The sequence below is a fragment of the Tachypleus tridentatus genome, chromosome 13, assembly GCF_004210375.1.
Source record: "Tachypleus tridentatus isolate NWPU-2018 chromosome 13, ASM421037v1, whole genome shotgun sequence".
NCBI classification, from domain to species: Eukaryota; Metazoa; Arthropoda; class Merostomata; order Xiphosura; family Limulidae; genus Tachypleus; species Tachypleus tridentatus.
Window position 1 is genome coordinate 217,321,891 of NC_134837.1, and position 72,089 is coordinate 217,393,979.

The following is a 72,089-nucleotide window of genomic DNA, read 5'->3' on the forward strand; positions in this document are numbered from 1 at the left end:
TATATATATATATATATCTTTGAGATCCAGTGACTGGGTCGTCTAAACTGGTGAAATATTTCTTGCATTTTTATACAGCAAAGATAGCTTTCAAGCTCGGTGGTTATACCTTCTAAACTAAATAAATGTATATAATTTTTCTTTGTAAAGTATACATATCTTTCAGGTCCACTGACCGAGTTTTCTAAAATATTCTATATAATGTTTGTGAAGAATATATATATATGTTTCAGGTCCAGTGACCATTCCTCTAAACTAAATAAACCTATACGGTGATTTTGCGGAGCATAGATATCTTTCATGTCCACTGAAAAGATATTTTGATTTGATACAATTCATACGTTCGTTTTTTCAGATGGTATACATTTATTTTTCAGATTTGATTAAGCCTTCTAAACTGAAACAATCTATTTGTTTTTTGTATACTATATATTTCAGGTCAAGCGCTATATTTGCGGAACTAAAACAATCATATAATTAGTAGTCATATAATGTAGTCATATAATTTTCAAGCATAATAACTAGCTATGAATGCATTCAACGCAAAGTTACCGTACTTGTAGAGTACAGATGGTTTCTAGACAAAGAATCGTGCTTTTCTTCCTAGTCAGTCCAGCTCTGATGAATATTAGCACCTTTGAAACACAGTTAACAGTATTGCTCAGAAAGTAACCAATTTAAGTATTTTTATATACACTATTTGTATATGATGAAAACTTTCTGATACATGAACCGTTTTACAGAGATTGAGTCTTCATACATGCTGAGTAGTATTTCTGAAACAATGAAAGAGGCGTCTGTACTCTATAGCCATAGTGCTGATCTTGTTCTGTACTCTACAGCCATAGTGCTGATCTTGTTATGTACTCTATAACCAGAGTGTTAATCTTGAGTGTCTAGTGGACATAGTTTAATATATCCTCCTGATTCGTTTACTTATACAGTATTTCTAAAGTTAGTATAGGAGAAAAACAGTAGCAGAGACATATCACATCTATTGTTTTACATATCACACCTATTGTTTTACATGTCACATCTATTGTTTTACATATCACCTCTATTGTTTTACATGTCACATCTATTGTTTTACATATCACCTCTATTGTTTTACATATCAACTCTATTGTTTTACATATTTATTACCTTTATTGTTTTACTTATCACATCTATTGTTTTACATATCACTTCTATTGTTTTATATGTCACATCTATTTAAAGTTACATGTTTCTCTAGATGATATTATTTTACATATTCAGTTGCCTTCTTCATTACTGATATTATTTTATTGTTTTGGAAGAACATGTGATCTGAGATACATCTTTATAACGTTTACTTGAACAGTGTAATCTGTGGTATAAATAGGAACCACGTTCATCGTGTTGTATTTTATTAATATCATATCCATTATGGTTTATTAATCATCGATCATAATATTGCCAGGAGAAAAACCGTTTGTTTTTTACGTCCCAAGCACAAGAAACTCCCAATCCAAATTATATCGTCCACTTCATTCATTCTATCACGACTCCAATCGTAAAATTCACTGACCATTATATCTTACTGTAACTCCAATCATGAAATCGACTGCCTACCGTATGTTATCATGAATCCAGCCTTGAAATCCTCTTCTTACTTTACTTGAAAATGTTGCAGACAGTTATCTTGAACTCACGTTCTTCTCGAGACAATCGTTTAATGATTTTTAGATAGATTCGAACTTTGTTTGCTACTATTTAAATTATCGTTTGCCAGTTTTAATAAATCTGTAGGCAGGTACACGTATGATGATCAAAATAACACATCATATTTAAACAAAGCACATGCTGTAGATATGCCCGTTTTTTGTTTTGTTTTTGCACTTAATTAAATTCTAACTGTTTTTTGTCTTTATAGACAGTGTAATAGTTTCGTTTCTTCTGGAAGTACGTTTTCCTAAGTTGTTTTCCCCTTTTTGTTTCTAAACCTCTGTTGTTAAAAGATGTTCCACTCAACTAAATAAACAATGCATTCTAATCGTTAGAAATAAAACAGTTTGAACCCTATATTCAACGTTTCGTGCTCAGTAACAGGTAGACGTATTTATATTTTCTGTTCTAATTCATGCACATAGTTCGATTTGATCATAAGTTAGTATTAAATATTTATGGTTGAAAACGACCACAAACTTCCAATTCTCATTTATAACAGTGATGCAGGTATTTTAACGACACGCTTTCACACACACAAGAAATGCATGTTTTAAAAAAACTAACAAAAACATCTAGCCTCACAGAAACCTAAAAAAGATCTGACTCGTTTCGCCAGTGACTTTGGAAAAGTTTGTTTAAGGTTTCAACTGCTCCAGATCCTGAACGATCTATTTAAACAAATTATAATTTATTTTTGTTTTAGTTATCTGAAATGTTAAAGAACGTTATATATTATATTCTTGAACAATGCATTTTCAAATTTCATGGCGTTTTTTTCTCTTTGTATACAACTACAATTTTGTAGTCTAACATGCATGTGTCTAACATGCATGCCGTGTTTGAACGTTTCCAAAACATAAAAATTGGAATATTCACAGTTGACACTTGCAGAAAACATCTGTAAAGGCGGAGCAACTGAAAGTGCTACAATTAATCATTCTCAGGTGGTGCTCATCGCATCTTTATAATCGTCGTGGAGTCAAAAGAGTCAATTCACTTATGTTTTACATGTGTATATCGAAAGTATATAAAACCACATGATAGTTGCTTTAAGCGGCCCTCTGTTGAGGTGGAGTCTTGACTGTCAGTTATTTGCATAGGCGGAGCTTGTATGACGTCAGACTAGCCAGTGCGTGGAATGAGGATGTTGTATACGCATGTTCAACAGACCTTCCGGTCCTACTCAGATCTATCTGTTCTCTTACTTTCCTGTGACCATGAAATGTTTGTTCAGGCTCTATTTGTGTGGACACAAAGTGGACTAGGCCTTGTTAAGAGATGTGGTCATTCGTGTTCACTCCGATGCTACTGATAACCTAGCCTGAGGGTACGTTGTCTGGCCAACTATTCTGTGTACATGTTGCTTCGTCAAGTAAAGCCCTTCTCCAACTTCTTGTTAGCTTTAAACTGCTAGTAATTATTCCGGTTACATCCCTCTTGGTTCGTTGGGTATAAAAGTCTGCAATTTGAAATGAAATAAAGAGTGCAGAAAGTTTAACAGGAAACTCCAAGGAAATCAGTAAATTCATTGGGTAGGTTTCTTGGAGTCATCGGGACTCGAACCTAGGCCCGAGGACTAAAGGAAACTGTCTATATTTAGAAGTACTACAGATGTTGTTATTTGTTTGTCATATAAATAATATCTACGTGACTTATGCTACAAACTCCATAATAGTTGAAACATTCAAATTACGAATAACGCTAAAGAAACGCTTTGTTGCAAAGTTTCGTATACAAATATACATATAATTTTAATAACATAGAGAGTTGGTCAGTTTTATCCAAAACTTACATACTTTGAAGAGGTTAATGCCAACTCTTTACGGAGGAAACAGGTGGTCAATCGTAGCCAGATGTCAATCGTGTGACAGGTTAGACAGCTAAGTAGCGAACAAATTTCCTCAAGTGGTCACTTAACCTTTGAACTAAGCGAATATGTCATATCCTCAGTTTGGGTACTCCTATCCGCCGTCTTCACAGGTAAGCTTCTCTTGTTGATATTTTGTGATTATTTACACAAAAAAATACATGTGTGTGTGTATATATATATATACGAGTGAAAAGGTCTTCGAGCGAAAGGAATGTAAGACCAGTAAGAAAGTAAACATACTTGGCATAATTAGTTCTTTCTTTTCTTCCACAAAATAGACCTAGACTTTCTTAGTTATATTTGAATCTCGGTGACAAGTTAATTGGACACTGTTGAACGCTAACAGTTGGACGTATGGTATTGGAAGCAAGATTTACTGTCATATCTATTCTTCTCGTTTTAATAAGAATGTCACATTCAGCTAGGATTCGAACGTTGGCAAGAGTTACATTCTGAAAGTATCAAAATCGCAGATGATCATGAAACTGGAACTCAGGGATCTTGAACGTTATTTATTATGCACAACTCGCTCACACAAATTTAACTTTTTTTTTCTTTTCACACTCTTTTTAACATCAAACTTAAAATGAAATCCTCATGACCTGTTGTGTCTCAACAAAATAAAACTTTTTTGGTGTTTTTTACAAACAATTTTCTCAACATTGATACCACGGAGACTTGAATAATGATGGTCAGTATGGATATAAGATAGTTCAGATAATTGTGTTTTATCCAGATCGTGTGATAATCCCCATACCCACATACACAGTTCAGATAATGGTATCAAGTTTTTTTTGGTTTTGTGATATTCCATATAATCATGCAATTTACGAAACCATTTTAAACCTGAATACATTGTTAGTAGAGACGATCCTGCACAGTCCAAATATAACGTTTAATAATAAGACTATTGCAGAATATAAAATCGTGGCTAGTCCAGATACTATCGCAGTTCAAAAAAGTGTGCTTCATACAGACACTGCATAGTCCGGATAAACTTACCTAGCTCGGACACTGTGGTAACGTGAAAAATCTTGCTATTCCAGGTAACATGGTACTCTAAGTAATTCTACTTAGTCCTGACACTATGGGTTTGAACAGTATTATCTAATTTAGCTATTATAGTTAATAAAAACAATCAAACTTAATGCGGACATTACGATAATCACACAAAGTCTGGAAACTACAATAGTCTGAATAATAGCGTCTAGTCTAGAGAAATTTGGATAATTGTATCTATTTTGAACACTGTGATAGTGTGGATAATCATACTTATTCTTTGTGTTGTTGTAGTCCGGATATTTATACCTACTCTGGCCACTGTGGTAGTCTGTATAATCATGTGTAGTGGACACTGTGTTAGTCTGAACGATCGGGTATAATCCAAGTAACTTAAACGACCAGAAAACCACACCTCGTCCAGATACTATGGTAGTTTCAATAATAATGCTTAGTCTTGATATTATGGAATCTCAGATAATCATGTTTAGTCTGAATATTATAGTAATCCACTTAATCATTTTTAGCCTGTATAAATTGCTAGTTCAGGTAATAGATTTAGTCCTAAAACTCTATGATATCCCAGGCAATCGTGTTTAGTCTAGATAATATGTTATTCGAAATAGTTTTGCTTAATACAGAAGTTATGATAATCACATAGTCAGAATAATTTCGTAGGTTGGATACTCGTGCTTGGTTTTGAAAGTTTGACACTATAAACAGTTGGAATCTGGATTTTATAATAATCTGAATAATTATGGTTAGACAGGTTCTACGGTATTCGAATAATTGTTCCTAAGTTACATATTATTGTAATCCACAAATTTGTATTGAGATTAGATCTCGCTCGAATAGTTGTGTTTCGAATTGTAGTAGTGCTTGATCTATCCGTCTCAATTATTTGTACTTTTCACGGAATTTTCTAATTTATGGAAGCTTTAATGTTACAAAGAACAAGAGTTATGCAAAGGAGTAGCTTTACAAAGTGAATTATATCCAAGGTCCGAGACTGTTTAACCATGTGGTTAAGGCACTAGACTCGTAATCCGAGGGTCGCGGGTTCGAATCCCCATCACACCAAACATGCTCGGTCTTTCAGCTGTGAGGCGTTATAATATGACGATCAATCCCACTATTGGTTGGTAAAAGAGTAACCCAAGAGTTGGTGGTGGATGATGATGACTAGCTGCCTTCCCTCTAGTCTCACACTGCTAAATTACGGACGGCTAGCGCAGATAGCCTTCATATAGTTTTTGCGCGAAATTCAAAACAAACTAAACCTAACTCAAAATGTTGCTCACTTACAAATTGTTCTAATATCAGCCACCAGGAGTCGCTCCTTCATCTGGGGACTTTTATTATATATACACATAATCAGTATAAAAATTCATCTCTTAGAATTTCAAAATAAAAAGCAAAGAAAAGGTTTCGGGGCACGTTACTCTTCACGTTAATTTTACAACAACTTGTTCAGTTTGTTTGTTTTGAATTTTGGCGCAAAGCTACACGAGGGCTATCTGCGCTAGCCGTCCCTAATTTTGCAGTGTAAGGCTAGAGGAAAGGCAACTAGTCATCACCATCCACCACCAACACTTGGGTTACTCTTTTACCAACCAATAGTGGGATTGATCGTCATATTATAACGCCTCACAGCTGAAAGACCGAGCATGTTTGGTGTGAAAGGGATTCGAATCCGTGGATTACGAGTCGATTGCCTTAATCACCTGGCCATGCCGGGCATAACTTGTTCTGATATGTTTTTGTACACAGAAAGTGACCAATCAAATTTGTATATCAGGAAACTGAGGACACTGGGTAAAAACTTTTCAGAGCAGCAGGAAATAATTAAAAGTAGGAGATGACTCTGTATGTATATGTGTATTTGTTTGTGTGTATGTGTAATATAACATTATCAGAATATAGACATAAAATACTAAATTAATATCTTCATAAAAAGAAATATTGAAATATTTACACAGCAAGCATTTTCATGAAGTATCTAAATAGAAAGAGCTATTACAGAACACAAGCATAGAAAAATTCCTGGCATATTTATTGAACAAGTATTATTATAGAATATCTACATCGAAATCATTAAATGAATACTTACACAACAAGCATTATCAGGATATCTACTCAGAAAATATAAAAATGTATACGTAGCCACAATTCTCAGAATACCGACTCATTCAACATTATTAAGATATAAAACCGGATTGTTCTTTATTCTTCGAGGTAATAATATTTACAATTGTGTTTTTGTGCCAACAATAATTAGTATTGTAATGATTTCAACTGCTACGTTCGCTTTCCGTACGTATCTAAGCGAATACATGTAAGTCAAACAATAACCCCAAAACTGCATATGGACTAGAAATAAACCTGGATACAATCCATTGCGTTTCAGCATCACAATGGTTTTTAATGGGAGAGACGTCTGTGCCCACACAATAATTTTAGACTCAACTTCGTTCATTAGCGCCTGTCAACTCGGTTTAATTGTTAATTAACTCTAATTTAATGTTAGCTCCAATTACTTGAGCCAACAACATTCTAAACCTAAATTATACTATTAATTTAAATGTTATGTCTTTACAGCCTCTTTCCCATACGTGATGACTAGTTATTAATATGCTGAGTTATGAATTGAAGGGTCCAAGGTTAGAATCCTGCTGCCACTGAATGCGCTCCGTATTTCCAGCTTTGAACGCGTTATGAAAGTGAGAGTCAGTTTCGTTATTCTATCCAAAGATTTTTTGTGATGTTGGGTGTTGCTGGCTCGCTTTTTTCTCTCTCTTCGGTCAGTAGTGCAAAGTTAGGAATGGCTCTACTTCAAGCGTAGGGATCTCTGACCTGGTCGCTTGACCCACGTGCGAATAAAGCATCGTTCTGAACATCAATTTCCATTTACATTGCTGGTTACAGATAGTCACAACTAACATTACGTGGAAAAGCAAAGTTTGCTTAATTCAATTATGTTTGATGTTTGCACAACAACTTGAAACTTAATCTTCTATTAAAAACGGTCTACCATGATGTGTATCGTTACTATCTTTGGTAATCGAGGCTTTTGATATTCTAAATAGTTGTTTGTACATTAGATTGTCGTCTTCGTTGTTACGCCTTTACTTTGACCTCCTTTAACTAAAAGTTATTTAACAGACACACACAAAAATACGTTTTCGTAAAAACAGTGAAAATATCTCCTGACTCGTCTCTACGTGGTAAATAAAAAGTAAAACATTCCCTCTTTACTGTGCTATATGATAGATAATTATCATCTCTTTACATACGTTTATCTCAATTCGTTCAAAAAGAGAGGAAGAAGGAAAAAACATTTAATTAAGGATAAGAATTCCATTTCATCTATATTACTTTTTATGCGTGAAGTTTGAGATTATATAGTTCACAGCCGTCTACTGTGCTATGAATAGTAATTCATTTCACCTTGACAGCAATATCTACAACTGATAAAAAATTCTGGAGTTTTTCACTATGAACCAAGTAAAACTTCCATACACTCTCGACTTTAACAAAGAAAGAAAAAAAAATACCTCTAGAAACAGCCTATTACATTGAAATATCGTTTTATATGTCCGTGGGCTTCAGTGACAGTTGTCTGTAGGAATGTTATGCAATATCGCATTCATTAGTTTGTTTTTAATTATCCGCCTTACGGTAAAGGCGAGAAACAAATTCGTTTAGAAAAATAGAAAACCACAATAACGAGATTCTGGTGGTGTTTGCAAATATCTGCACTTTGTTCTGTTGTCATGTAAAGAAATAGTTCAATTTCTAACTGGTGAAATGTCGTAATTCGAACTCTTGCTCGAGACAGTCTGATATTGTTCCTAGTAATGACTGTATTCTCTACATATCGAGAGATATTTGCTATGAAATTGATGACTTGTCCATAAAGCCTAAATTAGCAATACTCACATTTCAGAGATATTACAATATGAAAATTAAAAGCAAGTGGCATTTCTAATATGAAATACCGACTCATTGATCTCAAAGGACTTTATTGTAGATTAAAGTAAACAAGTTTCTTAAAAGAAGTAAACGTGTATTTATAGCAAGTTTTAATAGTTATTTATTAGAATGATAAATAAATGTAAAAACAAAAATGTGTTAATTTTTCAATAACAAGATATAAGAGCTCAAAATGTCTATGCATACCTAAGTAATAATGTAAAAAATATATTTATATCTCTGTATCTACATAGAAATACATGTATATATATAAACACAGAATGAACTGTAAAAAGATTTTTGTATCTAAGTACATGTGTAGAAAAATATACATACGCAATAATCTAAACATACATAAAGAGAGTATGATAAAAAATAGGCTTACAGTAGCACTTTTATTGAATGAGATTAGTGAAAATAAGAAATTATTTCAGAAAGAGTCAAGAACCGTTTCTAGGGATGTGTTACCTGTAACATCCCCAAGTTTCAGGACCTCCCAGAACAGCTTTTATACGCTTTGTGAATAAATAAATAATGATCTAACTGTACACCTGCTTTAGCTACGTCCTTTATATGTATATATTTACGTACTTGGGTGGAAATATATGTACACTTAGGTGCCTAAATATGTACAGAGATATCTGTCTCTAGGTACCCATATTTAAAATATATGCGCATTTACGTACACGCGTATGAATATATTTATAACTAAACTTATGTAAGTATTTACGTACAAAGTACATTTCAAAAGTGTGAAATGTCAAATCACACGACAGCGTCAAATATATTCAACCAACTTCCATTATTTGCGCATACCAGAAGATCAACCTAAACAGCAAAACACAATAAATGGAATGTTACTTTTGCTACACCCAACGTTTTATGTATTTTAATTGGAACATATTAAGGAGCTCCTCCCCTTCCCGCTTCCTACACCACTAACATTTGTTCTTACTTTTATCCATCCTTTCCATTCTCTGTTTCAAACGGGCCTGGCATGGCGTAGCGCGTTAAGGCGTGCGCTTCGTAATCTGAGGATCGCGGGTTCGCGCCCGAGTCGCGCCAAAACATGCTCGCCCTCCCAGCCGTGGGGGCGTTATAATGTTACGATCAATCCCACTATTTGTTGGTAAAAGAGTAGCCTAAGAGTTGGCGGTGGGTGGTGATGACTAGCTGCCTTCCCTCTAGTCTTACACTGCTAAATTAGGGACGGCTAGCACAGATAGCCCTCGAGTTGCTTTGTGCGAAATTCCAAAATTTCTTCTTGCCCCCCGCTAGTACAGCGGTATGTCTCCGGATTTACAACGCTAAAATCAGGGGTTCGATTCCCCTCGGTGGGCTGAGCAGATAGCCCGATGTGGCTTTGCTATAAGAAAAAAAACACACTTCTCTGTAATTCCGTGTACATTTCTTTTTAAAGGCCCGGCATGGCCTAGCGCGTAAGGCGTGCGACTCGTAACCCGAGGGTCGCGGGTTCGCGCCCGCGTCGCGCTAAACATGCTCGCCCTCCCAGCCGTGGGGGTGTATAATGGGACGGTCAATCCCACTATTCATTGGTAAAAGAGTAGCCCAAGAGTTGGCGGTGGGTGGTGATGACTAGCTGCCTTCCCTCTAGTCTTACACTGCTAAATTAGGGACGGCTAGCACAGATAGCCCTCGAGTAGCTTTGTGCGAAATTCCCAAACAAACAAACAAAAAAAAACTGTTTCAAATGTTTATTAAATACTAATTGCTGATGATTGTTGCTAGCATTTGCTTTATTTTATGAGTAATTCTGCGCGAGCTAACACCTAGGGTCTTAAAGCCGCTCCATGTATTATTCGTTCGACCCTTAATTGTTTGAACTTGGACTTGCCACTTGAAAATCATGTCTCCATATAAACTTATTTCGGTTAACGAAATTAGCCGCTTTGGCTTTACTGGATTGTTTGTTAAATTTACTACGAAATCATTAAATTTCTGACTCTCTCTGTTGGCTGACTACATAATACCACAATAAAACCTGTCTTTCGTGCGTTACCGTAGGGTACCTGATTACACGTTTTCTCGCTTACCGTTCCTTCCCAAGGCTGCTGTCACACTCTGACTGCTCTGTGGTGTTCATTCCCTTAATCTTTACTTCTTCATGGTGGTTTAATTAGCCCCCATTTATCCAGCATTCCAAGAGCAGGAAAACCCCAAGGGTCCCTAATAAGCTGGTACAGATTATATCGCATAGACTAAATGGTATTATGTTGTTATGGTTACGTAAGGTAGTGTTTCAGACAAAAAACACACGAAGAGAATGAGTGTTATTCCTTTTTCTTCTCGGCTAGTACTTTTTAAAACCTGCTTTTCTTTTTCCATCATTTTATCGGGCAAACAAAGTTAAATTTTAATAATAATGAAGAACAATTCGAAATCGATGAACAGCACACCAAATCCAGATTATTCCAAACGCCGTCTCTTGACTGGATTTTACTTAATAAAATTCACACGTAGAAGGCAGAATACCTTTCGAGAAGACAAACAACATTCATATTAAGCATAAAATAATAAAAGTTTGTTTCAGTCGGTCTTAATGTCCTGGTCGATAGGCACAACTTTAAAGTAAAAGTTTTCACTTTTATGGGAGCACGTGAAAGCAGTATTCCATCATTGAGAAACTATGATACGTGTGCGCACTCAAACACACATAATATATATATATATATATATATATAACTAGATTTGTTTAGTTTGTTTTGAATTTCGCTCAAAGCTACACGAGGGCTATCTGCGCTAGCCATCCCTAATTTAGCAGTGTAGGACTAGACAGAAGGCAGCTAGTCATCACCACCCACCGCCAACTCTTAGGCTACTCTTTTACCAACGAATAGTGGGATTGACCGTCACATTATAACGTCCCACGGCTGAAAGGTGGAGCATGTTTGGCGCGACCGGGATGCGAACCCGCGACCCCCATATTACGGGTCGAACGCCTTAATCCACCTGGCCATGCCGGGTCTCCCCTTTACTATATCAAAGCGAAATACGCCAGAGAACAGGCAAATATTGATAGTTTTCAGAGTGTTCGTTTCTGATTAACCAATCAAGGAGTTTCACAACGATGCAAAGACCATCAATGTACAAGCAGTCATACTATGTCCAGTAGTAGTAGTAGTAGTAGTGTAATTCTATTGGTGGATCCTTTCACTGAAATACCGTACGAAGTATTAAAGATTAGACTAGTTAAGACTCCATGTTTCAGTAAAAGCTACATACAAGAATCTGAAAGGGTACGTGAAAATAGCACCTTCAATAATAGAAGTGGTAGAGGCAGAACTCATCAAAATTAATATTAAGCATGTTCTTTGTGAGATAGACGATGTTCGAGTGAAGGTTTTGCTAAAGACGTTCCTGTAAATATAGTTGTTAATATTACCTGGAGAACAGTGAGATACAAAACACGTGTAGCTGCCAGAAAATCGCTGCTGAGAAGAGGAAACCAAACCAAAAAGGGAAAAATGAGCCTCTGGCCACAAACAAAGAAACAAACGAAGCTAAATACGTGTACTTATTTACTGATTAATTCAAGTTCGAAATGTTTAATAACAGTCAACGATAGTTTGTTCAACGATGCAGAGAATGACAGTATCATAATCAATGTATAACAACAATGAAGATAGGTGTGGGATCAGCACAAATTTGGTACTGCACCTTGGTCAACAGTATCGGTGATCTACACAAGGTGTATGATTCCTTGACTGCTGAAAGGTACAAGCAGATTAGTCCCCAGCTGGTAGAGCAGTAAATCTACGGATTTACAACGCTAAAATCAGGGGTTCGATTCCCCTCGGTGGACTCAGCACATAGCCTAATGTGGCTTTGCTATAAGAAAAACACTCACAAAAGCAGATTATGAACTATCATCCCAATATCTCCAGAACACAGGTCTTCCGACGGAAATTTATCTTCCAACAAGACAATGATCCAAGCGTACAGTAAATGTCCTGGATCATTCACAACCATGGCTTGGCTTGTATTAATGTTTAATGTAATATTCTTCAGATTGTATGGGCGTATGTAAAAATTGAGAAAGTGTAAAATTGTGGAATTATCTGGAATGATATATGACATTTGGAACAATATTAGCGATAGTAAACTGATAAAGCGTATGGAAGCATAAAAACTACTTAGAATGCTTTGTGAAAACTCAGAGCCCATATAAAACAACACTAGTTAGCAGTACCACTTTCGTGTTGTCATTACTGATTTTTGTATGCATATTTTTATATCTTATTTCCATAGTATTTTCATGTTTATGCACACATACATACATAAATATTATCGATTATATTTTAGGATTAAATAAATCTAACGACATGGTCGAGTGAAGCTGAAACATAATTGTTTTTAAAAGCATTTTATGAACCTTTGTAAACATTCCAATGGCCAGAGAATAAGAAAGAGACAGAGAAACAATATTAGCACATACTAGCCGCGACTCGCAAATATTTGCAGTAATTTTCATGTCATTAGCTTAAATTTTTCATATTGAAACAACGCCTGATCTATTTAAAAAAACTTTACATGGTCAGAAAAACAAACTCGTTTTATTTAATAAAACTACTCGTAAAGTAAAATGATGGTATTTATAATAATGTAGAGAGTATGAAACAGTTATTAGCATTCAGTGTATAATAAAGTTTTACCAGCTGAAGCAAACTAAACTAAAAGTAATAGCTCCACTAAAGAAAAAAGTGTTTATAGCAGTCTATGAAACGAACCAAAACTAAATTATTGGAAAGTAAAATAAATGTAGAGTTTTAATGAAAGCAAATCTAGCTGACTATGCAGAAACGTCTGATCGCGTGTTCAAAAACACATATTTTTTTGTATAAGTCTCTCAGCTTGTTTCATCGCATGATAATAAGGATAAACTCCGTTTTTAACAATCAACACCAGCCATGAATGAAACTTCAAGTTTCAGAAAACATGAGGAAAAAACATAGATTACAAAATCCAAGGCCCGGCATGGCCAAGCGCGTTAAGGCGTGCGACTCGTAACCTGAGGGTCGCGGGTTCGCATCCCGGTCGCGCCAAACATGCTCCACCTTTCAGCCGTGGGGCGTTATAATGTGACGGTCAATTCCACTATTCGTTGGTAAAAGAGTAGCCTAAGAGTTGGCGGTGGGTGGTGATGACTAGCTGCCTTCTCTCTGTAGTCCTACACTGCTAAATTAGGGATGGCTAGCGTAGATAGCCCTCGTGTAGCTTTGAGCGAAATTCCAAAACAAACAAACAAAACAAAATCCAAGTGCAGACAAAGATAAGAAGTCCTATAACTGAGCGTTTCCAAAAGGTAGGCCATTCTTCTTAACAAATGTACTTTCTGTGCTTCATATGACTAATTCCTGTTCTGTCGAGTACAAAGTCTTGCAGTTTTAAAGGTAGTGTATGAAAATGATTATCTCTTTATTGTAGTAAAATAGAGCAGCTGTATGTTTCATTAGTTGTACCTTATATTGTGATAAACGAGAAACTTTGGAAACTGTTTTGTTTTTCTTTCTTACTTTTGAGGTTCCCCAATTGGACAGCGATAAGTTTGCAGACTTACAACACTAAAACTAAGAGTTTGTTTTTCGTGGTTGACGCAGTAGATAGCTCAATGTGGTTTTATCTTAACACAAACAAATTTACTGTTGCTTATTAGTTTGAATCATCTATGTAATTTCAACACTTTAAATAGTTGCTACGTTTATAAATATGCATTGTTTGTTATTAAATCGCTGATTTATCAGGATCGGAGATGTTAACATGGAGTTCTTTTCAATTTTCTCTGCGTGTATGAGTAACCATGAAAAGAATATTATTGGTCATAGAACAACTGTTTTTGGTGGCTCTATCAGTCAAACCATTGGTAACTGAGAAGGAATAGTAACAACCAGCAACAGTCAAAGCTGCTGTCATTTATATCAACGATGGCCTTTCTTCCTTGAGATGAAGTGAAGACAACTGAACTAATCAACCTAATATTCAACATGTCTTCATGCTGTTGAATGGCTATTTATGAGGACGTAAGAGACAGATAAATCGAGCTATTCAATGTTTATCACGGATACAGATTGAGAGTCAAGCCTCCTAAACACATAGCCATACCAGACCCCTGAACAAAATTGTTCAACATTGTAAATGACTACATGGAGTCTGATAGCCCACTTAATTTTTCTTTACCTTGTAGATACCAAAAGACAGTTGTGTATACGGAGGTTTTGTCCTTGACCGACTACACTAAAGAACTTGATCCAGCTAGAGAACCATGAAGATTAGCTGCCGCGGTTGTTATTAGATCCTATTCATTTAGAAAAGGTTTATTAATATCAAATAATATGGTTTTAATTTTGTTACTATCATTTCCTGTTATTACCTTTAATAATTACAGCATTCTAACTGTTGAAGTAGCTTCTTAAAATCCTAGAATTCGCCTTTACTTTTTGTTGTTTATCTTATTACATCGAGTTGTTTATATTTCAACTCACGTAGAAGTGTCGCTTTCCTTTTTAATTCAACAGTTATATGGTTATTGTGAAAACTTAAAAAACTAAAAAAATAGTGATATTCAATACACTTACTTAAAGGAATGGCAAACTGCTATGATTTGTTTTAGCTAGAATATTTCTAGTTAATCTGTTGAAGAATAATCTGACAGATGTATAGATTATGTTTACTGGGTTCTCTAAGAACTATGTTACTCTTTCCTTAGAAAATTAACAAATTTATCTTCAAATGCTCTAAATCTTTGTTTTCATTTAAGCACAAAAAGTCAACACAAAGAGATATCTATCTTCTTCCCAAAATAACTATCTAAACTCCACTTTCAGCGTTATAGAACCTCAGACGTACCACAGAATCATAGAGCGTCATGAATTTAAAGATATTATCAGATTTATAAGATTTTGTCCTTTATCCTGCGGTTTAATATGATTATCAAGTACAAACATTTATCTATTTATATTCTTTAAAAGAAAACCGTTTATAACAGTCAACCTAAAGTTAAGGTAACTGAGGACATAGGTGCTCATTTCCACAGGTTTGGAAAAGGAATTTGTGCAAAATATTTCTGTGATATAAATCGTACTTCTTGGAAGTGTGCAAAATACTTCCACCACATCTGTTTAGAATAATATTGTTTGTTTCATAGCTTTTATGCAATATAAAAGTCCAGAGACATTATAAAAGAAAGAGAACAAATAAAACCATATTGAAATATTATACCGCGTTTTACGTTTATGATAAAAGTAAAAATATTGATTCAATTTTAAACTTAAAACGTTTTGAATTAAGCTATTTTCTGTAATATCCCAAACATTTTGAATAAAAAACAAACATCTTTAATCAAAGGAGACTCTCAATTAAGAAATGAACAACAATTTTTTCAATTTTGTTGTTTATACATTCAGTACATAGACTAACAACACTATTAGGTTATACTTTTGTTTGTAAGCAACATGACATAAATACATTGTTACCAAAACGCCTTAGCTTCTCTCTATATTAGAAGCTTCTAAAAAGAAATCACTTCTTTGCTATCTAGTTTTTTGCTAGCTCGTCTCATTAAAAAGATGTGCATGCGCGCACGCTCATAGATAAGTAATAATACCCTGGTGTATGCTCTCAGGGTCCACTTAGCATGGGTGTGAAATTCCAGGTTTATAGAATCTTTGCTGTTGGTACTACGGAGTTTACACGTTCTTTCCTATGTGATTTTGCGCCACCTTGCCTCACAAAGGGAGTTACCTACAGAGGCACCTTAATAAGTAATAATACACAGATGCACAACCTCAGGGTCCACTTACTATGAGTACAAAATTTGAGTTTTTTCAGATTTTTTTCCTCTTGGAGTTATTGAACTTCCACACAAATACACATAAACTTACAAACACATCCTCTTATTATTATAAATTGCTTTCCTACTGAAATTTTCTTGTTTGGTTTTTAAATCTAGCACTGGGAATGTGAGAGGAATTACTACATAGTTAAAACCGTCATTTAAAGATGTGGTTTGAGATTCACAGAATTGAAAGACCTTGAGGATGGTTATATTGTTTTTTACATTGTATGGTTCTGAATTTTGGGTAACGCTGACAGGCGAATTTTTTTTAGCTTTCACTCTACATTTCGTTTTAATTTACTATTTTCACTACAAGAAAGCTCTAAAGTCGTATCAGTAATGTGCTGTAAGGAAACACTAAGCCCAGTAGAATTCTAACCGCTGTTTCTGAAGCATTTCATCTTCGAATCGTCTTTTTCGTCTGTGTGCAAGGCAAGCGTTTCATACATATCTATTCGAATATTTTGCTAGAAAACAAAACATAAAACTGATCTAAAAACTTAGACCCTTAACGTGTGTGTGAACTAAAATTTCTACCAACGTCTAAAGTCAAATATACTAATTTCACTAGTCGTTTATGTATATAAAGTTTTGTTTTTGTAGTCACAACCATTCTTTGTCAATAGAAAATAAATATTTCTTCAACTATTTTTAGATTTGAATCCCCTTACGGCTAGAACTCGAATCTCTGCTATATAGGCGTACCAGTTCTGTATCATTTAAGGCAACAGGTAGAGGAAAGTTAAATCCATTTTGACACAGACTTCTTGTCTACAAACGTTTGCTAATAAAGATTTTAGCTTTCTTTGTTAGTGCTTGTTAGTGTTATTGATTAAGTGCAAAGTTACACAACGGGCTGTTTGCGCTCTATCCATCATGAGGATTTCTAGTGCATAGACTTGTATGATTAGAAATTTCACCTGTCTATGTTGTATATACATGTATTTGTGATGAACCTTCTAAAATGTGGGCCCTATCAAACTTCACTTACAGCAACTCCAGTGCTGTGTGATAGAACAGTTTGGGTTTTGCCATTTTATTATTGTGTTAGGTATAAGCCACAGATATGTTTAATATACAGTTATGAATTAGATACTTAGTGATCTCTAATGATCCTTCTTCGGAGAATTATAAATCAAAATTTTATTACATCTTCACAGTTGCTAATAAAATGCATTGGGTATTACGTTTAGAGCTGTAAACAGCCTTTAAACAAAACTATTAGATAAATTAAACACAAAATAAGAGGAACATCAGAAAACACCTCTAGCAAAGGTTACTGGATTTTATTGTAATAATTTTTGTTTTTCCAATCCATACATGAAATGTGTTATAAAGAACTAGAAGTGGCTGGAGTTCGTTGATGTCCAATACATGCACGAAATATGTTCTTATTCTAAATAACTAGAAATGACTGGAATTCTTTTATATCTAATCTATACATGAAAATGGGTTCTAATTGTCAACTGTATACACTTAATTAACTGTTGATTTTTAACTTACATTTTTTATTAATTTACTTTAAAGATATGCAATGGGATACCTACCCTCTGGCCGTGAGCATCGAACCTCTGATTTTATTGTTGTAACTTCGGAAACGTTCCACTGTCCCTCTGACATGAAAATTACCTTTAAACGAACGTTATCTTAAACGTCTTTCACCCTAACATTCTATTGATTGAAGGATGTGTTGGTTTTTATTTAAATAGATGAACATGAATAATGAAAGACTGCATTATCAAGATGGCTGGTACAGGTATTAAAACTTTACTTAAAATAAAGTACAGAACAATGTTTCGACTTTCTTAGGTAACCTTCAGGTCAACAAAGAGAGCTTGTAACTGACCGTTGCCGGGTGCATGTCTTAGGGACAAGAGTGTAAACGGGTAAGGATTATAGGGGGCGTTGCAGTTAGATGTTAAGTTATTAATTAGTATAGGTATGAAGGTGTTCCTTTATACTGGTTTACGTTTGGTTTGAGTTGTATAAATAAGGCTTCTTTGCTTCTGCGTTTATTTATATTTGTTTTCCTATTAAGCAGAAAAATAGAAATCTGAAGGGGACTCAAAAAGGTTGAAACGTTGTTCAATTAAAGTGTTAATACCTATACCAGCCGTCTTGAGAACACATTTTTACTTCAAGTGGGTTTCTCGTCATCACAAATGGAGGACTTTCTATAGCTTTTTCTGATTCACTTGTTAACGCTCACTTATACTTGTTGCATTCATCAGATAAGAATTAGACTAAACGTTCTCATATTTGTTTCACTTCAATCTATTTAATAACTGTATTCACTTTGTGTGGACTGTTCGCTTCAATGCGTTAGTTTCAGTATGGTCTCTTGAATCTCGTGTAATAAATTGAACAAAACTACTTTTGCAAGTGTATTTTTTACACCAAAACTACAAAACTGAACCATGAATTTTTAAGAACTACTACATAGAGTAAATACTTCACAACATTTATTGATGTCAATTATTAATTTGAGTGTGTGTGTTTTCTTATAGCAAGCCACATCGGGCTATCTGCTGAGCCCACCGACAAGAATCAAACCCCTAATTTTAGCGTTGTAAATCCGTAGATATATCACTGTACTAGCGGGGGCCATATTAATTTGATCAGTTGTTGTTGCTGTTGTTTTGAATTAAACACAAAGAGCTATCTGTAATCTGCCCAGTTTTTAGCGTTAGCAGAGGGGGAGACTAATTTGATTAGAACTACTAAATGAAGTATATTCTTCATCACATTTATAGAAAAAAACTAGGGACAAATAGCCACAAATACAAATATACAAATAAATGTTTATTTTCTTTTTTTTCTAAAATCCATGCAAAGCTACACAAAGACCATCTGCTTTAGGCGTCCCTAATTTTTAGTTGGTAGAGCAGATGAAATGTGATTAGTTTTTAGCTACTTTAGTCGGATAGTGGGATTTAACTGTCCCTCTTATAATGCATCTATATCTCCAAAGTCACGAACTCTATGATTTACAGACCAGCATGCTGTGGTTTACCACAAACGTAGATATAACTGCTATCTCAAACTTAACTAAATGAGGCCTGTCATGGTGTCAGGGTGCTCGTTTTGTAATTTGAGAGTCACAGGTTCGAATCCCAGTCGCACCAAACATGCTCGCCCTTTCAGCCGTGGGGGCGTTATAATGTGACGGTCAATCCCACTATTAGCTGGTAAAAGAGTAGCCCAAGAGTTGGCGATAGGAGGTGATGAGTAGTTGCCTTCCCTCTAGTCTTACACTGCTAAATTAGGGACGGCTAGCGCAGATAGCCCTCGTGTAGCTTTGCGTGAAATTCAAAAACAAACACTTAAACTAAGTGTTCCATATTTTCGAACGTGTTTAAGCAAAGCATGGGTGAGATGGCCTCCTATTTGTTATACAGCAACTCTATAACACTTAGCATTTGTGTCACATTTAACATTCCTGATAAATAGCAAGAACTGGATTTTCTGGTGTTAATAAACGTAAATTTAGGAAACGAGGTTAGAATTTGAAACATTTCTTAATTAATTACATAACAATTGCTTTTCGATCTATGACTTTGTCGGTTACACAGAGTCCCTCCTCACGATATGTGAATCATACAGAATTTTTAGATAAAAGAAATCCCGCTAATTATCGCTGGGGAACTCTACATACGCTCCTCTCGACTGAATTATTTCACCCAGTTTGTTTATCTAGTAGACTCAACCGGCAGTGTGTAACATGACACAAGGGGTTATTTTGAATTTCACATATAGTTACCCGAGGCCTACCTGCATTAGTCGTCCCTAATTTTGAAGTGATAGACTGGAGGGAAGGTAGATAGTCGGCATCACCCACTGCCAACTCTTGGGCTACTCTTTCACCAACCATTATAACGTCCCTCCCCTCACGAATAAACGGACGAGCATGTTTGGTGACGGGATTCGAACTCGTGACCCATAGATTGAGCCTCCTAATCACCAGGCCATGGACTCCGTGCAGTAATTTTCTTTATTTTTACTTACGTCATCTTTAAAATAACTTTCATAAAAATGTCTCATCTTATCCAAGAAGATGAGAGAGACGATAAGCACACATTTAGAGCTTTACCCCGTTGCCATGGAAACTAAAAAACATGATGGTGTACTGAGCAAAATGATTTGAAAACGATAAACTGAAAAGCGGATGACTTATTTTGGAAGAACAAAACATTGAATCCATCTCTACTTAGCATCCTTGTTCACGTTAACCAGATATTATATCACGTGATACTTGGAATGTATCAAGAAGACAATATACAGATTAAATAATTCAATATTAACAATTCTCATACAAGTTATTTTCATCCTAATAAAAGTACACATTAGTTTCTTATACAAAACGTAAGTTTTTAGACAATTAGATAGAAAATCCTATTTTAAGTTATGAAATTTAAGTTACGTGATTAAGGCACTTTAAATCATGACTTTATGTGACATACTCATGACTTTTTTTTATTCTAAGAAGCTCAACCGAGATCATTTGTGATTTCCTGAATTATTATTAGTTTCTATACGTGTTTTAAAGCGATTTTTAGTAGTGATTTGTGCTCATTAATATTCACTGTTGTATTATCACAATGAACGTTATACATTTGCTGCAAGTTATGTATGCATGTATATATATAAGTTTGTTATATGCTGAAAACAAGCAGAAGCAAAAGTAAAATAAACGCTCCATTAATTAAAAATATCAGAGGGTACGAGCAATAATGTTTATTATTTTTGTTTCGACTTGTTTTTAGGTTATAACAAATTAGTATAATTAGTCAAAGGTTATGATTTGCTGTTTTTAATGCAGTCCTTCTTTTTGATTTTGTTTACTTAACTTTATCAGGATTAATGTTGTTTGTTTTCTACTAAACCTGTATAGGTTATATATTTGACGTATGGAATAAGTACATAGTTGTGTTGGCAAGGTTTAGTAAAGATATTTTCATATTATATTGGTAGTGAAAGTAAAATGCAAACCCACGCCAGGCTTGAACCCATGATAAAAACTTCACAGCTGTTACATGAAGATAAGGTTATCTAATCTGTCCGAAATAGTATCTTACAACCTCAGACAATTGTGTTTTTCGAGTCAGAGTTTGATGATTGATATGGATACTTACCGTGTACCTTAATAGCATATTTTATGTGAGCGAGATGTATGTATTCTTTTATCAAAGTCACAAGTATTTCTAGAATTTGCATTACGTTACATTGCTTATTTGTATCTTGCAAATATCATCATAAAATAAAGTGAAACGGTCACTCACCTGCTCTTATAATTGCCGCAGAATATTGAAGCATATCTTAAGGAAGGAGTCTAATCACCTCGGGGCTTAAAACACTAAAAATTGGACTTTAATCCTTATGGTGGGCATAACACGTCTAGCTCATTGTGCAGCTTTGCCTTAACAACGAAAAAGTTACCATTAACAACACAATGCTAAATTGTATTTTATTTCCCCACAGTAAAACAACTTAATAATTCTGCTTATTACTTCCTAATTTTTCAATTGTCAGGTAAAATGTGTACAGGTTTTAGAAATCGTGAAGCACATATACGTCCAATATATACAAAGAGTGGCGGTCTCTGGCGGAAATAGCAAACCCCCTATCCAAACCATACTGACCATATTTTGACTGAACAAACACTTGCTGATCTAAAGTACCTTTGTGAGCGTGTTCGTGAGAAATTAACTTGAATCATATATCTTTAGCTACTTCATGGATCTGTGTGTTGGATATACAAGATTGTTTAGCGTAAGAATTAGTATTTATTTCATTTAGCGATTTACTATTTAATGATTATTTAGTTTTCTTAGCAAGAGCGTTAAAAGTTAATTATTCTAAAAGCGATAGTTATGACATTTCATTACTATCTCTGTACCAGTTGTGTATTGTGTAAGCAGTTTAATTTTTATACTAGGCTTTTGTGATATTGTTGACGTCACATTACTCTAATATTCTGTATTTTTCTCGTTGTCTTAAGTGAATATTGTTACATAGTAGCGTCTCGTATTTTGTAGAAAGTTCGAGGCCTCACTTTGGCATAATATAGGCGATAAAGTGAGTGCAAAGCAAGTGAAGTTCAGTCAGAAAAAAATTTTGTTAGTGAAAGAAAACGTGAAGTTAGCAGGCGTGTGAGTGATTAACCTAAAAAGGTGAATTTTTTAGTGTGTTTAATAACTTTATTGCAACAACAGAGTTATGAGAAATAAATTGTTTTCTCAGTTTGATTCTAAAGTAAACCTGTGTGGACTTTTGATGAAAAAAGAGACAGTTATTTAAAGCTCTGGTAACTCAGTTGTGGTAAACAACAAAAAATGTTAAGTGAAAGTAAAATTAGACTGCGTAATGGTTAGTTTAGCTGCGAATTTAACAGAGATAAAAAAAATAATTTGTCTTGTCAAATGTATTCTCAAGTAATTGAACCTGTATACGTGGACTTTGACAAAAGGGACACAATTATTTACTTTTGGACACAACTGTGACAACCCACGAGAGAATGTCAGTGATAAAAGAGTAGATAAAAATAATCCGTCTTGTAAGTTGGTTTCTAAAGCAATTGTGGAATTTTGACAAAAGGGACACAATTATTTACTTTTGTACACAACTGTGACGACCCACGAGAGAACGTCAGTGATAAAAGAGTAGATAAAAATAATCCGTCTTGTAAGTTGGTTTCTAAACCAATTGTGGAATTTTGATAAAAGGGACACAATTATTTACTTTTGTACACAACTGTGACGACCCACGAGAGAATGTCAGTGATAAAAGAGTAGATAAAAATAATCCGTCTTGTAAGTTGGTTTCTAAAGCAATTGTGGAATGTTGACAAAAGGGACACAATTATTTACTTTTGGACACAACTGTGACGACCCACGAGAGAACGTCAGTGATAAAAGAGTAGATAAAAATAATCCGTCTTGTAAGTTGGTTTCTAAACCAATTGTGGAATTTTGATAAAAGGGACACAATTATTTACTTTTGTACACAACTGTGACGACCCACGAGAGAATGTCAGTGATAAAAGAGTAGATAAAAATAATCCGTCTTGTAAGTTGGTTTCTAAAGCAATTGTGGAATGTTGACAAAAGGGACACAATTATTTACTTTTGGACACAACTGTGACGACCCACGAGAGAACGTCAGTGATAAAAGAGTAGATAAAAATAATCTTGTAAGTTGGTTTCTAAAGCAATTGTGGAATTTTGACAAGAAAAATAATTATTTAGAGTTTTAGATGCAACTATGACATTCTATAGTGTAAAGATTTTTTGTAAATATGTTGGACTTCTCTTAAATACATTGTTTTAAAACAAGTGGAATGTGTGCTGTACGTTTATTGTTCAAAACTATCGTCAACAAGTCACAGACTGTAAAAGAATCCGACCCTTACATACAGTTAGAAACCTGACTTTGTGTCAAGGGTATTTCAACTAGAATTCGCCAGATCTTTGTCATGGCTGTGACACACTGATGAACTAAACTGTTTAAGTAATGAATATGATAGTTCTTTAAATCACACGAACGATACACAAAATAAAGATTATCTTCTGAATGATCAGAATAATTATTTTATAAGTAACCAAGATGATTATTGTCTAAAGTGACCACTTGATTATTTATAAATGGAGAATATGATTGTGCTGGAAATGACCAGATTATTTTTCTGTATATTTATTATTTTTTGAATTTCGCGCAAAACTACACGATGGTTATCTGTGCTAGTCATCCCTAATTTTGCAGTGTAAGACTAGAGGGAAGACAGCTAGTCATCACCACCCACCGCCAACTCTTGGGCTACTCTTTCACCACCGAATAATAGGATTTACCGTCACGTTGTAACGTCCCGACAGCTGAAAGGGCGAACATGTTTGGTGTGGTTGGAATTTGAACCCGCGACCCTCAAATTACGAGTTGAATGCCTTAACCGTCTGGCCATGCCAAGCCTGTTCTGTAAATAACCAGTGATTTTCTGTAAGAGACTAAGATAACTGTTCTGTAACTGACCAAGATAATTTTGCAAGGGACCAAGATGATTATTTTGTAAGTGAATAAGATAAATGTACTGTAAGTGACCAGCATGATTGTTCTGTAAGTGACTAAGATCATTCTTCTGTAAGTGACCAAGATAATTGTTCTGAAAGTGACCAAAATGATTGTTCTGTAAGTAACCAAAATGATTTTTTGTCAGTGACTAAGATGAATGTTCCTCAAGTAACCAAGATGATTGTTTTGTAAGTGACCAAGGTAACTGTTCTGAAAGTGATCAAGATGATTGTTCTGTAAGTGACTAAGATGATTGTTCTGTAAGTGACCAGGATGATTGTTTTGTAAGTGACCTAGACTATTGTTAGGTAAGTGACAAAGATGATACCCTCTTACCTGATGAGCATATACGATTCCACATTATCAGAATAATTATTCTTTAAATGATCGGATAACAGATGTTTAACTAATAAGACTTGTTGTCCACTACACGATTAATTTATTAGTGTTGGAATGATTGGATAATACTCTGTAAGAGGCCAGTCAACAATTTTTTAAATGGTTTAAGTGATCATTTATTGATTGACCAGAGTAATGGTCATGTATAGAGTCAGAAAGATGACCCGTTTAGTAAACAGAATGATCTATCATTAACTGATAACATCCATAGATTTTAAAGTGCTTAGTTGATTCTATTTCAAGATATTAGAATGACGGTTTTCTAAGTGATCAGATGGTGATCCTTTAAGAACTAAGTATAGTAACATATTTTCATTCCTCCAGAAATATTCGTTTAAATCCAAACCATATAGCTGTGTGGCACCTAAACTAGCCTATGTGTGTATTTAAACTGTATAGGTGTGTGACATGTAAACCAGCCAGTTTGTGTATTTCTAAGGTTCGATGATACATAGGTACAAGATCAAACATCTTGTGTGCATGGATGCATTTATTGAATATTATGTAGTATTTGTTACTATACTGACAAAGAAATGTTACAAACATTTTTATTAAATTCAAATTATATTAGTATATCTAACAGTAGTCAGTACATGTTGAACATTTGTCATTAACGGTCTCCATATCTGATACTACAGTACGCATTGGATTTTACCACTTATAAATAAGTTCTATACTAGATCCGTACGCTTGTAAGTTCTACTCCGCAACGTAAGAGTATTATATAATCTACAAAACTCTCGAATATGTTTCAAAACATAGAAACAACCTTGGACATCGCCGGGGGGAGGGCGAGATAACTTTTGAAGTCATTACACATTTAGGTCTAAATAAGCCGTCAGTCCGTAGCGGTCCAGATTTAAGAAACACATTAGTAGACGACAAAGTTTGTGAATGTCAAAGTATGCTGCGTTGAGTAGTTTTTGTAGTGCTACATTTCATTTCTCCATAGCTGTTAAAATATGAGAGTTTTATATATGTTTATATAGTTTTCTCTGAATTACACTGGCCAATAGACTTTCGTAAACAACGCTCGATTTTTAGAGCAGTGTTTCCGGAAGTAATTCGTCCCCAAAAAATGTATTTCTGACCAAACAACATTTTGTGTAAAAGACTTGTTTAAGTCTCCATACTAAATTTATTCAAACTGAGAAAATATTTCCTAATACTCTTTGATCATTTCTTCTTTGTTTGTTTGAAGTTATACAATGGGGTAGATTATTTCTTTATTATTTAATTAACTTATTATTTTCCTTTTCAGATATTAGTTTCTATCCTACTTCTATTGCCACCAAGGCTCATTCAGTGTTTTATTCTCCCACCATCTGCGCCGGGTTTTAGTCCAGGGTTTATCGCAACCGGACTGCGAAACCAAGAGTTCGTAGTTTGCATCTGGACCTGCAGGAACGCGCTGCTATTTGGGTCTGTAATTGCAAAATAAGCATGACAGTCAAATATCACTATTTCAGACAAAAGTACCTCAAAGGCGCTGTTGACAAGCCGCCTTCTCTGTAGCCTACCAAAGTTGTCAGTACCTGCACGTAGTGCTTGCGTGGCTTAACGGGAATGTTATAAAAGAAACAAGAAAACAGCCTCTTTCTAGCTTCACGTGACTTCAGCGCACGTACACACGTAGGAAAGTTTATGAAGCCTCTCGACATAGCAACATTTTAAAATTTAAATATGTCTTTCTGATATAATGTCTGACGAAATATATCTCGATACTCGACTCTTGTTCAATTTCGTTGTACGATCTAAACACCACGACACCATTCTATCTTCCAATGTCGTGGTTATCTAACACGTTTCACACTCCTGGCAGACCTTTCGTAAGTGAGCTCAGTTATAGGTAGGACTAAAAGAAACAAGTTACCTAAATAAATGTTGTTTTCAAAATGAATAAAAAATATCTTCATTAAACTCATACAGATTTTTTATGTAAAATAAGCAGGAATTAACAGTTGATAGAAAACTTTGTTATTACGTTTAAAATGATGAAAACAGAAACATTGAAACAGAAAGCAACGTCACATCACGTGATCAGATGTTCACTACGTACTTCTGTCCCTGATAAGTTTCTTTCTCGTGCATATGACGTAAATAACTGACGATAATCCATGTTTTGTTCGATTCAAAACGAAATTTGTTTTAATACCTTGAATGGTTTATTTTAATCGATTTCAAATCGATTAAATGTTCTGACTCTTCCTTTTAAAAAGAGATATACAAGTGTAATAAAACACTACGAAATCTCTGTTTTTAAGCTTGTACTTAATGTAAAAATATATGTATAACAAATCTTAACATTTATTCATTATTAGATTGTAAGATTTGTAAGGTATTAAGTTCAACAACAGAATTTGTTTGAGATCCCTTTAAAATTTAGTAACGTGACAAAAATTCTTACTTAGAAACTAAACAATTAATTCATTTTTTGCCCCTTCAGTTCCTGGTGCCCAGTCAGACTTCGCCGGGGTCTTGCTGCGATTCTGTTCAGTCAGGTGCGGCTGATCCTCACAATGCAGTCTCTGCCGCTGTATATTCCCTTCCTCCGGCATGCGACTCTAGGATTCTCCCTTCCTATCCACGTCTGGCTAGCAGCATAACGATGAACGGTCTCTTTGGAACGGCATACCCGGACCCCACGAGTTGTGTTACGGCTCTGGGACCCAACGCTCCGGCCTTCTACACGCCTCTGGTATGAGAGAAAAATTAAAAAGTTTAATTTTGATATTTTTACAGCATATTGGAAAACTGTTACCAGTTCATCTAACGTTATAGATATAGTAGTCGTATTAAAGGAATACGGTAAAATACTCCTTTTCAACTGGGATACACAAAGCTTTTCTATATTCTAGAATCGCAAAGCGGTGGGATATTCTGTAAAATGTTTAGTTTATCTCCTTAACTTATAATAATAACATGACCTAGCAACTACTTAAAGCTATAATTAGTACAAAAAAGTGAGGTTTTCCAGTTAAGTTAAAACTGCCGTCAAATGAGTTGTGTCCACTACATGTCTGTCAGTGTAACTCACAACGTATGGGTCTTTAAATCCCCAGTACGTTTGTCACTGAAATTCAATGTTTGACCTTTAACATTTCTAGTACAAGTTTGTCCCTATAATTCACGACGTATGGGTCTTTAATGTTTCTAGTACATATTTGTCAGCGTAACACAAAGCATAGGTCATTAACGTTCCTCAATACAGGTCTGTCAGAGTTACTCACGATATATGTACTGAGTTTTTAACGTTTTTACCACAAGTCTGTCATAGTTGCACCTGAACCGTATGTCAAGAACTGCGCGCATAAAAATATGTAGTTTGCTTAAGAAGTTCTAGCTGCAGTTTATATCTGTATCAAAGTAACATATGTTAATAACTTCTTCATTTACTTTAAAACTTTGATTCTGTCAGATCGGTATTGAATAACTCGTGTTCTTATGTGTGAAATAGTTTGTAGAAACTGTGAGTAATCAAACCCTATTTCAATAAAAAAATAATAGGAATAAGATACAGCTAATCCACTGATACAGCTAATCCACTAAAGGATGGTTATTTGTTGAATTTTCTTGTAGGTTTACTCGAGAGCTATCTGCGCTATTCGTTCCTAATATTGAAATCATAGACTAGAGGGAAGGCATCTATAGTCAACACTTCCTTCTTCCTATTCTTAGACTGCACTTTTACCATCAAAAATGGGATTGATCGCCATATAACAGTGCCCCTTCAGTTTGCTAGTTGAATATTCTAACCATTGAACCATACCAGGCTCTGAGAAGACAAGAAACTGTGACTCTCTCCTGATGAGTAAATTTCGGAGAAAAAGGGTTAAACAATGGGAAAGGAGTCGCGATTCGTCAGAATCAATATCCAGTGTTCCTTGTAGAAATCAAATTATATAGTTAATTATTTATTAAAAGGGCTCTTCAGTTTATTAGTGCTGTCAATAAGCATTTGAAGGACGTTTGATAAACTCCATTTAGTCTAGCACGAGAAACTAATTTACTCCGAACGCTGTAAAAGGTTCATCTTGTTATTACGATATTGTTATAAGAGCGTTATCTAATCTAACACTGCCAATATTACAGTTTTCATCAATACTGTTAACGTTTAATAGGCAGCCACCTACAGAAGCCTACTAATATTAACTGGTGCGGTTTATCAGTAATACACAAAAATGCGGTTTGAGAATAACGTCAACCAGGACCATAACAATTAGCAGACTGATCAGTGGCGTCGCTAGGTACTTATAAGATCCGAGGATCTTACCCTTAGACTCGGGTATTTTCGTTGTTTCAGTATTTCAGTTTTTTTATTTTGATTTTTAAGGCACCAAATATGGATTAGAAACACTGTCAAACAGAACCATGTGCCAGCGACGCCTCTGGTACAAATATAGATTTAAATATTCTCGCTATCCACGTGATGCTACTACAACTATAATAATGTTTTTGATATTAAGTACAAAGGTACACAAAGGGCTTTCTGTGCTCTACCCACCACAAGTAGCGAAACCCATTTTCGAGCAGTACGAGTCAGTAGACATACCACTGTGCCACTAGGGGTCCAAGTATAATAAAATCTATCAATCTTATATACCCAGAACTTTTTTTACCTGACAGCTAACTTTTACCACCACTAGACGTCGCTTGCCAAAAGTTGTATAAGATTAAAAAAAGAAAGACGATGAACAGGTTGTTGTTGTTTTGGAATTAAGCACAAAGCTACACAACGGGCTATGTGTGCTCTGTCCACCACGGGTATCGAAACCCAGATTTTAGCGTTGTAAGTCCGCAGACATGCAGCTGAGCCACTGGGGGCAGGGTGAACAGGTACGCCTTGAACTATATTTTTCACACGTTCAGAATTTCTTTTGTACTTTAGAAAAAAAACACATTCAGGAACAAATTAATAATTAAAGGCCTGAATATCTAGCACAAAGTACTAATCCTAATTTCTGCAAAAAATATTCTTAAATTCAGCAGTCGTGACCACTTGTTTTAATTGTGAGCTCGACCTGAGACCTCTTGCACGACATCCATTTCACAAATAAAACCTGACTTCCGCTCTCATATTAGGAACATAGGATAAAAATTAAACAGATATCAGGTTTTAGTGTGTGGTTCTCCAGACATGACTTTTTTTTTTCTATTCCATGAGTCCCCATTGCCTTATTTGAGCATATTTTTTGTTTTATTACTCAAGAAAATTAAAGTTATTTAAATATTTAGGATATTTTTATTAAGAACTTTATGCTTCACGTGTTATATGTGTTTAAATAGTTAATACAGATAGTTTTGAACAAACAAATATAAATATATTTGATGATTTGTAATGAAAAGTACAGCTCAGAATGTTTAGTACTCTACTTTTGGTCTAGGCAACAGCGGAAGATCTTAAAGATAGATGTCCACCTTGGGGTGCCCTTACTCAAGGTCCACCTTGTTATACTTACGATGCTACCTTTGCTGCATATAATCCGTATAATGACAGGTAAGATTTTAATCTTTATTATTCAAGTCTATATTTACAAAAACACACATTTACTAGGGTTCTAGACAAACACTTTATACTCATCAATTTAGTATGTCTTGAAACGTTTCCATCTTCTCCTGATTTTATCGGTTTCGATTCCTGGCAGTCTTAATTGGCAGATGGATGGCGTAAAAAACTCGATAACGATTACGAGATTTCCCACTTTAAGTTTTTACGGCCTGTAATCACTTGGTTATCCATTTTAGTCATCAATAATACAGTCCATGACGTCGCGGTCAAAGATAGTTTTAGGGAAGAGAAGTTACTTTACATACGGGAAGCCGCTAACTGCTGATGTGTACCGACTTGTGGGAAGATGTAACATCACGGCCACCGAACATTCGTATAATCCGTTCGCACTAAAAAACTGACAGTAATTTTTTATCCATCACACAGAATGTTGCAAACTGCGTTTTGAAATCTTAAAAAAAAGACAAATCTGTTGTAGGGTTTTTCAATTATATTATCAGTTATATTACCGTCGGTTTACTAAACACAAATTTTCTAATATTTCGCTACTTCCTTTTTTTCTTTTTCCTTCTTGCAAATTTCAATCATAATTTAATGTTCTATAAAGTAAGTTACTATATAAAAGACAATAATTTTACTTTAATAAATGGATTTAGATTTTGATTATTTACTGTAACAAGTATGACACTTGACTCGCTTTCGTCACTACACCAAGTATATAGTACTTGACTGACTTTCTATAACATAAGAAGAGAGTATGGTACTTGGCCTACTTTCTTTACTATGGCAAGTAAATATGATACCTGACTCACTTATTTTACTACACAAGTATGGTGTCTGATTCTCTTTATTTTCCATAACAGGTACATATAGAGCCAGTCTCCCTTTCTTTTCTTTTTTGTAACATCTACGTGTGTAACCTGACTTACATTAATTTTCTCTAGCAAGAGTAAATGGAGTCTGGTTTTCGTTCTCTTGTTTTTCTCTAAAAGTAGATATGAATCCTGAATTCCACTGTTTTCAACCAATAGCAAGTTCGTATTGAGGCTGACTAACGTTTCTTTCTACAAAGTGTGGATACTGAATCTGACTTCCAATATTTTTTGTCTGTGATAGGTAGATAGTTTACCTGCCCCTCTCCTATTCTTTCGTGGTACAAGTAAATATTAAATCATTCGTTTCTATAACAGATAAATATGAAACCTGACCTCGGTCATTTTTCTTTGGTAAGTAGGTACGGGTCACCAATGGATAATGTAGCCAGAAGAAAAAATGCTACAAGAGAGACAACCAACACACTAAAAGCATGGCTCTACGAACACAGAAAGAATCCATATCCAACCAAAGGAGAAAAGATTATGCTGGCTATTATCACAAAGATGACATTGACACAAGTTTCTACGTGGTTTGCTAATGCCCGTAGACGACTGAAAAAAGAAAATAAAATGACTTGGGAACCTAAAAATAAACAGAATGATGCAGAAGAAATTGAAGAAGTGAATAATGATTCTGTTTCAGCAGATGAAATTGTTTGTAAAGACGTCAAAACTAAAGAAAACAGAAACAAATCAGAGAATAAAAGCAACGGTAACGTGTTTCTCATTCTATTATGTTCAGATCATTTTTTAAATATAAGCGTGCATTATAGTGTTATATCTTTAAACGTAAGCGTGTATTAAAGTGTTATTTCTTTAAATATAAGCGTGTATTATAGTGTTATTTCTTTAAACGTAAGCGTGTATTATAGTGTTATTTCTTTAAACGTAAACGTGTATTATAGTGTTATTTCTTTAAATATAAGCGTGTATTATAGTGTTATATCTTTAAACGTAAGCGTGTATTATAGTGTTATTTCTTTAAAAGTAAGTGTGTATTACAGTGTTATTTCTTTAAAAGTAAGTGTATATTATAGTGTTATTTCTTTAAAAGTAAGTGTGTATTACAGTGTTATTTCTTTGAAAGTAAGCGTGTATTATAGTATATAGTGTTATATCTTCTTTGAACTTAAGCGTGTATTATAGTGTATAGTGTTATATCTTCTTTGAACTTAAGCGTGTATTATAGTGCTATTTCTTTAAGACTTATGCATGCAAGCATAATTTTTTTATGTTTCTTGTATCTGTTAGTAGTAGACCCTGAATACCCGTATGAATATTAATTAGTATTGTTTCTTTATGCGTCAAAGAGATACTAGTACGATCCACACTTTACTCAGAACTACCAATATTATTTACAGTGACGTTTACTACAACAAACCTTAGTCTGAATCTTATATTTGGAATAAATGTACTACTAATATTTTAACTGTAAAAGTCCTTTGTAGTTGATTATTTCAAATATCTTGAGGAAAAAGGGGTACTGAAACCCAAACCTTATATCGTTTGAATAAGAAACAAAAACCTACCTGTTGTTTCATTTTTATTATTTCATTCAGACGTCTCAAAATGTTCGTGGTCATACGTACAAGAAAATAGCATTTAAAGTCATTTGTGATTCACCAAGTAATGGATATTATTTATTAAAACTATTAACACTGATCAAAGTAACGTTTAGAATACGTACACTCATATGAGAAACGTTTGGACTATATACAATGACTTAAATAATGTTTGGAATGTGTAATCTGATCTAAGTAATGTTTGGAATACATACACTGATATGAGAAACGTTTGAACTATGCACGGGGTCCGGCATGGCCAAGCGTGTTAAGGCGTTCGACTCATAATCTGAGGGTCGCGGGTTCGAATCCCGGTTGCACCAAACATGCTCGTCCTTTCATCCGTGGGGGCGTCAAATAGTAACGGTCAATCCCACTATTCGTTGGGGAAAAGTAGCCCAAGAGTTGGCGGTGGGTGGTGATGACTAGCTGCTTTCCCTCTAGTCTTACACTTCTAAATTAGGGACGGCTAGCGCAGATAGCCCTCAAGTAGCTTTGCGCGAAATTCAACAAACAAACAAATAAACTATGCACGTGTACGATGTTTAGTATTAGATTCAATATTATCAAACATGAGAGAAGTGTCGCTTGGATTTTAACAACTGTAATAATGGATAAAAAACTGTCATATTCTGAAATTATTAACAAATATACTTGCGATGGTAACAGCTTAATGCTTTACATGTATTCCACTGAACTGCATGACGTTTCACAAAAACTAAGTTCATCACTTGATATTCTGGGTTTTCTAAAGTAGTAAAAAAACCATTAGTTACCTTTTGATTTTGTCACTATTGAAATTTTCATATTTGAGCCTGGACTAGTGGTTAGGGTGCCGAGCTACAACTAAAAATTTCCGACGATCGAGCCCGCAATATATATCTGAACACGTTCTGCGTTTTCAAATGTAGACATATTATACAAGTAACAGTAATTCCCATATTCAATTAGTAGTAGTATTGTATGGGTAGAGTGCTGCTGACCAGTTGACCTCCATCTGGTTAGCACTTCTAATAAGAATAACTGCGCCTAAGTTTACCGGAACCTAATCCAATATTTATCTCAGGTGTAGCATGAGGTGCCTTTCATGTTGACATCGATAAATACCAGCGTTTCTAGATTGTTTAAAAGTGTTGTATAGTAAGTTAGAATCACTGAGGCTTATTTAATTTCGAACCGATAGACTAGGAGAAAAGGCAATTAGTCAACAGCATACACACCAACTATTGAGTGCTTTTGTAACACCAGGAAGTAATTTAGTTTTGTTCTTCTTTCGATTAACTTCTATAAAAACTTGCAAGTCCAACTTTCACAGTAGAATGGTGTGAGAGGTGTAACTTCAACATAATTTTTAAACAAACTCAAACTCGTTAACGAAGGATACCAACAGTTAACATTACACTAAGCAATGGAATAAACTGTTTAATTCAGTGTAACATATAACTGTTTTTATGTGTGCTCCGTTTACCAGGGAAGTACAACTTTACCGCATAGCCTAACCTTTTATATTACGTATAATTATGTGGCAATAATAGAACCTGTAATGTAGCTAGGCAGGCAGACTAACATGTAACTCTACATGAAATATACGACTACTACATTTCCTGAAAAACAAAAACCTAAACCTGAGACATACTCAACAGAAAACCATTATCAGACCATTAAACATACAATATTGTTGCATTCTGTCTCATTCAGTGCGATTTTTATATTGAAAATTGCGTATCTATAAAAAATAAACCAAACGTTTAGATGTGACAAACTAGAAATTATCGCGATTGTAAGTGTTTCATAAGTTCCCATGGTGTAATCGTTATTTTCTATTTTCCTTCTTCAACTTGAGAAAATAACAAACTTGAATGAGACAAGCGTGAAGAAGGTAGATCAGTCACTTGAGATAAGTTATATCTAGTTATAATAATATAGTCGTGTTTTTTGAAGTTGGTATTTTTTGTGAGACACCAGGGATGGTTCACTCTGAACAATAGATTAACAGGAAGAGGAGTCATAACTATATATCAGTGTAATCACATGCACACTAATTTTACACAGTTATAGAAGAGTAAAGTTAAAGCAAGTCTACTAAGTTGTTTGAACAATTAAAAATGTTTTCAGTGCCCTTTGCTCCAACCACTTAACATTTACCTATAAAGTTGTCAGTGATTTCACAAAAAAATCAAGATATTTCCTCTAACTCTTCATATAAACAATATTTCCTTCAACCTCGTGTGAAGTAAGAACTAAAGAGATTTACAGTCACGTGTGAAACAATTTCTTCTTCCACCACCTTATTAGTACACCTTCAGTGACTAGTAGTACATCTGCTGATATTATGTGCGGTCATCTTACAAGCGCTAAGTGAAGCTTAATTAACACTGTCTAAATTCGCAGTCCTTTAAGAGTCATGATGTAGGTTTAAATAACTACGACAAACTCGTTTCACTTAAACTGAATTCACTCTGAACTTTAACAACTAATTTATTTAAGCATATTCTAATACTATATGTCGTATTAAATGTAAGATGATAGCTGATGAGTATTGAGATATAATTATAATGCATGTATACAGGCTATTTTGATTATATCAGTGGTTTTCTACCTAATATAGTTGATCGAGTGTCTACACCACCACTTTCATTGAACAAAGATCCTGAAGACAGACCAACAAAGGATAAGACCGAAGAAGAAAATTACAACTCTACTTTCCGAGAAATTTTGGATCACTCTTCGCCCCAGAATCTGTCCTTAGAGAACAAGCAGTTTGCGCTGCCATCAGCCAGTAGAACGTATCACCAGCACATACCTTCCCCTGGGTCAACGGCCTGTCAAAATATGGCTAGTCCTGGTTCTCCAAACTCACGGCCAAAGATCTGGTCGCTAGCTCATACTGCCACCTCAGATAGTCCCCCTGCTCTAAAACGTCCTCCCCAGTACATGCCAGACAATCCTCAGACCCTGAAATATCCTCACCGCGCAATGTTAGAGAGTCCCCTGACTATGAAATGTTCTTCTCAATTAAATTCGGACAGTTCTACCTCCTTGAAAAGTTCAAATCAAACAATGCCTACTGGAGTATCTTTGATAGAAAAATCTACATCTTTGGAATCATGTAACCCTTTAACCTCAAATATGAAAGAACGCTGCTACAAATTTGATATGGCAGAAGGATTCGTTACTAACAATGGATTAGTTTCCAATTACGCTGACCACTGGCATCCTAGTCCTGATTCAAAGACATCAAGCCCCACCAAGGCCGATTCAACTCTAAATTTTGAAGGTACTCGTGTGTTACGTGCACCAGGAGATGTGGTTCTCCCATGTACCTCGACAAGACAACCGAGCTTCTCTCTATCCTCAACTTTCAGAGAAAACGGAGTGATTAGAAGCAAGTTTCCTGAGAATACCGTATCCTTAACTTCTAACGATTCCTATGAATACAGACTACCACGAGAAAACACGCTTAACACGAAAGACTCAAAGCTGTACTTAAGTCATTTTAAAGAAGTAATGTGCCCAGCAATGGCTGATGTTAGACACCAAGATATGGAATCTCAAATATTTGAAGGAGAAAACTTCGAAAAATCTTCCAATGATAACATTGAAGGTAAGTTATCATTACTCCAGATGAAGAAACGAAATTTGGGTTCAGTGCAGTGAGAAAAAATATGATCAATAGTTTGTCAAGATAACTTTTTAAATTGGATTTTTTAGCTTAATCTTTGGTCATATTTCTTCTTTTTTCTTGTTCCTTGTTTTTAAACCTTTGTTATAAACTTATTTTTAAAAAAATAATCGAAGTTTTAAAAAAATAGTGGTATTATTAGCTTCAAAAGCGTACAAATTAAAAATTAGTGGCTTAAATTAAGACGAATAACAACTAGCACTTTCTGGTTTGTTTGTTTGTTTGTAATTTTGCGCTATCCTAACCATCCCTAATTTAGCAGCTTAAGATTGTAGGGAAGGCAGCTAGTCATCACTGCCAACCGCCAACTCTTTGGCTACTCTTTTACCAACGAATAGTAGGATTGACCGTCACATTATAACGCCCCCACAGGTGAAGGGACGAGCTTGTTTGGTGTGACCGGGATTCGAACCAGTGACTCTCATATTACGAGTTGAGTGCTCTAACCACCTGGACATGTCTGGCCGGTTATTAAGGAACAGATATGTATTTCAGCTAGTACAGATAGCAGTCTCTGTGTTTTACTTTGTTGGTGTTTTTATTCTGTTTCCAGTGCAAAATATTTTGTTAAACAATTACTGTTAAATAATAATTTATAAGCGATAAGATATATTTATGTATTTCAGTAGTTTGGGATTAGACGTAATATAGACGCACTGCTAAGAATCGATATTTTCAGCACATCACAAGCAAACCTTAATTTTTGATTTTAATCTAACTTCAAGCGATTAAGTTTTTATTTTGATTCACATATTAAGTGCAGGTCTTAACTAAACAAAATGCGTTGGAAAAAGGCAAAAACTAATAGTTGCAACATTGATTTTGTTATTTGGTATTTTTAAACCAGTCAGCAGCCCTCGATGCATAATTTTCGACCTTTCTTAACTGAAAAGTTAGATTGAAGTTTATCGTTATACTATCTCCACAGACGACAGTTCTTTGCTCGTTCAGTGAGATATTTTTTACTGTCTAATCCGCAGTCAAGCAGGTTACACACTACCAAACAACACTTTAAATCAGTCATGCGTCAGAACATTACTAAAAATAAATTGCTCCATCTTATAATAATTTCAACATAATACTTTAGATTTGACTTTATGACTTAAAAAAAAGACCTAGGACCTATTGGGAACAATTTTGTCTTTCTGACTTTAGAAAGACCAAGAAATGTTCAGATTAGTAAAGCGTCGCTTTGTTTTCGTAGATGTTTCTTAAAAGCTTTTATGTTAAAAGCAAACAACGTTCTGTGCCATTTGAACTGTCTTGTTCAGTTCATCATGTGTTACCAATCATAGAGATTATGTATTTGTTTTGTATCCATAGTAAAGCTGTTGAGGCAATCTGCCGCCACCCCTAACACTGAACTACTACCATCCATCATTCACGCTATTAAATTGACATTTACTCTTATAATCCACTGACAGCCTCAAATGCAAGAATTATTTTGTGGTTATATATAGATTCGAACCTGGCTCATACCTCCTTAACCCCAAGTTCCACATAAAATAGTATCAAACAGTGAATCCAATAGATAAATCGGCGAATAAATTTTTCGTTTTTTCTCAGACGTAATAAAGAACCAGTTCGGACATTTTATAGTAAACGTTGCCATGATATAATAATTTACTACAATTATAAACATAAAAACAAATAATTTTGTGAATATTTGCATAATATACTAAAACAAAAATATTCATATCTATTGATAACAAAGTTTCTGATAACTAACAATTGGTAAAAGAGTGAAAGGGTAACCGAGTTAGGTGAAGGAAAATTAAAACCACGACTCTCAGATTGCGAGTCGAGCACCTTAACCACCATGTCGTGCAAAGGCACTTCATGTTTGGCCTTTAATACTTTAACCAAAATTATTTGTTTATATTTAAAATAAAGCTTTGTAGGAATTGATTAAGTTCTTCGTTTCCCAGTGGTTCAGTGATGAGGTTTATAACGCTAAAAATCAGGTTTTAATACTGGTGATGAACACTGCACAGATAGCTCATTGTGCAGCTTTGTGCTTAAGTACACACAAACTGTTGTGTTGTTGAATGTGTCCCAATATTAACTTTGAAGGTGCTTTAACTTTACAAAACAGTTCCTTCCACCATTACAAGCTTATTATGAATTTTTTTTTAAATTTTCACATAATGTGTAAAAAACAATAACAAACTTTTCAAACATTACTTTGTAGTGAGTGAAACCAACATTAAATATTTTTTTCATCCTCTTCTTCAGTTTAGTAGAGGCTTTAAGTAAAGCACCATGGGAAAGAACAGCTTGAAAGCTGGAACCATTAAAGCAAAACCGTTATTTTGAGCGTTAAACACGTTTTCATTTATTGGGTGATTTTAAAGAAAAGCGATTATCTATAGAGATTTTATCTTGAAAACTACTTGGTCTAGGACAACAAAAGTTTCATCTTAGTTAGATTGAGGATCCTATGGTCATCTGAAAAGATTAGTTGTAGTAAAGAGTGTCTAAATATATATTATTAGAATATATTATTAAAATATATTATTTCGCTTTTGCTTTAGCAAAAATTAGCGTTGCTCGCATTTCTCTTTTTTCCTTCATAAATACTAAAATAGCAATTTACATAAAAATTGAGATAAAGAACCTTAAACACTGTCTTAAACAGGCTGTAGTCCTCCAGTAGCTATGTTTTAGAATGAATTTTTTATTCTGATGGAAAATTACGGAAAACACATTCAGTATATCCTATGATAGTTTGGTTTGTTGCTATTCATGTGTACTACATCTAAAGGCCCGGCATGACCAGGTGGTTAAGGCATTCGACTCGTGATGTGAGGGTCGCGGGTTCGAATCCCCGTCGTACCAAACATCCTCGCCCATTCAGCCGTGAGGGCGTTATAATGTGACGGTCAATCCCACTATTCGTTGGTAAAAGAGTAGCCAAAGAGTTGGCGATGGTTGGTGATCACTAGCTGATGAAGGCCCTCTAGTCTCACACTGCTAAATTTGGGACGGCCAGCGCAGATAGCCCTTGTGTAGGTTTGCGCGAAATTCAAAAACAAACAAACTACATCTAAACGTTCTTTATAACAGTTAGAGCTATAAATTTGTCCTTAATGAATTACCGTCTTATTGGAACACATTATAAACTTAATAAGACGTTGTTCTACATTCTAGAAACAATAGTTGAATCTGTGGGCCACCATACCTCGTTTGGATCCTTTAAGAGCTTCAATACAGGAAATCCTACAGCTTTTAGGCCCGTGGGGAGAAGGTAAGAGAGAAACTGGTTGATACTTTGAATGACAAGTACCATATTTCTATAGCTTTTCTATGATGCTATTAACCCTCTCTTCAGAGTCTATATAAGATGTAAGTAAACATAGTCCTCTGTAGGCTGTTTGAATGAGACAAGTACCATATTAATTTTTTACAGAAATTATTTATGTCGCTATAACTACAATACTTCAGATTCTTAGTCTCGTAACTTTCATGTCAGTAATTATATTTTTCGCAGTTTTAAGTAAATACCAGGACAGGGGCCACACCCTGAATTTGTGATTTTGCAAAGCAGGCTCTGAGTTTTTTTTTTCTGTTTTTTTTTAATTTGCTGGACAACTAAATTAATTGTACTATACAGCTCAACTGCTAATGCTATTATTGCATCGTGCATATTGCATCTGTTATCGTAACGACGATATAGCCCAAGTTCAATGTTGTTTCATCCATCTTAATTAGGCCTGGCATGGCCTAGCGAGTTAAGGCGTGCGCTTCGTAATCTGAGGGTCGCGGGTTCGCGCCCGAGTCGCGCCAAACATGCTCGCCCTCCCAGCCGTGGGGGCGTTATAATGTGACGGTCAATCCCACTTTTCGTTGGTAAAAGAGTAGCCCAAGAGTTGGCGGTGGGTGGTGATGACTAGCTGCCTTCCCTCTAGTCTTACACTGCTAAATTAGGGACGGCTAGCACAGATAGCCCTCGAGTAGCTTTGTGCGAAATTCCAAAACAATCCAAACAATTCATCTTAATTAATTATATTTGGTCACTACTTGCCTTCCCTCAAAGTCTATCACTTCAAAACTAAAAACGACTACTACAGATATCTCTCATATAGCTTTGTACACAATTTAACAGATAATTTCTTTATTTGCTTGGAATTAAGCACAGAGCCATACAAAGAGCCATCAATTTATGCTCTGCCCACCACGGGTATCGAAAGTCGGTTTCTTGTGGTGTAAGTCAGAAGAGATACCGCTGTGCCACTGGGGAGCACCAACAACAAGATATGTGATCCCTTTATTTTTCAAGGTGAAAAGAAAACAACATAACGCTTATCATTAAACCGTTGGGCGGGGATACTGTGAATCCAAAGCTGTGTAATTATAGTGGTTCCCCCTTTTGCTATCAGTACAAATGTTAAATAATCTCAAACTTTTATGGATGATTTAGTTAATTTATACATGTAATTACACCATATCATATACCGTTAAGTTAAAGTTTAAACAGTGCAGTGATCCACAAGAATTAGTAAACAGCTAACCTTTTATTTGAAAATCCGACGTTTGTTTGATATTGTAAACGTATATTTTCGTATCATTAAGTATCTAAAAATAAACACTGAAATGAATATAGAAGAAAAAAAATTTGGATACTATATACCTGTTGTTATTTGCAAGCTCACTTTCATATGCTGAAAGAAACCATAGATATACAAACCTCTTTTTTTCAGTGATATTCTCACTATCTAAAACCGTGGAAATGTGGATGTCCAATACAGCTGTTGTGATACCTGCAAAACAAATGTTTGTGAACCAGTCATTAAGCAGCCACTTTCCTTGTTGGCAACGAAAGACGTTATTCTCATCATCGGTGTAATATTAAGCAGCCACTTTCTTTGTTGGCAACCAAAAGACGTTATTTTCTCATCATCTGTCCAACATTAAGCAGCCACTTTCCTTGCTGCCAACCAAAGATGTTATTTTCATCATCAAAGAAGACACACAAGAACTAGAAAGTGGATTCTAATTTTTATGAAAGATTACACTGTTTTGGCGTCTCTACGAAATAATTTTTGCAATGGACAACTACAGCATTCATAAAGTAAACAAAACATTTCAAATGATAGAAGAATTCCTGAGATCCTTAAAATCCCCTATAAAAGTTGGAATGTTTATTGGAGTTTTCTGCTGTTAGATGGAGGATAATTCATTCATTGCCGGCCAGAGGTCGCCTCAATACTTCCTTTATAAATATATATATTCGTATGTGTGTCCGTCTTTTAATTTAGTATTTGTTATGTATTAACTAAAGAATGGTTTCAGTTCTAAAATAATATTTGGGGTTTTATAAACAGATTTACTTGAGAACGTTACTCAATAATATAACTGTAATATAAATTATGAAAACAGTAGAACACATAAGTTAAATAAAACGGTTGAATAATTTGTTTGAAATGCTAAGTTTAAGGTAAGTATTTACTTCATAATATAAACCTCTCAGTGGCACAATGGTAAGTCTGAGGCCTTATAACTCTTTAAGCCGAGTTGAGTTTCGATACCAGTTGTAGGAACAGTAAAGATATCCCACTGTGCAGCTTTGTGCTTAACTACAAACAAAGAACTTGTCTCTAAACCGAAAAGTAGGTTGTTGTTGTTATTTTTAATTATAATGTTTTATACTAGTTTTAAACTCTAGTTTATATCTTTATGTTCTTTTTACTAAACTAGTCACTCGTATCCGCTCCAGGCGTAAAGAGATAGTTTAAATGGTAAAACTATGGTTGTTCTTTTACTGATACGTGAGATTTTTTGGACCTTATGCTCGCACTCTGTCTTAACGACCTTTCTCTCGGAGAAAATTATTATTAGTATTATTTAGCATAAGTCATTTACATAACGACAGGTGTTCTATTAAATGGAACAAAAGTACTAAGCTGTTGTTTCATTTAGAACATAGCTTCGATGCTAACTGTTACTATGTAATAAGCAATAACTGAGTTGGTGTCAAATGATCACGAAATATTTTCGTTAATACAAAGCAAGTAATATCACCGTAAAGAACTTTTTGTCCCACTCTGTATTTGAACTACTAGACAAGATTTTATGTAATAATCGGCTTCATAAAAAGCATAAATGAAAACTGAAGAACATACACATGATGAAATGTTTGAATATATTTGAGAAAGTTTGTCAAATAACGAACGATATCTAGTCTTTTTTTTTTAAATTAATGTGTTTTAGGTTAACGTAATTTATATTTGTTATCGCTGTTGTCGTGTCTCCTGTTATATAATTTTACCAAACTTTTGTTCACTTTTGGGCAACATGAATCCATATTTATGTTGCTTTTGAGCATTGTACACTTTTATTTGAACAATGCTAAGAAAGTAAAGGTTTTACTAAAGACAAGACTTAATTGGAATATTAAATACTTACTGTAGAATATCAACCATTGTCACTGTTACCTATACAACCATCTAAGGTTCATTATCAGTTATATACTTTTTCATAACTAGATGCTAATTACTAAATGGTTTTATTTACGTTTTGGCTGCTAATATGCTGCCACAGTTTGCTGTGTACAAAATAAATATATTATATAATGGCCTCTTCTAAATTCTAAAACAACAAGTAATCCCACACTTAAGGCATATGTGGTCTCAGTCACTGTCAAGTCTACACCAAGTTTCTACACCTAAAAAATCAAAACCTACATAATACGAGTTGTATTCTCTCCAACTCATAAAAGGTAACATTTTAAAATATTTATTGGAAACAAAATACAATGGAAAAGTCAAGGAATCATATCTTTTATATTTTATTGACTAAAATTATTTGTACCAAAGAGATAGATTTACATGATGTAACGTGGAGGAACAATGGACCTATGGGCATAAATATATAATTTTAAACAACAGTACACTGCTTGAATGGCTTAAGCGACTGGTTAACCATCACAACAAGAACCCTTTTTTCATGATACTGTTAACGTTACTTACATCCAAATTTTACTTTTAATTCAAACTATGATAACTCACAAAAATTATGAAAACAGTAGCGCACATAAGTTAAAGAAAACGGTTAAATAATTTGTTTGAAATGCTAAGTTTATTGTAGGTATTTACCTCATAATATAAACCTCTCTTTCAATTCAACCCACATATGATAACCCACATGCATTATCTTTCACTTATTATGATTTAAATCCAACTGCCATTTATTTGCCAAACTTACTAAGTGATCTAAATCTTTTTGTAAATCAGCAGTGTTCATTTTTTAGTTAAAAAAAACTGAAGCCTTAGTATCATCAGGAAATATAAGTAACATATTAATCATTCCTTCATCTCCAAAAAGAGCAAATATCCTAAGGCTGATCCTCATATGCAACATTAATCCAGTTTGACTTAACTTCATTTATAAGCCCTGCTTTCTTCCATCCAGCCACTGTTCTATCCACTTACCTAACTTATCTCCCACACCTAGAAAGATAATTTTTACAAGCCTTTTATGTAGTACCCTGTTAAAGGCTATATGAAAATCCACATACACCAAATATACATCTTACTCTCATCTAATAAGCAGCAACTTTTCCAAAGAATGCCAAAAGATTTGAAAGGCAAGATTTAGTGGAACCACGTTGACTATCTAATAAAATTCTAAACTGTATTAGATGACTTTGCAAAGTGTCTTTTATCTGACTTTCTAAACCTTTCCCACAACTGATGTAAGACTAATAGCCCCATAATTACTGGAAGATTTTCTATTACCTTTTATTAGGAGTAGCATTAGTTAATTTCCAGTCTTCTGGTATCTTATTATTCAAGGACTTACAAAAATAGCAGCTCACATATCCAGTCTTTAATCTCCTTCAAGACCTCTGTAGATATAGCAACAGGACCTTTATTCTTTTTCAAACTTTCCAAATATTTCTTAACCAACTCAGAACTTTCGCAGCCATCTTGTTTCATCAAGACGATCAATACTGCCTAATTCTTCATTGGTAAAAACTGAAAAAGAAACATAATTTAATAACCAGCTATCTCATAATAATAAGATAGAAGCCTTCCCTTATCATCCCTCAAGGGTCCTATCTCCATCTTAACAATTTGTTTACCATAAATGTACATAAGTAAATCCTAACTGTTAATTTTTACAATTTCAGCCGCTCTTTTTTCATACATCTTTTTTGATGTCCTAATTTCATGTTTGATCAACTTTCTTGATGACCTGTAATTCACTATATCATACCTGTAATTCACTATATCATACCTGTAATTCACTATATCATACCTGTAATTCAATATATCATACCTGTAATTCACTATCATACCTGTAATTCACTATATCATACCTGTAATTCAATATATCATACCTGTAATTCACTATATCATACCTGTAATTCACTATCATACCTGTAATTCACTATATCATACCTGTAATTCACTATATCATACCTGTAATTCAATATATCATACCTGTAATTCACTATATCATACCTGTAATTCAATATATCATACCTGTAATTCACTATATCATACCTGTAATTCAGTATATCATACCTGTAATTCACTATATCATACCTGTAATTCACTATATCATACCTGTAATTCAATATATCATACCTGTAATTCACTATATCATACCTGTAATTCACTATATCATACCTGTAATTCACTATATCATACCTGTAATTCACTATATCATACCTGTAATTCACTATATCATACCTGTAATTCAATATATCATACCTGTAATTCACTATATCATACCTGTAATTCACTATCATACCAGTCAATTTAAATTTCTTATCTTTTTTATGCTTTTCTTCAATTTTAATTCTTCATAGTCTCTGTGAGCCAACCAGTTTTGTTTGGTTTTACTTGCTGTTAACCTCTTCTTTCTGTAAGGAATATATTTCTTTTGAATACTGAAATATCTTCCACATATGATCAGTGTCGTCATGTAACTCAGCCACCCAGTTTACAACAAATAATTCTTATTGTATCCTTTCAAAATTTGCTTTTTTGGAAACTTGTAATTAGAATATCACTGTTTTGATGCATTTCCACGCTCTCAGCAACTTCTACATTAGAACTTAAAAATAAATCTAAAAGAGAATTTCGAGAGGTTCTTGTCCAATTGGCGAAGAAAGCCATCTTGGAAAGTTTCCAAAACACTTTTCACTCACATGATCAGACTCTGTCTAGCATTTCTCAATCTATATGTCTGAAATTAAAATCACCCATAATTAATGATTTATAAAAAACTGAAAGTTTAATCTTTCTGCAGACAAATACTTCGTGTTTTTTTTTTTTTCACAAAATATAGCACTCGAATCACACAGTACCAAGTACTTTATCTTTTACGAAATATAGATTGGAATCACAGAACAGCTGAAATTATATTGAAGAAAATTACCACTGAGAGGACTATGTATTAGTTAAGAACATACCCGTTAAAGATATAAAACGACGAAGTCAATTTTTCTTAAATTACTTCATAATAAATTAGTCAGGGAACTGTGAATACACTTATTACGTTGTTAAGCTGTACACTAGGCCATTATCACTAATTCTTTTAACATTTCTTTACAAGTTAGAAACACTTGTTTTGATAGATTTCTTCTTAAAACACATGATTAAAATAGGATGTTATGTATAAATATGTAAATTCCGGCTTACTGAGAAAAAAACTTTTAACCTTTAAACAGCGGGAATGATGATGGCCGCCATTTAAGAGTTAAACATTAAGTCAATTAACTTAGTACGAATCGATACTTAAATATAATTGAAGCCAAATAAGGCGGCAAAGATTTTATAATGTCTTTTAGGAGTTTTAAAGCGCCAAAATGATGTCGTTATATCGTTACATAATTTCAATTCCGGTAACAAGACAGAGAAGAAACAGAAGAACAAACCACGTTTTAACTTTTTTTCACTTCTTTGTTGTTGTTTTTTTCACCATTTATCGGGGGCACAAGTCTTAAGCGTTCTGGGTGTGATTTTGGTTATTGTGTGTATGGTTTTTATTTGTTTGAAGTATTGATTTATTTCTAGTTTTTAATTCTGCATTATTACAGTCTTGTGTTCTACTTTCTTTTTTATTACAACTGCCATATGTGAGCGTTTATCTACTTGGTTTGAATAAAATTTCTTTAGTCTACTGAATTCGCCAAGAGATGTGTCAGTTTTAATTTGTCTCTAACTTGCTGTAGTAATCAGTTCTAAAAGAGCGAAGTCTGTGTTTCGTATTTTCAGTGATGCTCACCAGGAGTCTGTGAAACGTAAATGATATAAATTTGAAGAATTGCACACATTTATACTAACATTTTAGCACAAAGACTTTATCTCCTAAGATGTCAGCAGTATGAAACCATGACATCATCAAATACATTAAATACAACCAGAAACCAATGGATATATCCAGTGAACCCTAAATGCATCGTTTAAATACTACCAAGGATTTTAGACACCACAATGGAATTTCTAGTCTGAAAATTGTGAATCTACCGTCGGATTTCTTCTCACAGACTTCACACTTCACACTTTTTCTTGAAATCGTAAAACTTATTCTATAGCAGCTCGAACGTCCCCCGCTGGAACAGCTGTAAATCTACGGATTTATAACGCTAAAATCAAGGGCTCGATTTCCCTCGGTAGATACAACAGATAGCTCAATGTGGCTTTTCTGTGAGAAAAATACACACAAAACAACTCGAAAACTTAAATATCCTGTTTCTAACCTGTTGTTGATCACTTAATACTTATTCTTAAGTACATTAGTCCTTGAACCACTTGAGTGTATTGATATCACTAGTAGTGTTATGGTAATGTCCAGAAATTACTCGATCATGCAAAGGTAACTGTGGTGTCTTTCGAAAATCTTTAACTGAAATAGAAAAGAATATAGTATGAGTACATGACAAAAAAAAACATTTTACACTCGTGTTTCTTTACACCGGACAACAAATTTATTGCTGGAGAGATTTAGAGTAATTTGTTGATGATTTCAAATATGTAATCAGAATTCATTAATTACTTTTATATGCGATTGGAATATCTTTATGTCTTATTAGTACCATGTGAAATACCTTGCACTGAACTCAGTTCACTAAATTTATGCTGTGAAATTAAGTTCATTTGTACACTTTAATGAGTAAAAGGCATACATTTTGAATAACTTTAAAACACTGACTGTATCTTATCCGGAGTAATATTCAAAACACGTTGTTTATGTACGGCATTTGTTCTAAATGTAATTGTAGTAAATTGCACCAATTTTGCTTCTCTTCACCTGGTCTGCTTGGAAATCACCAAACCCTGACGTACTCAGTTTGCTAGAATATTTGATAAAAGGTGCAGAGTCACACCCCTCTCTCTCTGATACCACATTAATTACGCTACAGTCTTGTCTCCCCATCATCATACTAAAAGTAGCATTGTAATATCTGCATGACAATCAGTCTCTGATAAAAATTGACGCCTTACCAGTGAATGTGGGGGTACTCCCCCAGTAAAATTATACTGCAGAGGATTTTTAGATCCTCGTTGCCCTGAATGACCATAAGTCTGAGATCAGCCGTTTATTTGATTTGAGTTTATAGTCATCAGTTCTGTAAAATCAACCAAACCAAGTAAAATATAAATTCACCACCATGATTCTGCCCCAAGCTTAGCCTCTAGAGAGCGCAGCTGTTTCAAAGCGCCCCAGTTGTTTTCCTCGGAAGACTCCAACTTCGTTCGTTCTTTCACTTACCTCTCACTCATTCAGTTGGTGGCTTCTCTTTCTCCGCTCACAGTCAAAACAAAACTGATTTTTTCATTGCATCATACTGGCGATGTAATCCAAAGTCTACAAAATTTTGTTTTTAAGATCTTAGAAACTTTAGTTCTGTACAAATATATTATTTTATGTTGTTTAGAAAATCATTTGAAATGATGCTCAAACAAAGTGCAAAAACAACTGAAACAGATTTTGCTGTATTTGTAGAATTATATTACAGTTTCACGAAGGTAAAATATCACACACAGGTAAAGGTAGCTTAATATATTGGGTGTTTGTTTTGTAGTTTACATATCAGGCCTGACACAGTGTCTAGATAGTAAGAGAGCAAGTATGCCATTCGCAGTTCCCATGATATGGCGTAAACCCAAATATCATATAACTGACTGTAATTTTTGTTTGACTAATATTTCCGGATATTTAGATATAACTAATCAATACATTAAATATCCATATATTGCACAGATAATGAACCAGTATCTCATAAAGATGGTTTCCCAGTGCCACATCTACCAGCAAATTGGGAAACAGAAGAGTTATTGTGCAAAGAAGACATTGAATAATATTCGTCCAGTAATTCCATTCCTGTGACAACTGAACGTACGCTGCCTCGTTTGATAACAAAAAATGATCAAATTCATGACTTGTCTTTATGAAAGAAGCATAGGGAACATGTTGGTTCTAGTTTACAGCAATAGGTTTACTAGCTCCAGGAACAGAAGTTCCAATTTACTGAAGTCTTCTTAAAAATCTCGCTTACTACAACAGCATACAAGACACTTTGTGTTTCTGTGTATATGTTCATGCATTAACTGAAGCATTAGGTACTGAACATTATCCTGAAGAATGGATACTTTTTATCGACTCACATTGGGGACACTAAACCATCAATTACTGTTGATCACGCTGTGAACATGAAATAAGCTTATCAACTCGTGCAGATCATATATTCCTAAATGCAATTTTCAATTAATAAATAAAGTTATTTATTTGTTTAGCTTGGTTTGAATTTCGCGCAAAGCTACATGAGGGCTATCTGTCCCTAATTTAGTAGTGTAAGACTAGAGGGAAGGTAGCTAGTCATCACCACCCGCAGCTAACTCTTTTACCAACGAATACCGGGATTGACTGTACATTATAATGTTCTCACGGCTGAAAGGGCAAGCATGTTTGGTATGACGAGGATTCGAACTCGCGACCCTCAGATTACGAGTCGAGTGCCTTAACCACCTGACCATGTCGGGCCCAAAGCTATTGTGAAGAACATTGAGGTCACCTTTGGACAACACACTTTGACAGACTTTTTAAATGGCCCTTCGATATTCGTGGCCATAAGCTTCTTTCAAGATCAATATTTAATAAATTAAAGGCACGTGGTTTGTAGTTGTATGGAATTACTCTAACTTAAGTTCATTAGCATATATATTCATGCGATGCATGGTCGCTGGTTTATGAAACTTTGTTTTGTTTTTTAAAAATATACTATTAGCAATATAAAGATTAAAGGTAAATAACATACCAAATTTACTGACATCCACCTGTTTGTTCATCCACATAGTTCTTTCTCTATACCAGCCGTATTTCACATATATAAACAACAATTTATATTTTATTTAGTTGTTTTTTATTATTATAAGATAGCAATAAGCAATTTGTGACTTCAAAACATCCTACTATAAGTGTCAGCTATTATGTATTATGATTTAAAATAGCCTAAAACTGAATTAATTTGCAATTTAAATGCAAAAGTTAATGAAATGTCGATGTGTGCCATATTTATGAAAAAGTTGGCATGAAACAACTTTTTCTTAAAATAAATATCTCTTAATATGCAAATAATAGTACAACTTATAAAAATGGTTATTTCAAATAATGATTTCTATGCAAGAGTTTTACAAACTTAGAAACATTACTGAGTCTTCTATCTCATCCGGAACTTCCTTGATATCTCATCAAGGGTTCATGATAAGTGAATTAATTTCGAGATCATATCGGTACAATTCACTTGAAGGAGAGCTAGGCCCGGCATGGCCAGGTGGTTAAGGCACTTGACTTGTAATCTGAGGGTCGTAGGTTCGAATCCCCGTCACACTAAACATGCTTGTCCTTTTAGCCGTAGGGGCATTATAATGTGACGGTCAATCCAACTATTCGTTGGTAAAAAGTAGCCCAAGTGTTGGTAGGGGGTATTGATGACAAGATGCGTTCCCTCTAGTTTTAAACTGCTAAATTAGGGACGGCTAACACAGATAGCGCTTTTGTAGCTTTGCGCGAAATTCAAAACAAACCAAACTAAAGGGGGGCTAGCTAGCTCTTCGCTGATCTCACGTGAGGTTTTCCACGGATGAATTCATATAATAGTTTCGTAGAAATACTAACGTCTGATATTAATCCACTGAAGTTAAGCAGTTTGTAATGTCCGAAATCTATAATGGTTCCTGGGCAAATATTTGAAGTTCACAATTAATAAACGTTAATCATAGTTATAGCTTCGAAGGCTTATAATATACCAACCGTAGTAAACCAATAATACATACTTTATTTTTGTGTCTTGCGCTGTTACCTTTTATGAGCATCAGGCGTTATTCCATAAACATCAGCTTGCACAATAATACTGATAATCACTAGCATTTACATACACAAATTGCTGATTCTTACACTCGAGAATCTCCTACAACTTCAGTGAATAGGCGGGAATTTCGCAACACAGATTTAACACTATAAGTTCAGTATATTTCTAAATATACATTTAATTTACCAAATATCGACATTAAATATATATATATAATAGTAACCCCTCACACTATTTTAAAAGTATCTGTAAGCAATGTATCAAGTCATCCCTTAAGTAATGTCCAATTTTAGTTTCAGAAAAAGAGAAAGGATTTCAAATACTTTTAATGTCATTTAATCAATAATGTATGTTCCATTATTATTAATTACTTCCTGCCAACAATTCACAAACTTCTCAATGCCACTTCTATAAGATTCTTGAGGTTTGGAGGAAAAGAATGTAGAGAGGGTAGTTTTGACATCTTCATGTGTTCCAAGCTCTTTTCTACCAAGATAGTTTTGCAAACTTCGGAATAGATGATAATCAGATGGGACAAGGTCTATACAATAAGGAGGATGTGGAAATTTTTCCAGTCTAGCTCTTCAATCTTTGCAGATGTGATCCTTGCAGCAACTCAAAGTAGATCACACCAACAATGTCCCATAAGACTTTCCTTGGGTGGAGGTCCATTTTGGGCCGTGCTTTAGTAAGTGTACCTGCACTGAGCCATTGTTTGGGGCACTTAACATTTTTATAAAATATTCACTTTTCATCTCCAGTCATTAACCTGTCCAAAAAGGTGAGTTACGTTTACGAGAGAGCAGAGAAGTGCAAATGTCCACTCTTATTCTAAGGTTGGTTTCTGTTAAATCATGGAAGACCCATTTTCCAAGTTTTGACACCTTTCCAAGCTGTTACAAATGACGGTGATATGTTGAATGGGTTGAATTAAGCTTCTGCTCTAGTTCTTCAACTGTTACAGCGCAGTCTTCATCACATGCAGACAGCAGCAAGTCATCATTAGACTCAATGACGACCTGAACATGGCACATCACTTAAGCTGTAGTCACTTGATCCGAACTTATGAAACCACCTTCGACATTTTCTATCATTGAGAGACTCCGCACCATAAACACCTTGAATGTTTCGTGTAGTTTCTGCTGCACTGTTGATCTTTTTAAACTCATAAAGCATCATATGCCTAATGTACTCCTCAGACACATCCATCTTCATAAGGGTGTATTTAATTAATAATTTGAAAAAGTGGAGTTGGGTTAGATTCTTTTATTTGTCTGAACATTTTTATACATGTCTTACTACATATTTTAGTTATTAAAGTCTTCTATAAAGACAGAAATAATGATGCACTTTCTGTATTAAATTTTCGGACATTACTTATGGGATGACCTAATATGGAAAAGAAATTCCTCAAACGATTAATGAAATTTGAAAACAAAATATAATTGAAAAATTAATATTTTATCAACTATAATTATAAAAAGTTTTTCTGTTTTGGTTCTAAAAACGCCAGTAATAATGAAAGTACATAGACTGTATGTATGCCTCATTTAATGAAAGAAGAAAACTAGATATCCCATCAGTACCTCTAGTGGCCACCCCCATTGAGTGATCTATATCGAATAAGAACTTAAGCTATAAAAACTGTATACATTTTGTAAAAAAAACTTATTGACACCTTATGAAACATCCTAGTTGATTAAACAATATTTGACAGGTACAAATACGATTGTTTAGGAAGGCTTAGAGGTAAAGCAAACAAAGTTCTATCAAATCATAGTAAGATATCCCCGCTAATATAGCGGTAAGTCTACGAATTTACAACGCTAAAATCAAGGTTCAATTCCACTTGGTGGGCTCAGCAGATAGCCTCATGTGGCTTTGCTATAAGAACAACACTTATAGTAAAATTATGTTATATGCTCGTGTAAATCGTTACTGATTTTTATATATGGCTAAAAAGTTATGAGCCTTTGTCAATGTAAAATTATTGTTTGTTATCTAGTTAATGTTACATAAAGATATGCTCCGCTTTACTACATTGACTTTTGGGGTTGGATAGTTCTCTTCCGAGAGCATCACCTTTTACTTTACAGATGAGAGATCTATATATTGGGTCCCCCGCTAGTACAACGGTAAGTCTACGGATTTACAATGCTAAAATCAGGATTTCGATTCCCCTCGGTAGACTCAGCAGATAGTCCGAGATAGCTTTGCTAAATCAAAACACACACTCTCTATATTGGTTTGGAGCATGAATTCGAACCCCCTTATTGTTTTAAACACTTAAGGAGTTTCTACTTTTTATAGATAACTTTAACGTTTCATACTTTTAAAATGTCGTGCATTTTGAATCTTTATAGTTTGAAAATTTCAGTACTCGAATTTCCTCCGTCAGAAAGAGTTTTAACACACCTGCAAATGGAATTACATGTTGAATGATTGAGAATGAACCAGGACCTAAATCCATGTTATCTGTGCCCAAAATTCCAACAGGCCATAAAGAAACAAAACTGATAACAAAAAAAAAAACACTAGAAAGAAGATTAAACATAATTGCCTGTTTCTTTTACGATATGTTTATATAACATAATCTCATCCAGAGCAAGAATAATGCTATGCACAGTACAACAAAGAAAATAAAAGTTCTGATGTAGGGGTAATAATACCTACTACCACCTGTGTTTTTGCTTACACCTGTTTTTCTTTATGTGTTTTGTTCTCGTACAAATAATATTTTACAAGGCATTATTGTGGTTAGCGTAAAACTGACAGACCATGATTCTATAAATTATAAATTAAAGTTATCTTCGACTTTTCTCAAATTCAAAAATTTAATTTTTCAAGCTTTTAACTCTTTTCCTGAAGCTATCGTCGAGTCATGTGATCTTCAGAACCAACCACACTACAACAAAATGATGTAATTATCGGAATAGAACAGACGATTTTCTCTAAATTGTTAGTGCTATATACACTACTAACCAAAATCTTAAAGCCAATGAATATAAAGAAAAAAATATACATTTTCGGTTGCTAGACTCAACCACTATAAAAGAAGAGCTTTGAAGGATGAAAATAAGAAAAGGGAAAATAAAATAAAAACTTTTTTAGCATTTAATATGGAAAATGTGAACACTATGAAATTAACCTAAATACTAGCTGGTCAACAGTTTAAGACCATACCATAAAGAAGTCCTAAATGGGGTAGGAAATGCCCAACAAGAGGTCTCAGTAGAGAGTTGACGGCCGTCATTGCGAAAGATTACAAACATTCGCTTTGGCATGATCGATATAAGCGTTTGCAGGAGGCTGGCTGGAATGTTATTCCAAGTGGTGAAGATGGCTTCACGAAGATCATGCACTGTTTGGAATTGACGTCCATTTCTATAGACGTCCCTTACCATCCACCCCCAAACATTTTCAATGGGGTTCAGTTCGGGCGAACACGTTGGATGGTCCAAAAGAATCACGTTATTCGCCATGAAAAAGTCTTTTGTCCTGCGGGCATTGTGAATTGCAGCATTGTCCTGCTGAAAGATCCAGTGATTTCCACACAAGCGAGGGCCTTCAGTCAATAAGGTTGCTCTCTTCAACATGCCAATGTGGCCAGCTGCTGTTTGACGCCCATGTATAACCTGAAGCTCCATTGTTCCATGGAAAGAGAAAGCACTCCAGATCAATATGGAACCTCCTCCACTGTGTCGTGTAGGAAATGTCTCCAGTGGGATATCCTTATCATACCAGTAACGTTGGAAGCTATCTGGACCATCCAGGTTAAATTTTTTCTCATCAGATAACAAAACCTTCTTCCACGTTTCTACGTCATATGTTTGGTGTTTCTCAGTAAAGTATAACCGAGCTGTTTCGTGGTGTGGAAGGAGGCGTGGCCTTTGAAGACGTTTACAGTTTTTACAGCCTTTCTCTCGTAGATGCCATCTTATTGTTCTCGAGCTGCATTCTGCGTCCGTAAGGGCCATTAATCTGGTTAAACGATCGGCTGGTGTCTTGCCGGACAACCCGTCGAATCTTCCTGGTCAACTTCGACAAAATTTTCATGGGCCGACCACTTGAAATTCTCGTTCCGTATCCCTCAGGGTCTTTTGAGAAATTTGCAACAGCAGTTTTTCTACGCCCAATCTCACCAGCGATGGCACGTTGAGACAGATCTTGCTTTTGCAGCCCGACAAATCTGCCACGTTTAAAATCTGTCAACTTTTTAGCCTTTGCCATGTTTTTACCCAATATAACACACGAGATGTCAGTGGGAGACGTTGACAACGATAATGCTTGAACACAAATGACTAAATTTCGTTACGTGTTTAGCGATTAACGCTTCGTTTCAGTGTGGTCTTAAACTTTTGACCAGCTAGTATTTAGGCTAATTTCATAGTGTTCACATTTTCCCTATTAAATGCTAAAAAAGGTTTTATTTTTATTTTCCCTTTACTTATTTTCATCTTTCGAAGCTCTACTCACTCAAGTTGTTGAGTCTAACAAAGGAAAATGCATATTTTTTCTTTATGTTCATTAGCCTTAAGATTTTGGCCAGCAATGTACCTGAAAACTTGACAAATGTTCATCACACTATTTAATTCATTTTGACTCATGGTAAACCAAAGCTTAACTGTCTGTTTATTTCACTTTAAGCGCAAAGCTAAACAATGCACTATTCCTCCCATGGGTATCCAAGACTAGTTTTAATAATATTATGATATCAACAGCTCATTATTGAGAAACTTACATTATTATATATTTATTCTTCATTGAAGGTTTGTTCGTTTGGAATTTCGCGCAAACCTACTTGAGAGGCCTGGCATGGCAGAGCGCGTAAGGCGTGCGACTCGTAATCCGAGGGTCGCGAGCTAAACATGCTCGCCCTCCCAGCCGTGGGGGTGTGTAATGTGACGGTCAATCCCACTATTCGTTGGTAAAAGAGTAGCCCAAGAGTTGGCGGTGGGTGGTGATGACTAGCTGCCTTCCCTTTAGTCTTACACTGCTAAATTAGGGACGGCTAGCACAGATAGCCCTCGAGTAGCTTTGTGCGAAATTCCAAAAACAAACAATCCAAAAACAAGCTACTTGAGAGCTGTTTACGCTAGCCGTCCCTAATTTAGCAGCGCAACGCTAGAGGGAAGGTAGCTAGTAATTACCACTCACCACCAACTCTTTGGCTTCTCTTTTACCAGCGAAAAGTGGGATTGACCGTAACATTACAACTCTCCACCGCCGAAAGGACGAGTATGTGTGGTGTGACGGAGATTCGAATCCGCGACCCGTAGATTATGAGTCGAGCGCCTTAACTATCTGGCCAAGCTGGACGCCCAGTTTTTATCCTTTTACAGATACCAGTTGTTTTAAATTATTTTGACTGGCTAGCTTTTTTCTGTCATCGTAAATGTTAAAAAAGTGCTTTCTGTTGATCAACTGGAACCAAAATTTGCAGTTCAAGTAAAAGTATAACCCTGACAATAGGCACAAAAAGTGGTCAAATAGTGAAAAATAAGCGCAAAGAATGATCAAACAGTAAGAGGAGAGATTTAAACACAGAATGAAGGTGCGGCTTTTGTCAAGGTACAAATAGTCCAAGTCCGAGCTAAATTATGATCTTTGCCAAACGTCTGGTAAAACATCTACAAACAACGATATAAGTTCCATAATAGTTCTTACGCTATTTGGGATAAATAAGTGTGAGTCATACTAGGTCCTATACCGCTGTCCCTTACAGTCAGGTGCAAGTCACACTATCTTTTGTCTCTCAGGCTTAATAGTTAGGTTTAAATCGCCCTAAGTGCTACCTCACATGACGGACAAGCCATATTATATTATGCCACGTGTCGATGTAATAAGGTATGGGTCAACTAAATATGTCATAATGTCTGATAGTGAAGTAAGACTCACACTAAATGTGTCACATATCTTATAGCGAAATATGAGTCTTTCTGTTTTTGATACCAAATGTACTTAAATATAAATCAAAGTAAATTCTGTTTCACATCCTAAGTACTTAGATGTGAATTACACTAATTTTATATTAGATCTTCGATTGTTACGTTTGTGTGTCACATGTATGACTGCCACATGTTTGGCTTAAAATATTCTGTGTCACGTGTCTGCCAGTCAAGTGAGAGTCACACTGATTATATTTACATGTATGATTGTTATAAGTGTGTCATAAAACATTCTGTGTGACATGGCTGACAGTCAAGTAAGTGTCACATTGATTCTGTACTACATGAATTTTGTCAAGTTTTGTTACTTGTGTCACACGAAGCACCCTGTGCGCAAGTCTGATCGTCAGGTACTAAGCTCGTAAAGTGTCCCCACCATGTCCCTTAAGAAGTTGTTGTCTGCGACTTTAATGCTGAAAAATAATAAAGTATGTAACAATCTAGGCTGTCTGTTTGTAAAAAGCCACTGAAAATATTGTGTCACGTGACAACTATGACAAATAAAAACGAATTAGTCATGATACGTTCCGTGCAATACGTACGTTGATGTCACTACTTCACTACATATGTTCTGTGTCGTAATGTAATTGTGGTGGTAATAACTATGGCAGTCTCTGTCATATACGGCCATCATGTCTGTTTAGATTATAACTCTTCATTTTATATTCGTTTTTATGTTGATAAAACTGTAACTACCACAGGCTCTTTATTTCTCTTCGGTAACTCATAAATAAATATTAGCCACTATAAGTTTTGTTTGACATCTACCTTGTATGATGGAGAAATACTAGCCGCTACAGGTTATATGTCTCATGTTAACCGTGTCTGTTGATGATGTACTAGCTACTACAAGTTATATGTTTTATGTCCACTATGTCTATTGTGGATGTACTAGCCACTGTAACTAACGAGTTTTATGTCCACCCATCTGTTCATGAGGTACTAGCCACTACAAATTAGGTGTCTATCGTGTCTTTTGAAGGTACTACTTTTATGACACACAGATTAACTTATTTTCCAATCTCGATTTAAAAACTGAATCTGGAAAATGTTGCGTAGTATGTTTTGAAAATGGTCCACTAAGGAAAATAAAGATATTTCTTCTGTCTGAGACTACGTGAGAACTTAATAAAAACGAAATAACACGAGACATTTTACATGTAGGATCACATTTCGATTACGAACGTTTCAATAACCGATTTAAATTTGCTAGACATTGAAATTCACTCAGAATAATTTCAGACACATATAATATAAATGTTTACTGTAGACAATCTATGAGTTTCTCTGTGAATAACGTTATCTGTACAGCTCGCCATCTGTGGCTTCGCATATGGCTTGTTTTACCGGATTATCTCCTTAAGGTACACGTTTTTGACACAGCTACAATTCCTTGTATAGATCTGTTGTAGCCAATTAAGCCCAGTGCTGCGTGCAACAGACAAGTGTCCTGCGGAGTGATAAGCACATGAAACACAGACCAATATATTATGTCGACTAAATACACGTTTTTCCTTCGAGGTTGAACTAACTTGTTTTGTTGCATATAACTTACGACAAGGTAACATGGAGTAAATACAAATGTACAGGCTATGTTTTCAAAGATGTTAGGTTTTCTGCAACATGCAAAACTAGCTTAACTTGTATGACTCGTCTTTTTCCCAGGAAATAACCTGTAATGACCGTTGATTCCTAGGTGGAACAGCAATTAGTTTGAGATCTATAGTTGCAAGTAGCGGAGAATTTTCTGCTGCGAATGAATCTAAAATTTAAAAATTCTTTTGCATTTCAACGGTCACATACTTTTGCAGTCTAATTGTTTGTTTTTATGAATTTCGCGCAAAGCTACACAAGGACTATCTGCGTTAGCCGTTCCTGATTTACCACTGTAATGTTAGAGGGAAGGCAATTAGTCATCACCACCCATCTCCAGGTCTTTGGCTACTCTTTTACCAGTGAATAATGGGATTAATCGTAATGTTATAACGCCCTTGCCGCTAAAAGGGCAAGCATGTTTGGTGTGACATGGATTCGAACCCGTGACCCACAGATTACAAGTCGAGCGCCCTAACCACCTGATCATGCCGGAACTTTGCAGTCTTGCATGATACATATGTATGTATAATTGTATATCTTTTAACCAATGCGGTACCCATTTATTCAAATTTTTCATCTTTCCAATCGCACTAAGATGATTCGTAATGCTTCATATGCTTGCGCCTAGCTTTTCTGCAAGCTCAAGTACTGTTGTACGAGAGTCTGTCTCAACTGCTTTCTTTAATGTGTTTTCATCTAAGGATGGCTTTCTTCCACGACCTTCGTGGTCTTCAATACTTTCATCTCCGTGTCAAAACATTTTGAATCAACATGTGGTTTCGGTAGCTTTTTCCAAGTTTAAAGTTGTACAGAAAAAACACACTAAAGTCTTTCTTGTCCATGTTGCCTTTGGTGTTTTGAAACTTACTCTGAGTGGAGTTGAAACAGTAGACAATTAAGACACCTTGTAAGCGACAAACGTTGGATTAAACCAACCAACAAACGATAAGTTACTCAATATTCAGCTTCTAAATGTTATTGTGAGAATTCCAACATTTATTTACGCACAACCTAATATTGTAAATAGTGAAAATAGAACCGTTTACTAACAACTCTTATAAAAACAAATAGCGCAATTTATACTTTACTCCAAAAAATAGCATAATAGTATAACTTACCATTTATTGGTACAAAAATCAAGATATTACGGTTTACAAGCTATTTTTAAGATATTAGCGTTTACAAGCTATTGTTATTAACAACAAATATATTACCGTTTACAAGTTATTCCTATGAATAACAAATATATTTGCCGTTTACAAGCTATTCCTATAAATCAAGTCAAGATATTACCGTTTACAAACTACTCGTATAAACGGAAACAAAATGCTACCGTTTACAAGTTATTCTTATAAATGGAAACAAAATATTACTGTTTACAAGCTATTCTTATAAGTGGAAACAAAATATTACCGTTTATAAACTACTCTTATAAACGGAAACAAAATGCTACCGTTTACAAGTTATTCTTATAAATGGAAACAAAATATTACTGTTTACAAGCTATTCTTATAAGTGGAAACAAAATATTACCGTTTATAAACTACTCTTATAAACGGAAACAAAATGCTACCGTTTACAAGCTATTCTTATAAATGGAAATAAAATATTACTGTTTACAAGATATTCCTATAAATGAAAACAAGATATTACCGTTTAAAAGCTATTATTATAAATAAAAATGGTGTTATCGCTTACAATCTGTTCTTATAAATAAAAAGATATTAACGTTTACAAACTATTCTTATAACTAAACACAATATATTACCATTTACAATCTAGTATTATAAATAAAAAAGATATTACCGTTTACAAGCTATTATTATAAATCAAAAAGATATTAGCGTTTACAAGCTATTATTATAAATATCAAGAATATTACTCTTGGCAAACATTGGGACCTTTGAGACTCTCACTGGGACTCTTGAAGAAAAAAGTTGAGAGTACGAAAGAGTTCACTTGTGAAAACTTTATTAAAGTTATAATACTACCTTTTCGGATGGTTAAACCCTCTGATCACCTTATAATTACTATGTTCACATCTCTCATGAACTTTAGCTTCTTCCTCATTATCAACATAACGCATGTGAATAGGTCAAACGGGCACAAGAGAAATGCTAGTCACACTTTTACATTTACGATAACAACACAACGTCCAACAACTCCAGTTGAATGATAAAAATAACTTTTTATATTTTTATTTGTATTTATGACTAAGCTGCTAGGGTATCAGCCTCTGTCTAAAATTTTGAGCTGCTGACCAGATGGAAGATAGCTAATCAGCAGCACCTTAAGTCCCACTACCCTTGGTAAAGAATTATCTGTCACTCTTATAATACATTCACAGCTTAGAGTGCAGCTGGCCCGGCATGGCCAGGTGGTTAACGTACTCGACTCGTAATATAAGGGACGCGAGTTCGAATCCCAGTCACACCAAATATGTTCCCCCTTACAGCTGTGGGGGCACTATAATGTGATGGTCAATCCGCTATTCGTAGCCCAAGAGTTGGCGGTGGGTGGTGAAGACTAACTGCCTTCCATCTAGTCTTACACTGTAAAATTAGGGACGGCTAGCGAAGATAGTCCTCGTGTAGCTTTGCGCGAAATTCAAAACAAAGTGTAGCTAATATTTTATGGTATTGCACGGATTCGAACCTTATTCACGAATTGCAAAAACACGGATCTCTACCACAGGGCGTAACTAAACGATTATATTATATCGTTGGAAGTTACAAACACCTTTCGCTAAGCAGTTATAATACATTTTATCACAGTTGCATTAGACTAACCATTATAAAAACAATATATTGTAAAACATTTAGAAATAGTTGTACCCATGTAACAATAATATATTGTGATACAATTAAATACAGCTTTACAGCAAAAGCATGCCGTGAGACAACTGAGTACAGCTTCATCTATACAGCAAGAATATTCTGTTATACAACTGGATACAGTTTTATTTATATAATAAAATTTACGTCTTGCAAGTAGATAATGTTTTATCTACAATACGTATACAACATGTGATAAGTATGTACTGTATTATCTATTTCTTTGTTTAATGGGTCATTATATATGTATATATACAAAAGTAACATAAACCAATCATAAAATACATTACAAACACCAAAGTATGACGATAGAAGGAAGGAAGGAAGGAATGATTATTGTTGTGTTACACTCAGATGACGGACGTCGCGATCCGAGAGTGACGGATGGGGAAGACCGAGTAGAGATCTACAAATTACTGTTCTTTCTGCCTAACAAAGAAGTACAATATACATTAGAACGGTTACATTTTCCTTTCAGTAATAGTATAAACTAATACATGGCCTATTTTATCATCTCTTGTCTAACGACGGACGGAACAAGAGCTCGAGAGGTAAATGGATGGGATAAAGGATCGACATGTGGCTAAGATGATTCATAATTAATATATTAAATACACTGAAAGATCTTGATTAATGGCTAGTTTACCGTATACCACAAGCAACGAAAACACCGTCTTGTTGTCAGTCACACTGAATCCATTAGACGTTACATATCAGAAGGGAATTTACTGCTGCCAACACAACAAAGTTTGGTGAGTCTAGTATAAAAATATACAAAATAATAGTAAAGTACAAAACATATATATAATTATATAAACCAAGCCCACGAGTAACAAACTTTCGACTGACAACAAAGCAAACCGAAACTAAGTTAATAATTAATTATAAATAGCAATAAAATTGTTAAAATAATGAAAAATACCTAAAACACATTACAAGTAACAGAAACTTAACAATGCACTAATAAAATAGTAAAGAATATAGAATCATTGTTATAATTAAGGAAATGAAATACAAATTACATGTATAATAATAACTTATAAGCAATATTTAACACAGTTGGTAGTAATAAATAAAGTTATAATAACTTACCAAGAACAAATTACACAATATACTATTAAAAGAAATCCTAATAATATAACAACTTTGAAGTATAAATATTTACCTTACGTTATGTATGGACTACATGGCCAGGTCAGAGTGTGTAAAACTTAACAGTGTGTTATAGGGTTTTGACTCAATACTACGAGTTGCCAGTTTTGTGTTAGTGTTACGCTTCAACATATATTCAGTGTAACACAATGACGTAATACAACAGGAAAATTTTATTAAATACTACTGTTATTATTTGAAATCCACCATAGCCTGCTAATTAAAACGTTTTTATCAGGTTTTGAATGAATAATTAATACAAAGACATTATAGTAAAATTTATTTATTATACTCTAAAGACATTCTAGTAGGTTTGAAATGTAAAACAGTTTGAAAAGACCTCCATGACTAATTAATTTGCCTTATTAGTATTTTAGCAAAACGACTTGATGAGATTCTATGTCTTAAGTATAATCATATCACGCATGCCATGTATAGGCCCACCACGAAAAAATTAGTATCTTTGTCGTTTTCTCAGGACAAAATTACACGATTGACTATCTGTACTCTGTCTACCCTGGAGAACCGATGCCCGGATTTTATCAGTTTAAGTCCGCAGGCTTAGGGCTGAGATGATTGATATCGTTAACTAACCACAACTTGCGAAATATCCGGTTAGATGTTTTGGTTTGTTTTGAATTTCGCGCAAAGCTACACCAGGGCTATCTGCGATAACCGTCTCTAATTTAGAAGTGTAAGACTATAGGGAAGGTAGTTAGTCATCATTACCCACCACCAACTCTTGGACTACTCTTTTACCAACGAATAGTGAGATTGACCGTCGCATTATAACGTACTTACGGCTGAAAGGGCGAGCATGTTTGGTGACTCGGGGATTTGAACCCGCAACCCTCAGATTACGAGTCGAACGCCTTAGCCTACCGGGTCATGCCGGGCCCCCGGTTAGGGGAGATATTTTATATCTTAGCTAATTTAATTTTTTGATTTTATTGGATTTTTTCACATTTTCTCTCACCCAAAAAAGAAAAACTAGTTTCCTCCTGACAGTCTCGAAATCTTGAATCGTACTAACTTTTAATAATGTATTAAATTTATCTCGGAAATGTAAACTCTGATTTTAGAAAATTATTGAAAAAATAACGGTAGCAAAGTTATAAAATAAATTAAAAACAAATATAGAAAAGTAATATAACAAACCAAACAAACGTCTTTCTCGACTTTTTCGCCCTCAAGATATTAAAAAGAATAATGTTTAACGAATTTAAATGGTACAATGGATGGTAACTGGCTTTTAATAATCATTTTTTTGCTTTGGTTGAAAAATTTTTTTTAAAAGGTTAGTTTTGTGTAAACTCGAAGCCTTCTGAAGTTTTATTAAATCGTTTAAGATAACGATCATGACATATCACCTTTTGTTTTTGACACTAAGTAAAACGGCTACAGTTAATTTCAAACATAACATAGCCTGAAGATATTTGTCGTAATGATTTTGTTTGTTTGTTTGGGAATTTCGCACAAAGCTACTCGAGGGCTATCTGTGCTAGCCGTCCCTAATTTAGCAGTGTAAGACTAGAGGGAAGGCAGCTAGTCATCACCACCCACCGCCAACTCTTGGGCTACTCTTTACCAACGAATAGTGGGATTGACCGTAACATTATACACCCACACGGCTGGGAGGGCGAGCATGTTTAGCGCGACGCGGACGCGAACCCACGACCCTCAGATTACGAGTCGCACGCCTTACGCGCTAGGCCATGCCGGGCCTTGTCGTAATGAACTGGACAATAAGAATGACCACTTTAGGCTTAACACTTATGCTTGTTATTATTATTACAAAAAGTATTCGAATAATGAATAAGAATAGACACAAATTATCGTTCTTTCGAACACATAATTTGGTATTTCAAACTGTAGTACAGTACTTCCAATGGAAATCAAACAGCAAACGGAATGTTAACTGAACTCTAAATCCACACAATTCGTGATGATGAAAAACCCATTTGAAGTAAAATGTATCTGAAGACGGGTAGTATGGGTACTGAAATTTATTTAAAATAAAGTAGAGAATAACATTTCGACCTTCTTAGTTTGGTTTGGTTTGGTTTGAATTTTGCCAAAGCTATACGAGGGCTATCTGCGCTCGACCATCTTAGATCATATTACAAACTCTCTCTTTGTTAACCTGAAGATGACCTAAGAAAGTTGAAACGTTGTTCTCTACTTCATTTTAAATGAAGTTTTAATACTCATACCAGCCGTCTTCTAATATAAATCCACACAATGTGCTCCAGTCGTTGTATTGATGACGTCATCAAGAAAGATTGGCCGCTTAGTAATTGGCCAGCGCCAAATGTTCTAATTATTTTATAATAGTCTATAGTTTGGTAATTTGATTATGCAGTCTTTTTCCAAATTCAGGTTTTGGATATGTCACAGAGAACAAAATTCCAATTTCAATGGCGCCGAAAAACAAAACAATAAACAGCTTGCTAACTACGTCAAGGCGTAACTAACTAGGCGTATACTAAACTAATAATTTTATGTGTAATGACAAAATTCCCCTCCATAACTGTTTTTTTTTTAATTACACTATCAATAGAAACCTAAAATTTCAATATTACTTTTTTATTTTATTTGCATGATATCACTGCAATCAGTTTGTTTGTTTGTTTTGGAATTTCCCGTAAATCTACACAAGGGCTATCTGCGCTAGCCGTCACTGATTTAGCAGTGTAAGAGGGAAGGCAGCTACTCACCACCCACCGGCAAGTCTTGGGCTACTATTTTACCAACAAATAGTGGGATTGATCGTAACATTATATCAACCCCAAGGGTGAAAGAGCGAGCATATTTGGTGCGACGAGCATTCGAACCCGCGACCCTCAGATTACGAGTTGAATGTCTTAACCCACCTGGCCATGCTGGGCCTCACTGCAATCAGAATTTGTAGTTGGCTTTGTTTTTGTAAATTAAACATACACGTTCACAATCATAATTTTAGTGAGTCGTCATATCTAATACGCTAAAAATAGTTCCTCAGTGACACAGGAGTATATCGACGAAGTTTTTATATCCGTGATGGGCAGAACAAAGATAGCCCATTGCATAGCTTCGGTTTTGTTTGTTTGGAAATTTCGCACAAAGCTACTCGAGGGCTATCTGTGCTAGCCGTCCCTAATTTAGCAGTGTAAGACTAGAGGGAAGGCAGCTAGTCATCACCACCCACCGCCAACTCTTGGGCTACTCTTTACCAACGAATAGTGGGATTGACCGTCACATTATACACCCCCACGGCTGGGAGGGCGAGCATGTTTAGCGCGACGCGGGCGCGAACCCGCGACCCTCGGATTACGAGTCGCACGCCTTACGCGCTAGGCCATGCCGGGCCGTGCATAGCTTCGGGCTTAACCTCAAATAAATAAACGTTTATAATATAGCAAAGTTTTACTTTGTTGTAGCTAATTCTGTTTATTTTAAAGGGTAAAGAAAAGGAGGCATAAAAATTGCAAATCCACTACACGTCTCTCGGTGGATCAGTGGTGAATTTAAGGACTCATGACATTAAAATCCTGGTTTCGATTTCCTGCTGTGTTCAAATCAGATAGTTCAGTGTGGCTTTGAGTTCAAAGAATTGTTTTGCCATTTTGTGCAGGTTTTCACTGATTGTCTCTAGGGAAATCGTTAGAGTTACAATGAGCTACAGCCATCGCTCAGTTCTATCGAATATCTTGTGATGGCATTTTATTTTGTATTCATTTAGGCTAAAATCATTTGTCAGATCATAGCTATTTCAAATACCTTACTTTTCTCGGCGACGAAACTTTGACTTTAATTTAACTAACTGGTTATTAATTAACACAAACAGTTCAATACCAGTTCATGAATTTTATTGACTCACTGGAGTGAGTAATTCTAATTACTGGAATTACGGATACGGCTCATATCAGGTTTTTTAACTCATTTTTATAAGTTATTTGTGCATTAAATTGCTTTTGAGTTCATGATTTTGATTATTAGAGTATCCCTACTGCCGCTTCTTATTTAAACGTTTGGAATCAGGCATAGTTCTATTACCGTGTTTATTGAAGTCAAGAACAATCTTCATTACAAACAACGCTCACAATAACACAGCGGCAAGTCTGTGGACATATAACTCTAGAAAGTGGGTTTCAATAACCGTGGTTGGAAAACACAGATAGCCCTTTGTGTAGCTTTGTGCTTAATTACAAAAAGGATTGTTTATTTTTAGCCCGATTAAAATCAACTACGTGATCCAATTATCAAAGAACACGTCACCAAGTACCACTTACGTTATGTGGTCATTATTAGCTTTGAATATAGTTCAGCCAACTATCAATACCAACTGTTTTGCGTCTTAGTGTTTGTTACTAATATGGAACTAGCGTCAAAATCTCGCTGGCCACAGATATAAAAATAATGATAATAAAACGGTAGCTCAGGATATATGTGAATTTAGCGCAAGTTTCTAATTGAAATTAATCAACCTTCACTTATCAAATATGTTTAAATTGTCATATCTTCTTCCTCCGTTTGTCATAAATTATTCGGATTGGATATGGGCGAATGGTCAGTAAGCCAAACTAGGAATCTTGAGGCCCAAGGTTTACGTGTTATTTCTTCAAAATCATGATTCGTATCCTAGGGCCAAAAGTGCGTAATAAGGGTGGCAGTATAATCCCACTGTGCTATTAGAGCATCTCGAGAATGTGCGGTGGGCGCTGTTGATAAGATGCGCTCCTTCAAGTCTGTTTTTTTTCAAACACATGATTTCTTCTGTTCAGAATAAATATACGTTGCAATATAGATGGTTATATGATTTCTGTCACCGAATCAAAAACCAAGTGATAAGCAATTACAGATTTTCCCCCAACAGTTGATTTATGCTTTGTCAATAAATAACGTACCCAAAAAATCTGATAAATAATATGATAATAGTATGCTTTTTGAATTTTTGTTTGTTTTGGCGCTGTTTTTTTTTTTTACTGTCACTGGCTGTGAAACGAAATTCTATTTTGAATTACGTTATACTATTAAATACATCGTTGTGGATAGGCACGGCATGATCAGGTGTTTAAGGCACTCGACTCGTAATCAGAGGGTCGCGAGTTCGAATCCCCATCACACCACACATGCTCGCCCTTTCAGCCGTGGAGGCGTTATCATGTACGCTTAATTCCACTATTCGTTGGTAAAAAAGTAGCTCAAGAGTTACCAGTACTAAATTAGGGACGGCTATAACAGATGGCGCTGGTGTGGTTTTGCGCGAAATTCAAAACAAAACATAATTGTGGCAGTTTTATTCTAAGAGGGAGGAAGAGGTCAAATGTACCTGACCCTCCTGGGTATTTAACAACATCAATACCCAAATACCGACACAGTGAAACTTTTATTCTAAGAAAACAAACTTTATCCGTTATTTGATCCCACCCTCACCAAGTAGCTCAGCGCAAGTCTGAGGTATAATAACGTTAAGAATCGGGTTTCAACGCCCGTGGTGGGCAAAACATATTTAGAATCTACTGTGTAGCTTTATTTTTATCTACTAAGAATATAGTAGCAATTTATTGTTAAACCAGGGACTTGAACCTGGGGTTCGAGATTCTGAACACTGGGATGATCAGAAATAAATTTATCTTCACCCCGCACGCTGGGGAGGTTGAGTGGACAGACGGGAGAAGAAGAAATACACATACATATACATTTTTTACACAGTGCATACACAGACACACATATATACGCAATTTTTTAGTTCATGTGTGTATGTCAACGCCATGTTAGATCAAAACCCAAAACCTGGGTCGAGGAAGAACAGAAAGATGGCAAGAAAAAGTCGACGAAAACCCATAGATGACCACGGATAAAATTTCTTCTTTTCTCTACATATAAATGGATATTAATGTAAAAACCAACCCAATCTGTAGATTCGGAACACATAATTTGATATAAGAGGAAAACGATAATATCCAGATAAAAACCCACTTTAACTGCCCGGACAGTGAATATTTCATCTGGGTAGTGCCTGAACTGTGATGCTGTAATAAAAAGAGAGAAATCATGTGATTAGAACATTACTAGTTACGTAGGTTATAAGAAAGCAGATGAGTGCGCCATGATATTAGGGTTGTGACTTAGGATGGAGAATTGCATGGTTCGTGTGTTTCGGTTACTTGCTATTTGGAAGTATTTTTTTCAAAAGATTAACCACCCTTATTTGTATTTTATTAAATAATTCGAGGTACGGTGAATGTGTGTAAAGAGGTAGCCTTATAGCTGTTTGAATAGCTCTATATTAGAGGGTTTGTAAAATAGCGTATAATTTGTTGGACATATTACACGATCTTATGCTTCCGCATTCTAAAATAAGTCTAATGCATACTTCAAGAACAATGGGAATAAAATTAGCTGCAGGTTTGTATTCAGTATGTTAATGTATACCACATCGTTTTGGAAATAGCCAACAGAAATTCGGGTTCTAGTGACCTCTTCCACTCGGATTTTAACGCGCAACTCGAGCGTCGTAGTGAAAAAGATGGTTTCATTTTGGAAAACAGAGTCGACGTATTGTTACTTGAAGAAATTATTTAGAAATAATAGACGAGATTGAAGGCAGCTAGTCAATACTACCCACAGTTAAATCTTAGGCTACAACTATTTCATAAAGAAAAAAATTAACTGACCACCCTCACATAACCTTCCCTTTTCTTCCTTACTCGCAATCACGGATTTAGAGTCGAGTACCTTAACCACCATAGCATGCAAGCCCTTTGTTTTAATTTGTTTTTATCCTTTTTGGTCCAGGCGTGAGGTTATTCCTCCTCCACCTTTTTTCTCCAGTCGTTCCCTGAACCTGCGTTTTGTGGATACTTTTAAAGTTATCTCTCGGACCTCAATATACATTTTATATTTTACTACATCCTCAGTTAAACATCAGTGTTTATCCTAACCAAGTTCGAACATCATCGTCAGATATTACTTATTGATCTTCTCTTATTATCTTCCATTCATACGTATATACTGATCGAGTTTATGAATTTAATACTGTATTATTACACACGCTACCTGCAGACAGTGCGAGAGGTAAGGCCTTGTAAATTGTTTATTAGACCAGATGGACAATAAAATTGTGAAATATACTGACGTCTGATTGGATGGACTGATGCTAAGAAGACGAACGCAGACGAGTATAGTGTAGTAGGAGTTGAATAGTGAGTATGATTCGAACTGAGAACCCAACAGGGACAGGTAGGATTTTCAGTTAAGGGCATTAGTTTGAATAGGTATACATAGATGTCGGTAAAACTGACTCAAAGTGAATTGTAAAATCTGCAGAAAGGCGTGTTGTTTGTTTGTTTTTGGATTTTGAGGGCTACTCGAGGGCTATCTACGCTAGCCGTCCCTAATTTAGCAGTGTAAGACTAGAGGGAAGGCAGCTAGCCATCACCACACACCGCCAACTCTTGGGCTACTATTTTACCAACGAATAGTGGGATTAACCGTCAAATATAACACCCCAAGGGTGGAAGGGCGAGCATATTTGGTGCGACGGGGATTCGAACCCGCGACCCTCAGATTACGAGTTGAACGCCTTAACCCACCTGGCCATGCTGGGCCTCACTGCAATCAGAATTTGTAGTTGGCTTTGTTTTTGTAAATTAAACATACACGTTCACAATCATAATTTTAGTGAGTCGTCACATCTAATACGCTAAAAATAGTCCCTCAGTGACACAGGAGTATATCGACGAAATTAAACGATAGAAACCGAGTTTTGATATCCGTGATGAGCAGAGCAAAGATAGCCCATTGTGTAGCTTCGGGCTTAACCTCAAATAAATAAACGTTTATAATATAGCAAAGTTTTACTTTGTTGTAGCTAATTCTGTTTCTTTTAAAGGGTAAAGAAAAGGAGGCATAAAAATTGCAAATCCACTACACGTCTCTCGGTGGATCAGTGGTGAATTTAAAAACTCATGACATTAAAATCCTGGTTTCGATTTCCTGCTGTCTTCAAATCAGATAGTTCAGTGTGGCTTTGAGTTCAAAGAATGTTTTTGCCATTTTGTGCAGGTTTTCACTGATTGTCTCTAGGGAAATCGTTAGAGTTACAATGAGCTACAGCCATCGCTCAGTTCTATCGAATATTTTGTGATGGCATTTTATTTTGTATTCATTTGGAAAAAATCATTCGTTGGATCATAGCTATTTCAAATACTTTACTTTTCTCGGCGACGAAACTTTAACTTTAATTTAACTAACTAGTTATTAATTAACACAAGCAGTTCAATACCGGTTCATGAATTTTATTGACTCACTGGAGTTAAGCCTAAATCCTGGAATTACGGATACGACTCATATCAGGTTTTTTAACTCATTTTTATAAGTTATTTGTGCATTAACTGTTTTTTTTAAATGACACTATCAATAGTGTCCTAAAATTTCAATATTATTTTTTTATTTTATTTGCATGATATCACTGCAATCACTTTGTTTGTTTGTTTTGGAATTTCTCGTAAAGCTACACAAGGGCTATTTGCGCTAGCCATCTCTAATTTAACAGTGTAAGACTAGAGGGAAGGCAGCTAGTCATCACCACCCACCACCAACTCTTGGGCTACTATTTTACCAACGACCATCACATTATAACGCCCCCAGGGCTTAAAAGGCGAGAATGTTTGGTGCAACGGAGACGCGAACCCGCGACCCTCAGATTACGAGTCGCATGCCTTAACCCACCTGGCCAAGACGTGTTGTATGTACGACACCAATCTTACAAATCGTCCGTGAAAATGCTTACACAATTAGCCCTAACAGTATAGATAATATATACGAAAGTTTGTTTCTGTTTTTTGTTTGGAACTAAGCCCAAGCTGCACAATGGGCTATCTGTGCTCTGCCCACTACGGGTATCGAGAGCCGGATTCTAGCAGTGAGAATTAGAGATATTGTTGTGTTACTGGCGAGCGCATACGTAAGTAAATCTAAATAAGCATTGCTTGTATATAAAAAAACAACATACTTTTGACTTTCAAGCGTGACAAGACATTTGTATAAACATTTATGTGTGGAAAGTATTTAGTAATAATAGAGAATGATGAATATTGCTAGTCATAATAACGATAGCTATGACTATAGCACAAATAACGTAACATTATGTATATTTACTACATAAAAATACAATTGCGATAGACTTGTTTTATCTTGTTTTCCTTTTGGGAAACAGCGGTACCATTTTCTTCCACTTTATGCTTCACAAGCTATTTTTCCATGGGTTCAAAATTCTGGACTAAGCATGCTAAATTAGAATAGGCCTACTCGTGTATATAGCGTTTTCCCACTTTTTATCATGTCCAGTAAGTGCTCAGATTGTCTCCAATAAACGATGTTTGGTATGAGCTTGCTCTTATACAAATAAAAATAGACTTAATGGGTTCGTGTCACCGGCGAACCAGATAACTTTACACTGACAAGAATCATATCAAATTTCCGAAAGTGTTTTTCCTTTGCCTACTAAACAATTATCCTGCTCTGAAACTGTTGCACAGGTATTTTCCACAAAACCCAATTAAATTCATTGATTAACCTTAAGTGTTAATACCCAACTCAAAACCCGAAATAATTAAAAGCTTTACGATCCCAGTAAAATGACCAAAGCATTGTTTGTTTTAAAAAAAGGCTGTTCTGTTGTTGTCATGGTTACCTGTAAATACCTCTCCAATGACATGAGCGTTATTTTAAATTATTCAGCTCATCCTGTGAAGTTAGATACTGATTTAAACTTGGAATA

At 35.1% G+C, this 72,089-nt stretch overlaps 1 protein-coding gene across 3 annotated transcripts; it reads left to right on the plus strand.

The window, feature by feature from the left end:
* Window positions 1–2,763: 2,763 nt before the first annotated feature.
* Window positions 2,764–46,606, plus strand: LOC143238228 (uncharacterized). Of its 3 annotated transcripts, XM_076478283.1 has the most exons (7): window positions 2,764–3,669; window positions 27,289–27,540; window positions 30,227–30,339; window positions 31,583–31,938; window positions 35,397–36,392; window positions 39,621–39,717; window positions 41,171–46,606. In XM_076478283.1, exons 1-7 carry the CDS (start codon window positions 3,625–3,627, stop codon window positions 41,187–41,189), a joined length of 1,878 nt encoding a protein of 625 aa, XP_076334398.1. In that variant the 5' UTR covers window positions 2,764–3,624; the 3' UTR covers window positions 41,190–46,606. The 3 variants fall into 3 exon arrangements, with proteins under 3 accessions (XP_076334398.1, XP_076334396.1, XP_076334397.1); XM_076478281.1 differs by lacking the exon at window positions 39,621–39,717; XM_076478282.1 differs by lacking the exon at window positions 39,621–39,717 and having other exon boundaries at window positions 31,586–31,938.
* Window positions 46,607–72,089: the final 25,483 nt, after the last annotated feature.

Coding starts and splice junctions, on each gene's coding strand:
- LOC143238228 (XM_076478281.1), top strand. CDS start 3,625: ATGTCATATCCTCAGTTTGGGTACTCCTATCCGCCGTCTTCACAG. Junction 27,541..30,226: donor CGGCCTTCTACACGCCTCTG/GTATGAGAGAAA, acceptor CTTTTGGTCTAG/GCAACAGCGGAAGATCTTAA. Junction 30,340..31,582: donor TATAATCCGTATAATGACAG/GTAAGATTTTAA, acceptor TTCTTTGGTAAG/TAGGTACGGGTCACCAATGG.